This window comes from Amaranthus tricolor, chromosome 10 (assembly GCF_026212465.1).
Source record: "Amaranthus tricolor cultivar Red isolate AtriRed21 chromosome 10, ASM2621246v1, whole genome shotgun sequence".
In the NCBI taxonomy this organism is placed as follows: domain Eukaryota; kingdom Viridiplantae; phylum Streptophyta; class Magnoliopsida; order Caryophyllales; family Amaranthaceae; genus Amaranthus; species Amaranthus tricolor.
Window position 1 is genome coordinate 2,872,713 of NC_080056.1, and position 70,062 is coordinate 2,942,774.

A 70,062-nucleotide genomic window follows, 5' to 3' on the forward strand; every position below is an offset into this window, starting at 1 on the left:
AAGTTTTTTTTTTTTTTAAATATCGTTTTCGAAATGAGTTGTTTTCAATAATTTGTATTATTGTATTTTTGTTTTTTTATAAGTATTTTTATTCACCACTACCATTTGAAAAAATTGTATTATATAGTAACAAAAAATTATAAAAAATGTGTATAAACGAGAGTTTCTTCACTAAAGACTAGGTAAAAATTCTTGCTAATAATTTTTCTTAATTCGAGGTAAGTTAAAGAATCCCCACATGCAATGAGTAAATATGATTAATCATTTCTATATGTGATGAGAATTAAACCTCTATCACAGGCTAAAAAAATTGCCTTAAACCCCTCAACCACTAGGTTAAAGCATAATTCTCTCTTTATTAATTATGACGTCGCACTTCCAAGGTTCAATCTTACCCCATGTAAATAATCGGGTCAAATAACACTTTCAATTAGACAAATTGCAATATACATAGAATCAAAAACATTAAATTTGACTCGATTAAATGAAGTCGAATATGACTCAATCAACATGAAAATAACCCTCGTAAAATTTAAATTTGAATTAGATTTTCGTCCAAACACCTAAAATGTACATCTATGTCCAAGATTTTAATACGACCCGGCCTTAAATATCATGTTCAAAACTCGTTCGGACACCTGAATGTATCTCACTTAAATACCAACATCTACTACCTCCGTCCCATTAAAATTGTACACCATTTGACTCATTTATGTAAGAACTTTTGAAATTAAATGATGTTATTTAAATGGGACAAGGACTTTTTTTTTTAATAATACATGATTCATTAATAAAGAGTCATATGACATTTACATCAGAGATAAAAATTAGCAAATACATAACAACTTTAACCAAAAATAATTCAAAATTAACAAAACTACGATCGTTGTGTATGAGATCTGACAATTTTGAATATCCTCTTCCACATCGCTGTTTGATACAGCCTTCTACGAGAGGGTCTTTCGATCTGTTGTATTTTTGAGATAGAATTGAATTTAATGTAGTTGATAGTAATTGCAATTTTGCTATCTGCTGCATTATCGCATTAGTCTCTACCAACAAATCAACTAGAGACTAGAGATGATCAAACACCGGGCCGAGCCGAGCCGAGAGGCAAAAAGTTGCCCATTAATGCGGGTCGAGCCGGGCCGAAGCGCGGGCCAAAAAGTTCCCGCCAAACCCGTACTATGCGGGCTTGCGGGCCTATGTTATATATTTATATATAATTAAAAACGCAAATTACAAATAATTAAAATAAACAAATACAATTGTTGCATATTATACATAATTTAAAACACAAATTACAAATAATTGAAATAAACAAATAATTGTTACATATTACATATTATACAAATTACAATTAATTGGTTGTGCTTATGATATAATTTCATATGATATGGCCATATGGGAAAATAAGTTTAATATTAGATGCTCAATGCTCAGAAGAGTGGTGCGGCTAAGAATTATGTAGGTGCAATATTAGATGTTGAGCTTAATATTCCTAGTGGGGTATTTGTTTATTGTTGACTTGCAAAGAAGATAACAAATCATGAACACACACTTTTTCGGGCCGGGCCGGCCCGCGGGCCAAACACCAAATCCCAAACCCGTCCCAAAAAAAAATCGAGCCACTTATTTTCTACCCAAACCCGCCCATCGGGCCATAATTTGGTACCCAAACCCTCACTTTTTCGGGCCGGATCGGACCGGGCCGCCCATGATCACCTCTACTAGAGACCAAAATTCATAACCTCAAACTCTCACGAGGAGAGAGATTAAAACCCAATATATGGGTAGAATCAACATAATGAATGAGTAGAACGAGGATAAAAAATTATTTTAATCATATTAAAAAAAACTTTAACAGAGAAATTAAAGACTTACCATCAACTAAAAATTAATGATAGCCCAAACCAACTATAGAGATTAGTATTTTTTAATGGCACATAGACTAGATCCTCTAGAATTCCAAAGGGTTCAAAAATTGAAGCTTCGCGCCTTTTTATCGAAAATCCTTGAAGAACATTGCATCACTCCAATCCAGTACATTATATCGCTTTCCAAGTTGCAGCAATGAAACCCAGAAATTCAACTTCGTTAAGGGGACCTGGGCAACTTTCTATTCCTTCCACCTTCCTTTCTCGTCGTTCTCATCCATGGTAATTCAACAATCTTTCAATCAATTTCATTCATTTTAATTGCTAACTTTTGCGATTCGTTAAAAACCCTTATTTAATTTTGCAGTTCCAGAAACAATTCGAATGGTTCACAATCACCATCACAGAGAAACAATCGCAGTTCCACTCTCTCGCTTGGTGCCTTTCTCAATAGCAAGTTACATAAAACTTCTGTTCTTCCTATTGATAAGGTACTTTGATCCATGTTTTTATCGATTTCATCTTGTATTTTTGTGCCTTTTCTCATTATTTTGGCCGCCGGATAATTATTAATTTGCAGAGACTTTACAGTTTGAAGCTAATTTTCTGTGAAATCCCATGTTAGATCGATATTGATTATAACATATAGATTACCGCTCATAAAATCATATGCACCTCTTGAAGTTGCCGATGGTGTCAATCGAAAACAACTTCTTTGTTATCACTGTCAACGGTATAACAAGGGTAAGGGTCCATATATTCAACCCTTTCAAACCCCACAGAAGAAGCCACATCTAGTAAATCAAATGCTGTTGTTTTATGAAAAAGGTTTAGGTTTTTAGCGTTGGTACATAATTAGGCCATTTAATGCCAATGGGTAATGTTTCTTTTTACTAATTTGTACCCTTAAATTGAACTTCTTTCTACATAAGTTTACTGTTATTTGTGAAGATACAAGGGCCTTGGATTGTATTATGAATGTAATTTGTGATGTAGCATAATTAGATTCTATTTATGTGATTAGTCTGAACCCTAAAAGTTTGGAGCTAATATCATTTCTCCTTCAGGTTTCATCGTTTTCTTAATTAATTGTTCTTCTAATACCAGGTAAAATAAAGCTATATTAAATGCTGCTTAGCATGTAGTGTTTAACCAGGTAATTAGGAAATTATGGTATGTTGGTATTGGAAGAACTACAACCTTCCTAGTACATGCTACCATTTTCCTTCTTGTAAGTTGACGATTTGCTTGGATTCGACATCATTCATCTGATGGCAAAACCTTAAATGCATAATCAAACTTTGAATCTATTTTACTTAGACCTCTTCAGTGTACCTCAAATACTTGTAAAAGATCCTCAATTCATCAAAGTTGTAATTTTTAGACCAAATTCATGGTAAAACATTGCAAAATGATTTTATCGAGCACTTGAACTGTTGGATAGTTGTACACTGGTACCAACCTAATTTGACATGGTACAAGGGTACTCAGCTAGAGTAACATAGCTTCGAAAAGGATATCTTTCTTTTTCCTTCTTATTTTTTTGCCTTTTTTGATCTCTTGAGGAAATTGTATTTCCTCGACCCAGATGGTGCAGTACTTCGTATATTTTGGAACTGATCTTTTCTTGAATTTTATCATTGTTCACATACATTTTGAATTTTTAATACATATTTTCTGGCCTGCTGCTGTAATGAAGGATAAAAATGCATTCTCAGTGCTCAAAGAGGATAAGCTTTGTCCAACAGCAGTCAGCAATTCCCTAGATGAATTGGTTTTTAAGGATAAGCAATATGCTGGTGCAGGAGGTCGTGATGAAAGAGGACATGTGATTGAAGATTCAGTGTTAAAGCTGTTTAATGATTTAGGAGGAAGGGTCAGAAAGAGATCTCCTGATCGCTTATCTGGTTAGTGAAAGCATTTCGATGGAGTTTCATAGTTACAATATTACATTAGTTTCTGTGATCATGAATGGGAATGGTTTGATTATTGTTTGCCAATCTTGTTATGACTTACCTTGTTTTGCACATTTTAGCATTGCTCTTTTGATCTTCATATTGATAAATCACCATCTTGTTAAGACTTTTCAAGTATGCTTGATCCAAATTTGTGAAACAAGATAGTAATTCAGCTGATGATGTCATTGTCCAAATATTATGTCCTCCAAAGTGTCAACAACAACGCCAAAGCCTTATTAAAAGATTAGCATCGGCCACATGCCTACATGAACCAATATATCATTCTAGTGGTCGTCCAACTTCTGCAAGAATCTAACTAGAATACTGACTCATCATTGGCTTTGATGTTTTCATTGAATCTTTCTTTCTGTCAATAATATATCTGAATTTAAAGTCTAAACTGCTGCAGCCTCAAGGTTTGAATGCAACTCAAAGCAGCAGGGTCAGAATCATTTGCTAGTCCTCGGAGATGACCCAAAACCAAAGAGAAGAAACTGTGGTCAAGTTTCATGCAGCTCTAAGAAACCAAGACCTTTTTATAATTATTGTGAGTACTTCGATTTCTCTGACACAATCAGTACTTAGGAAGTCCAATATTTTACGTCTGATATTCACTTTCGCAAATGTGGCACTATATGTTTGTTTGTTTGCCATAGAAGGAATGACAAATGGGTTATATTTTGCACAGATGAAAGTGGAACAGGTTGGTGGGAACCTGAAAGAGAAGGTGTAGACAATGATGAAGTTGGTAGCAAAGACATTTGGGAAGGCATGGGCTCAACCACACTTGGAGGACTCGAATGGAACTGATGCTTTAAGCTTTTTTAACCTTCATCAGCTAGTAAGTAAGTGTCCTTCATTTCGGACATTATTATTTTCTGTTTTTACCAAGTTCCTCCCAAGCTCATTAGCGATCAAGGGAGTTGATTCAGTAGAGAAGTTATTGAGTTGCTTCAGAAATTTAGAGTGCATGAAGCAATGTTTGTACAAGGGAATGTCAAAATTCTATGAATTTTTTAGCATGTAGGATGAAAACAAGCTTTTACTTGTTCAACATGTAAGTATGAACAAAACAATGGTGTAAATAAAGTGGAAGTCATGGATGACTCAAAATGAGGGCAACGTCTACTTGTGTCATAGTATTAGTAGCAACTAGCAAGTCATTATAATGGATGACTAGTCATGAAAGATAAACTCAACTTAGCTTTGGTATAGTTTTGAACCTTTTAACTCAATTGTGTTGCTCAAATGTTTGCTTGAGATTTTAAATTTTGTAGTAAGGTTAAGAAAAATGTAAGTTGACAAATACTTTTGTTTTCCTCTCAATTAGCACCATGTGTTTTTTAAGGTGAAATGATGAATTTAAGATACAAAAGCTCAACAATAATTTGAAATGATCTTAAAAAGAAAGTTGAGATTTGCATAATTTAATGCGCAATCGTTACCAAATGCAACCAAACTTAAATATGCATAAAATAATAGAGAAACGACCATCGTGAAAGATCTGCTCTCGGTGAGACGACTTAAAAAAAATATATATTGTTATAATATATATCAAACTAAATGGGTTAATTAGCCCATATATAAGGTGTATTTCTCGATAAGATCACTTTGTACAATAATTCAAATTGAATGTCTTTTACTCGCTCCATTTTTGTAAATAGAAGACCCGTTTAGACTTTAGAGTCCGACCATTTAAAGCGCTGCCTGTTTATATCTATTAGTTATGTATTAATAAATAATAATGATGACTAACACATTAAAATCTACTTGTTCACACCAAAATAAATCCAATAATGCTCACTTACATGAATAAGAGTACAACCATAAATACAAACTACATTTGAGATGGTTGCGCCAAACATAGACAACATTTAATTTAACGGGCATTTAATTTCCTTGATCAAAATTAGACCTGTGAAATGAACCAAATAAGGTAGCCCGAACAGTTAGCTCTCCAAATTTAACCTATTTATAATTTTATTTTAAAAAATCTTCATTTAAATAAGCATGTTAGATTAGCTAAAATGCTTTTTATCTTAATTATTTGTTTTTGTAAATTATAATTAGACTAGTGACGATTATAAATCTAAAGTTATGAGTCATAATTTAAGCAAAAATTAATAATAAAGGCTTGTTTAAAGTTCGTATACAGCCTGTTTTTAACTCTTTTTTAATAAATAAAGGGACTTGTTCATTTAAAACTCTCATTTTTAAGGGTCGGATAGCCTCAGCCCTCGTCCCGTTACACAACTCTAATCATCATGTATGTACAATAATTAAAACAAATTATTTAATAATTAAAGCTACATCAAACACAATGCATGAAAAAATAGCACCAATCTTTGATAAATTACAGCATATAATGGTATAAAAGTTGCACCAACGTCAAAAAATAAATCATACAATTCATTATTCAAATCATATAATACTTCTACCCCATAATCCTAACCCAAGAATCCTTATGATATAATATAGCTAGTGTATTGATAACTCAATGCCATCGGCATTCAACAAACAAATATAGGTTCGGGTTTGTCTAAGTTATGGTTAACGTTAATTGCTTGAAAACCCTTCAGTATAACATACAAACCACAAAAATGCATGACAACCGAATTAATACAGCACATAAATAGAAATGAGTGTTCAGCCTACCTTATAACTGTTTATCGATCATTCATGCGGATTTGTTTGGCCCAACAAACTACTTAGCGATCGAGCTTTAACTACACCAAGATCTTTCACATTATCTCGTCTTAACGCACGATTATTAATTAGTCCATTGTTGAAGTTTCTCTTCTTTTTGTTGTTCCAAGACTTGGTCTTAATACTTGTACTAGGTTGCATGTTTCTAAGTCTTCCTTTCCCTAAGTGATGCTCACAAAGAGAGTAACCTACAAGTGTCGGTTGACAACATCTCCATCCTCTTCCATTTACACGGCTGCATCTAGAACCTTCCATTATTGTGTTTCCTCTTTTGCTGTTTCCTTTCTTTGCACTCACACTATTGTTGTTTTGGGTTGCTTGTTTTTGTTTTTCTTCATCTTCGTTGTTTATATTGTTTTTTCCGTTATCTTTTGTTTGTCCTATTTAAAATATGCCGAACAATAAGAGGGATTTATATGTAGAAGTTTGAATATATTTATTAGGTTGTAACTCGTGATAATTCGTCACATAATAATTACTTATTGGGCCCATTCATACGGATACACCCACAGCCCATAGAGCACCGGTGGGCTCAGGCCCACAAACTCATGTGTGATGAGCTTTGACTTGCATACACACTTAATGAGTTTATTTTTTCCCAATAGCATATGGTATTAGTAGTATATGTAAGTCTATAACCCACTATTTTAGTGATATAAAATCTTCCTCATATATAAAGTATTTCCATTAATATTTACACGCGATCTTATTAGATTCGTTTAATATATTGTTTTATAAGTTCTTATTATGTGTATATCAGATATTAAAGCTCAAATATATGCTTTAAAAACTGTAAGAAAACAGATTGAGAAAATAATAAGAACGGAGAGAGTACCAATTTTGAGACCATGTTGCTTCATTGACATCATTGTTGCACTTGCATCTTTGTCAGCTTCAGTGATAACTACTCCTACAGATGATTTTTCAAATGAGTTGCTGAAATTGATCCCTTTTCTCCTTTTTAGTGGAATTTCTTTTTCATCATCACACCATTTTCCTATTTTTAATGTTATTTACCACAAAATGTTGAAAAAGCTAACATTTTAATTTTCATGATGTAGCAATTTTAAAAGAAAAATGAGTATACTATTTTATTTAATGGAGAAACCAAGAAAAAAAAAACAAATATTTTGGGCGAGAGGAGTAAAATGTACTCCTTCTGTCCTTTGAAAATTGCCCCATTCGGCCCATAGGCAATGTTTGAAAAAATTAAGAAAAGCGAGTTATATTGTGTTAGGAAAAAATGAAAGAGATGTGTAGATGAAATGAAAAGGTAAGTTAAACGTATGAATGAAAATTAAAGGAGTATGGATTATCTTCAAAATTAAAAACAAGACAAATTTAGTAAAGCAGATTAAAGCAAAAATATGGCAAATTTCATGAAGTAGAAAGAGTATAATTGAAGATCAACGTATATATGAATAAGTATACAATACAACAAATTCAACACTAATTCTTTACTGTGTCCGTTCACTTTGAGACGATTTTAATTGGGTCAGCCCAAATGTTTTTTTACAAAAATTGGTTCTTGTAGAAATGTGAATTCAGATTTCATTATTTTTTTTATTAATGGGCTATTTGTATGAGTCCATCTCACAATGAGATTGTTTCATACAAGAGTTGCTGCAAATTCAAATGAATAGATAAATATTGCTTTGTTTCATTAAGATTGCAATATTACGCAAACTTATATAAGAGTTTTTGATCATAAATGTTGATAATCTCAATGAGACAGAGCGAGTAATCTCGGTAAGAGTATTAGTAGTACTCGTTATTGAAGATGAATAAAAGAATATGTTACCTTCAATATTATAGGAGAGAGATTGATCAAAAACATTATAATTTTTATCTTCTGCTGGTGCTGTACCACTCTTTGTTGTTGTTATCGAGTTTATGTTGCTAAAAATCAGAAAATCCCACATATTCACAGCCGGACATCAAAATACAAAATTAAACAAACTTAGAAAAAAAATTAAATATTATATCATGTAGGAAAAATTAAAGAGAAATTCATTTATTTTTGTTTTATTTTAAATGGGGACCATCATCATCCCATGCTAACACCCTTTTCATTGGTGTCGAACAATAAAACCTCTTTATTACTAGTCCCTTTTATTCTTATCAAGTGACCCATTTGTTTTTATGTATTAGTCATCTATTACAATTAATTTATATTTTATTCTTAAATTTTAATTTAAATGTAAATTTGCAAAGAAACTTTTCTTTTGGGATTAAGACTATGCCATTGTTATTGTCCTATAATTATTCACAAATTCTTAAATGAGACATTTTTATAGTGAGAATATCTCTATTGGATTGACCTGTATATATTAAGTTTATTAAATTGGTCACTTAGATTCAATTAAAAAAAATGTACTAATTTTATGACTTCGTTTCACAGTCTCATACAAGACCAACCAAGCAAAATAGAGATATTTAAAATTTAAAGAATATGGACTACAAATCTACAAAATCAAATGATACATTTGATTATAATGAGGGAGTATTTTATTTTAGGAAAAATTATCCAAAATAATTTAACCTTTTTTTGATTTTGCGATAATAATCTCAACCTTTAATTAACTATTAATAATCCTAATTTTTAGGGTCACTTATCCAAGAACATTGTTGCGAAAGGGCGACTGATTTTTGCAGAAGGAAAAAATAAAATAAAAATCAAAATTATTAAAAATTAAAAGTTAAAATCAACAAAATAATCTTTCTTGATTTTTTATAATTTTTTATTTTTTGATTTTTTTATAATTTTGATTTTGTATTTACTTTTTTTATGCTAATTAACTTGTATATGTAATAGGTTATTTTGGTGTATTTTTAGCAAGAATCTCTAATAGTTTGGATTATTCATATCTAATCAAAAATTAAATTATTGTAGAAAATTACTACAAAATTGGATTATTCTTAATAATTTTTCTTGTATTATATTTCATTATAATTTAATTTTATTTGGGCAGATAAACAAACTGAAGAAAAGGACCAGATGAGATTAGATAATGGGATTGGGGAGGGGAAGGTATGGTGGCTGTAGTCAAAAGCTGGTAATAAAACATCTTCCCCCCGCTCACTTTCTCCTTAATTAACATAATATTATACAGTATTTTCCCATTTAATATTTTTTTATTATTATTCACAATTTTCTTTTCTCAACTTTCAAATAGCAGCACAAGATTTGTTCAAAAATTTGTAAATTTAATTTCCATTATTTTTGCTACACCAGTAAATAATAATTTAAGTTCGACCCCACTTATTCTATAATCACTAGCTCATTCCATTAAAAATCTTATTAAAATCAATAAAATCTATAATATAATTATGATAATCAAATTGATTAAATACACTTATTATAACACAATAAATTATATTGAAGATTCATACCTGGCATCATCATTGCTAGTTCGTACTCCTTTAAATTCCTGCAAAATTAGAATCACCAAAACGAATTTTTTTTTTTTTTAAAATGTATATAATAAATAAAAAAATTCAAAGTGTAATCCTATTGAACAATTATAGTATATTTTGACTTAATTAGAGAGTTTAAAAGTCAAATCATCAAATTTAAGAGCATGATAAATTAACTGATTTAAACAATTTATTATTATAAATAATTTATTTATAATAGCGAGTTTAAGATTAGCTGATAATATCAATTGACTATCAGCCATAAACTATCAGTAGTATGCCAAATGCTAAGAAAGATTAAACCAAATGTAAAGTAGAAGCCTAGTGCAATTTGTGACTTATGAACTACAAACTAATTATTATTATCAAAGATAACAAAGTCATTAGTGAGTAATTTAATTACCATAACATCAGTAGTAGCTGATTTATCACCAATCAGACGGTGCAGATCAGAGCATGTAGGATTAAAACAATCAGACGGCTGAGAACAGTTATGATGATCATGGGTGATACTGATAGAAGACGAAGTTGTTGGTGCATCAGTTTGCACCACCATGACCGGAGACTGGCTGAGAAGGTGAAGATCTGAAAGAGGTATTGGAGAAAGAAGAGATATTGGTAATGGAACCTTTCTTTTCCTAATCCTCATTCTAATTTTTTTAATGGGTGTAAATTGAAATTATATGCTAATTTAGACACTAAATGTTATCAAATTTAGAGAAAAAATGGTTGCATTTTTTTTATTTTGTGAATTTTTGAGGAAAAAAATGGTTGTTCAAAAAGTAGAGCTATGAATGGTGTTTAAGAAATAGTGTTTGTTTGTTGTGGTGGGTTTGTGTTTCTCTCTCCTACTTTTATTTGTTGCACGACACAAACGTATACTTGTTTCACTAACGATACCAGAGCCTTACTTGTATGTTTGTATATTTCTTTTATTTAAAAAATTAGTCATTGAGTTTGTACATAATAACATGGATATAATAAGAGGGTTGACAACCGATAGAGGTGTTTTTAGTGTTCAAAATAAATTTGATAATTTGATATTTATCCGATTAAATAACCGAATTTGATTTGACCCGACTTTAAAAATAATTTATAATTAAGTAAAAATAAATATACACATAAGACCCGATTATAAATCAACCCAAAACATCTAGCTCTAAATCAACCAGATAACCCGAATGGACACCTTTAACTACAAAAGCTCGATAAGGTTTATCCTAAAACCAATTGTTATTATTAGGAGGACTAATCCATCATATGTATAAGTTATTCAACATCTCTATCAACATGGGATTACATATGAGTTATTTTCTATGGAAATTCCATATGATAATCCTGAGGTTTTGAGTTTTTCCACGTGGTAACCAAAAATTTTAAAAAATCCATCCTGACGTTTATCAAATTGTTCCACCGTGATTTTTAACACTGAAAACGTTAGCAAACGTTAATTTCAAAACTTTAAGGCTGTTATAGGTCTATATATGCGACTTATCATTTCAAATTCCATTAATTTTAACCTTTTTTTTTTAAATATAAACCTTAACTCACCATTTCAAGTATTATATTTGAATTTGGAGGAAAGAAATGGTAGTGTATGGGTGAGGGAAGAAGCACGTGCGGGAAGGTAAAAAGTAGGGACTGCACGTGCGTAGAATAGGGAATACCGGTGAAACCGGTGACCGGTGAAGTGGAGGGGAATCAAAAATGGAAGGAGAGATAAAAGAGTACTCATATACAAGAGATGACAGGGTGGACGACGTGGACCGGAGAAATAGGAATACAAGATTATGGGAGTTCGTTTGAACTTTATTTTAATTTTACTTTTATTGGGGGGAGGTAGTGGGGTTTACTTGTTATTGGTGGCAAGTAGAGGTATTCATTCGTGTAATCGGGTTGGTTTCGGACGGGTGTCATTCGATTCGGTTGTATTTCAGATCGGTTATATTTCGGATGCGTGTTGCGACGGGTCGTACTCGGGTAGGGTCGGTTAGTCACGGTTCGGTTGAAGATCGGTTATTCGAGTTATCGGGTTAGCATCAGTTCGGTGTCGGTTGAACTTCGTGTCGAGTTTCAATCGGTCTCGGGTTGTCATCGGTTAATAATTGGTTCGGTTTTACCGGATTCAAATCAGGTTCGGGTATTTTTCAAGTAGAATTCGGCTACGAATTGCGAATTACTAATTACTATTGATCGAGTCAGTATCAGATTAAGTTGTTAGTCATTTTTAATTGATGATAAGGTTCATTTATTTAAAGCAAAATAGTGAAAATGCAAATCAATTAGTGATCATTATTACATTGTTATTTTTACTTATTTGACCAGAAATTAAAATTATGAAGTTCTATCAATTTTCATATAATTTGATTAAAAGTAGTTAATAAATATTGACCATTGATTATTAACTCTAAATATATGAAGCCATGTATTTATAAAATTTATTTTATTAATATTTATGACTTTATTAGAATAACTAATAAGATGATTGAATATGAGTCAATCATACTTCTACGTAAAAAATTGGCTCAGGTTTACAGCAGTTCGTTCTAAACTTCTTTCGGGTTAAGTCGATTTTTTCGGATCGAGTTCGGTTTTGAGCATGATTCGGGTAGGATATTACTGGGGTTGGTCACTATTAAGTTCGGGTAATCTCGGTTAATAGTTACGTGTCGGTTAGAAAAATTGGTTACAACTCGAGTTCAGTTTTCTCATTTTCGGTTGTCAACCGGTTCGGATATAACTTCGGGTCGGCTAATATCGGTTCGATAAACCTAAAAAAGGAACACATTTTCGGATCGGATCACTTTTGAATAGCTCTAGTAGCAAGGGACTTAAAATCGACTTCCTTAAAAGAAAAAAATTTTAAATCGACCTGATGACTTAATATTTTGAATTTTATATTTACATTCGAATTTGATCTGATTTCAAAATTATGAGAAAATCAATGTAGACACAATTTAATTTTGAACCAACTCGAAACAGATGATACAATTTCAACTCAATTGCCCAAATGAATATTTTTTTAGGAATACCATGAATAATACAATTTTTCACCTTTTTTCCTATAATAATATTAATTTTTGATTAATCACAAATAATCTCAACTTTAAGGTGTGTTTTCAACTAGCATTCTTAACTTGTTAGTTACCTACAACCATAGATAATTTAATTTTTAAAAAAAGATAAATTAAAATAAAAAATCAAAATCCCTTGTAGCCACCCTCCCCCTTATGTCTGTAGGCTTTCCCCGCCCCTTGTGCCGGCGGCGGACAACCCCCATCCTCAGGCCTGACCTGCACCACCACACAAACTTCCTGACAAATGACCACCATACTCGTATTCTCTAAGCCACCTCGTCCACCCCCACACCACCTATAACTTCAACATATCTACTAATCACCATTAAAACACAACCTTTAACCACCCCACCCGTCGTCTTCCCTTGACAAGATCCACCACCCCTACATTGCGAAGACCTCCACCGCGCCCCAATCCACACTTAAACCCACTCGAGTCTCACACCCACCCAACTTTAGAAACCTAATAACCAACTTATCGCACCACCATCTCACCAACATGAGCAAGGAGGGAGGAGAAAGTAGGCAATGGAGGTGATGTGGTTGAAAGAGGAAGAGGTTAGGGGAGGCATGGGGTTAGGGTGTGGTGGAAATAAGGTGATGAATGACAGCTATGGTGGTTTTGTGTTGGAGAAGGGGTTGGGGTGGGGGAGGTGGCTGGGTGGGGTAGGTAGGAGGAAGAAGGTGGTAAACTTGTAAATTAATTTGTTTAATTTAATTATTTTAAAAGTTTTTTTTTTCAATACATTACCTATTTTGTAGGTTGTAGGTATTTTTATATGCTAGTGAAAAATACACCTAAAAGTTAAGGTTATTCGTGATTAATTAAAAATTGGTATTATTGTAGAGAAAAAGTTAAAAGATTGTATTATTCATGATAATTTTTTCATATTTCTTATTGAAGGGTATACTTTATTAAAATAAGATTTTAAGACATTTTCATTAATAGGCAGCTTTAAATTTTGTTGACTGCCCAAGATGCTTCGACAATGCTTTAAAGCTAACTGATTCTTTTAGACAGTTTCATTGTTAGAAAGTTCTATATTGAACGAATTTCAAACTCATGATCACCTGGTTTTCGATATCATATCGAGAAACAAATTCAATTAAAAGTTTAAACTGATAATTAATGTCCTAATTTATATTATACAATCTATCACTAAACCTCAACATTTTAATTCCTATTTAATCTACCACATCTACATGACTACATAAAAGCGAAAGAGATGTTAAATGGGTAACAGGGTAAGGAAACAATAATCATTAGTCGACAATGAGTTGAAATGAGGTGCATAATGTGTTAAGAATCAATTTATATGTTATTTTACTATGTTATATGTTACACAATTAAATATATTATAGATTTTTAATTAAAATATTCAAGTATTAATCTACTTCGCACGAGCTAGATTCTGCTTTACTTTTGAGAGAAAGGGCAGGAGTGATATTAACAATTGAGGTACGAGTTACAATTTTTTAATGGTATAGGATCCCTAAGGGGCATTATCTCAACAATCAAACTATGTTATCAAGTTTAGATAGACATTTACGATTGAAATGATAAACAAAGTAAACTTTTTTGGGAAATACTCTCACGTTACTTTGAATTAAAACAAACTCATTAAGAAGAAAGAAAATACAAATTATTAACCATCCATAATCTTGACGCATGGACGCATAGATTCAAATATCGATATGTAACTGAAATGTTATAGGCTAAAATTCTAAAAGCAATATTAGCGGCATTACAAACCGTTCAAGGGTTCTTCCCCAAACTCTTGTTTTGTGGGAAGCCTTTGTCCTTTGTTTAAGATGGAATAAAATAATTTTTTTTTTTTGAAAATATTCTCATAATAAGGTTCGGAAAATATTAGTTTTCAATAAAAGTGTCTTCTTATCCGAGCCTAAGATTAGATTTGTTCGCTAAGCCTAAGATTCGGACAAGAGAAAAAAATTATCACAACTTTGTTCGATGTTACTAATAACGAACAAAAGGTAGACAATGTCATAGCGAAGAGACATAAAAATCATGTTAGTTTGTTGTTATTAATAACTAAACAAGCTTTTTTTTTCTATTCAAACGCTATGATATTGTTTTCCTTTTGTTCATAGTTAGTAACGGACTAACAGTGAACAAAAAGTTTTGACTTTTTTAACCAGTTATTTTGTTCACTAATAGTGACAACGAATAAATGTCTGATCTCAACTTTTATATAGAGATATTTATTTTAGAAATTAAAAGTTTTCGAAATTTTATTTTAAATTTTATTTTTTAAAAATATTTTTAAAAAAATTTTCGCCTAAGTGATTAAGAAGCGAATTGATGAAGAAATGGAAATTTAATCCAAGAGACCAACCCAAAAGGCATGGGCTAATCTAAGTTTGGAAAACTTTCAGTCAAAGCCCAAGGAAGGCCACACACCCACCTTCCTGTCTCCTTACACTCCCCCAAAATTGCTGACTTTTCTTTCTTTTTCTTTCCTTTCCTCTTCTTCCCTTTTCTATTCATTTTCTCTCTCCTTCTCCCTGCAAAATTGTTCAGACTTCCCATGGCTATTCTCTCAACTTCCTCTCGATCGCCTATTTGAAGGAATCAGATTGATTCACAGATGTTTCTGTTTACAGATTTACTATTTTCAAACTGAATAACGCCTGGTTTAACGATCTTGTGCGAAAAGTCTAAATTCTTGTGTCTATACGAGCTGAGGAAAATTTTCCAGGTTTCTTTCCTCTAATTTTTAATGTTACAATTGTCATTTCTTGAGAAATTTCTTGCTTAATTTGTTAATTGCTTGTTCGTTAAAGTTGGGTATGCAGCTTTTGTATGTTTTTCATGTTACAAAGCACAAATTATAGTAAATTTTCATCTGTATTATTAATTTAGTTGAGGATTTTTGTTGGATAAGTTTTGTTCTTTTCTGGGTCAATCAATTTCAGAGAAAAAATATAGGGTTTCATTTCAATTTTAGGTTTTCTCCTAAATTTATTGGGGATTTGAAATGCCATGTTGGTGAAGTTCAGTATTTGGTAAAATTAAGGTTAATTTTTTGCCAATTGGTGTTGTTTAAGAAAAGATGGCTGATCGAACAGAAGATATGATGAATTTGGACTTAAATTTAGGACCTGTACCTCAACCATCGGCTGTTGTAGGTCATCTGGTATCAGGCCCATCATCTGGGGAATCTGTGAGTGTTGATGGGTTGGAAACTTCTTATATTAGAGATGTTTTTAGGCACAGAAGTAGGCATCGAGGGCGATGGAGACATGGCCAACCGCTTCAGTTACCATTGGGCCCGCATTCGCTACGATTGATGGTTGATTCTGGTGGTATTGGTGGCGATCCTGGTGCCCGTTCTGGTGTTGATGGAGAGGATAATGGTGGGGTATTACAAGCCGGGGAAGGTAGTGTCGCTGGCGAGCTTAGAAGTCATGACGGGGTTAAGACTTGTGAGAATAATACGGTCCCTGTGGAGAATGGTTTAATTGCTGAGAAGGAAGAAGTCGGAAAGCCAGAATCGGAGAAAGGGAGCTTTTTCGATTGTAATATATGTTTCGATTTGGCTAAAGAGCCCGTTGTTACTTGTTGTGGCCATTTGTTTTGTTGGCCGTGCATTTATCGATGGTTGCATATTCATTCGGATGCTAAGGAATGCCCGGTGTGTAAAGGTGAAGTCACGCTTAAGAATGTTACGCCAATTTATGGACGCGGGAACGCTGTTGATAAGCCTGAAGAGGATACGGGGATTAAAGTCCCCGTAAGACCCTCAGCTCAACGTGTTGAGAGCTTGAGGCAAACCATTCAAAGAACAGCCTCTTCTTTTCCAATGGAGGAGATGATTAGGCGTCTTGGAGCCCGATTTGAATTTACTCGTGAATATTTCGTAAATGTCGATGATGCTGATCTGCCTCCGAGGGCTGCTATTCTTAATAGGATCATGACTTCTCGAGCATTGCGTAGGGAGCAAAACCCGCCTGTACCTCCTGAAGAAGTAATCGACTTGACGCAGGACAGAGCTGAAACCCGCAGACTTCCACCTTTGACTTATCGAAGAGGCCAGTTACCTAGAAGTGGTGTTGGTGTCTCACCTGTTGCTGCCGTTGCTGATAGGTTCGTCGAGGCCTATCTTCATCGCTCTTCACCGGGAAGGAGCCAAGAACTTCAGCCACCTGATGACCGGGACTCTTTCTCGAGCATCGGTGCTGTTATACACGGGGAGAGCCAAACATTGGATACAGCTGTTGAGATTGATTCAATGGTATCCCTCTCTACCTCGTCTTCGAGGAGGAGAAACGAGCCTTCTAGAACCTCAGATGTCGATAGTGGGGATTCTCGCGCGCTAAGGAGGAGAAGGCTGAATTAGAAGAGAAAAAGGGTTTCAGGTTTGTTCATTAAGATCACAGTCAATTCAACCACACAGTTGAGATATATGTAGCTCCCTTGTAAGTTGCAAATGTATTGTCCTTGTTGTGTTAATCTGCTATGTATTGTACTTCTTATTTCAATAAATTAATGCACTTATGTGTACTTGAGTTGTACTTCTTTGTAGAGTATGATTCTTCCATTAGTGCTATCTATGAGTTCTCACTTGATAAGCAGTGAGCTGGGGTAGTCTAGATCTAAGTCTGCCTAGGCCATGGTCTGGTTTTTAAAATGTATACTTTATATATATATATATATATATATATATATATATATATATATATATATATATATATATATATATATATATATATATATATATATATATATTATACAGAAGAATAATAATCAAATTGGTTTATCACAGCACAAAGTGTTTGTCTTAAATTTTGATGAATTATGAAGTTGCACCTTGCACATGGCAATCAGTATTTTTGGCTTGTTGCCATTGACCTAATGGACTAACAATTAGCTTTGTAATTGATATTGAACTGTACTTGAGATACATAAATCTCTTTTTGATGTATCATAAACTTCTATTTAATTTGTTAAAATACTTGTTATGACTTATTAAAATTCCTACTTTTATCGATAAAAACATCTACTATTAACCATTATAGTTACATGCAAAAACCTACTGTAAAACTTTTATCGGTAAAGACAAGTGTTATGACTCTTCAAAATACATACTTCTAATGATAAAAGTACTTACTGTTGTTATGATATATAAGGTAAGAGGTTTTAGTGTAAGTAGTATGTATTTGTGATATGTTAAGTAGGAATTTTATTGTCTAGAGTAGATGTTTTTGATATCTGAAGCAGGTGTTTTTGATATTTGAGTTAAAAATTTTTAATGAGTGAAATAGGAGTTTTTAATATCGGAAGTTGGCGTTTATGATTTGAAAAGTAATTGTTTATGTAATGTGAAGTAAAAAGTTTTTAGTGTGTAAAGTAGATATTTTTAACATAGATGTGTAATAAATATTAATCATTATTAAACAATAATAATATATTCAACATCAATCAAAAATAGTATACTTGTGTTTTTCATTTTTATCGTGCTTGAATTGATTTTGAGATGTAAAATTATCAAATTCAAGCTCAACTTTTCCTTTTCTTGTTGGATTTCAAATTTAAAGATATTGAAAGAAGTTGTGTTACAATGACTCGATTAACCGTTTTTTTAAACGTGCAGCAACAATTATTTTTTTCTTATATGAAATGGCTGAGCTTGTGGAAAACGTCTCTTAAAGAGATTGTCTATCACAAGAGTTGTTGATTTTCATATGAGATTGTCTTACGATGATATCATATTTATTGGGTTGTCTCAATGTATATTTACTGCTTTTACAGTGATTATTAATATCTTTAAAATGATCACTTATAATTTTAAAGTGATGACTTTTTATAATTTTTAAAAAATCACTTTTAATCTTAAAGTAATTATTTATAATATTAAAATAATTACTTAAAAAAAATAAGCTGGACTAATACAAGACTTAGGTTCTTAGATTATATGCAGCCGACTCAACATCAATCCACTAACCACAAGTTTATATTGAGTTGATGTGGGTTATTTCGTGTTTCTCAAACTATGAGGAAGCAAAAAATTTAGATCCATTGACATATATAGTTATTGGGCTAAAAAGTTTTGAGGAATACCTTGTAAAGTGCTGAAGTCCATAGTTTCAATCTCAAAGCCCACTTGTAGTCTATTCCTATTTAGCTCGGTCTCATTTTTCAATTGTTTACTTTAAGATCATAAGTAATCGTTTTAAAGTTTGAGTAACCACTCTAAGACTATAAAAAGTGATTATATTAGAATTATAAGTGATTAATTTAACGTTATAAGTGATCATTTTAAGACAAAAAATATATATTAGACCAACCCAATAGATATAATCTCACCGTAAGACCGTCTTATTTAAGAATCAGTGATTCCTATTTGTAACAAAACTTGCACAAAAAAGGAAGGAAAAAGGTTTAGAGAGAGGGGAATTGAGGAAAAATATAAATAAATTGTTTTAAGAATATATTATATAATATCTTTTAAAGTAGAAATGATTAAGAGAAAAACATGCATTTTTTTTCTTTTTTTTTTCTTTTCCTTCAACAAACAAGATGCACTATTACTTTTTACCCCTTCCCTTCCTCCTCTTTCACTTTCCTTCCTTTATTTTATGTTTTAATTTGATAACCAAATATGCTGTAATAAAAGATCATAAAATTAGCTCTGGGATTAAAATGTTGTTTATCTCGTCTTAATAATAATTTTGATTTTTTTAATTTATATAGATATAGATTAAAAAAAAATAAAAGATAGACAAGGGTGAGGGGCATGGTACATATAGATTTCATAATTAGGATTATCATGTCTCAATGCATATTAGGGGTGTTTTGTCCCTTTCATTACCAACATGAACACAACATCCAATAAAGCAAAATGCAAAATGTATGATTATAATGAAGCTAAGCAACCATGATGTAATTGTAATAGAAGTATATAAGATACTAGCAATAAATGATTATGATGAAATGAATGATTGTAATTTAGAATTAAAGTAAGCATGACAAACGACCCAATAATGATGTTCTTCCTAAATAAAAGATGTTAATTAATGTAATTTAATGTGTTATTTTTATCATTTATATATTAAATTATGTAAATTTAAAAATTATAAAAATTATTATTATAAAAATGTGTAATTAATTGACGATTCAAATAAAATTTCATTTAATTATATTTATTCTTACACATTAACTGTATATATAAAATAAATTTGAATAATGAATAACGCCAATAACCATAATATATGTAGCAACGTATATTATAACGAAAAATATAATTTAGTTTATCCATTAAAGACTTTGAGTATGCATCCTATTATTCAAAAAATAAATTTTAAAGTGCAACTGTTGCAAATTTAAAGTGACAGATTATCTGTAATTGCATGAATAGACTGGTCTTTCTCAATCTTTGATAACCATATAATTTGTAATTATTACTTTGATTGGTCTTTTAGTTCAACGCTCTAACATCCTGCAATCATATCCATAATATATTTAAAGAATCAAATTTTGATTAATCTACACAATTAATTAATCTATTATAAATTAAAGAGTGTTCCTTATTTCGATAGCCCCGCAATAGATTTTTAGTTTTTCTAATAAATTTTTAATTTTTTTTCAGATTATAATATAATATACCGTAATAAAATAACTTATTAAATTATGTGAATTTTTAATTTATGTGCATTTTGTTTGCTATCTAGTGTCAATTATAAACAACTTTTTGTTACTGTAATAACTAATAAGGATAACATTGTGTACGTCCGACTCTCAAACCACATACCCTAAATGAAACTATGACCGGGTAATATGATGAAAGCCTTTATAATATTATAGAAGAATAATAATAATGAAATAAGATTTGAGTTATTATGATAATACTTGGTTAAAAGTTAATTTATATAATAAGATTATTTTTGTATCTATGATTATGCATATGGCATTTCTTATCTATATGTAGCTATCATTCTCCATTTGGGGCACTTATTTCATGAGCATTGCAATCAATATGTCCAAACCCATGGAACTAATCATGCTACCTTGCCCCTTTCCTCTAGGGCTAAATTTATATTAACACTATATACTTTTAAAAGAGATAATTTTTATTATGTGTTATTGGTTCTTTCAATTTAAAGTGATATATATTTTTAATATGACAATTTTTGTTACTGAGAATAATGCAGTAAACATTATTCCATTCGTTTCTTTTTATTTGTCCATTTTACTTTTTCACGTATTTCAATACAAATTTTGAGTCTCGATATCTCATAATACGCGTAATAAAAATTGTAAAAATTATATATTAAAATTCTTTGCATCAAGACGAATTTAACAAGATTTCACGTGAATATATTTTGACTTGAATATATACTTCAAAAATCAAATTTTAATTTTTCTCTCATAAAGTGGAAAAACTTAAAGTGGATAAATAAAAAGAAATGAAGGGAGTAAATAGTAATCTAGCAAGACTGAAAGAGCATTTTTGTTTGCATATGTTCCATAAAAAATATATTTAAATTTAGTTATTTATTTTAGAAATTTTAGAAAAATTAATTCAATACAAATAAATTTAAATATTTATTTAAGAATATTATGTTTTAGCATTGTTATTTTACTAATTATCTTTATAATAATAAACAAATATAAGGACGATTAAGGAGTACATAGAATAATCAATCAACTTTTTAAAATACTGGTAATTATAAACCTTTTTGTAATTGGTTATAATAATTATAAGTTTGAAAAGAGTGGGTTAAAAGTTGAATTATAATCCAAACACTATAATACAGGAATGTAAGTGAAGCATAAGTGGAGCTCCGACCTAAATTTTTTGTAAATAAATTTTTGTTATTCTAAATTAATTCATTTTAAAAAATATGAGATAGCCAAGTGAATCTTTCACTTTTATTTTTATGATAGAAGTTCTATTCTAACCACCTACAATACGATTAGTTTATTTTACTTTTTATAATGCGTGGAAATACTCTAATCTATTTTTAAATAAAAAAATAATTTAAAAAAGTCTAAAAAGTAATCTTGCTCCTATTAAAGAATTGAGTGACCTAACTTTCACATTTATAATTCATCCTATCTTATAATTAAACATACACTAATACTAATTGAAAGTAGATTTAAATCCTTGATTGATCCCATGTATTTTATTACTTATATTATTATCTATTTAAATTCTTAAGAGATAGAATTCGAAATGAATTTATAAATTGAAAGAGGTTAGTAGTCACAAATTCTGATGAAAAGATAAAAATATAAATTTATAAGAAAGACAAAAAAGTTGAAAATTTAGAGATTTAGAAAGAAGCGATAAATACTGTATATGACCTGAAGGGGAGCTATTGAGAAGGAATAAAAATATGGATTTTGAATTACTGATGAAGTAATATCGATATTAAAAAAAATAATTAAAATGTCGAATTAGGAGATTATTGTAGGTTAATAAAATATTTATGCTTTTAAATATGTATGTAATATTTTTACAACCTCTTAGTCAAATTTATAGATCTACCACAATGGTGAATTGTTAGTTGGAAATATTATTTTTGAGTTTGCGTTTCAATTACTAATATCGTTGATTTACGTTAAAAATGTTTGATAAGACATTGATTCGCCACTAGAAAAATAAAAAAAATGTAAGGGTCAAAATTAAAAATCATGATCCTGAGACTATTTTTATTGATTGACGCAGTCTTTACACAAATTCGTCTCTCTTTAGAGACATTATAGTCATAGATCAGATAATATTGAAAGATGTGTGTAAACAATAGCGACGTAAAAATTAAATTTATAATTAAATAATAATTAAAATTAATGAGATCAAGAATATTGCAAAATTACTAGTATCAAGTGTCAACTATATCAAGATAAAGTTACTACAAAACATAAGTATATAAGAGCACTCTTACTCATGAGTAAAATAAAATATTCTTATTAATTTCTCTTTATTTTTTCTTTCTATTACATCAAATTTTTTTGAAAATACTTACTAATCTAATTTATTCTATTATTGAGAAAACAAAAAAAAATTACTCTACCATTTCCTTTTACTCTCTTAGTTTTTTTATAATTTATTTTAAACGATGGGGCCTTTGTGAAAAAGTCCCAAAAATTTTCACTCACTTAGAGTTTTTTTAAGAAACATTTGGATGTTTTTTTGTGGGTTTTTATTAATGGGAGTAAAAATCTCACAAAAAAAATTTCCACTCAAAGAAAAATTTCACACCAATGGGAGTGGTCTAAACATAAATTACTTTCTATTTAGCATAAGTTTCACATTTGACTTTTGACATTACTTATCAATTTCTCTTAAGTTGAATTTTATTTTTAATCTATAAGTTATAACATTGTCATGCTATATTTTGTTGATTCGCCTCAATACAATGATTATTATCATCAAATTTCTCTATTTTTTATTATGCACAATTAGAGATATGAATGATAAATAGTACATTAACAAAAATATTATTCAGTTAATTGGAAAACTTAGACAGAATCGAAAGTAGTATCAAGAAACTTTTAACTATATACATTAAAAATATTAAAATAAATTTTATGTACTTATAAGAAACTAATAAAGGCCAATCATAAATATTAAAGATGTAAAAATTAAGATAACTTAAGCTTTAAAATAAAAATTTAATAAACCATACCATTATTAAAGATTTATCATAGGAATAGTCTAAAATAATTAATTAAGTATATTAGTATTTGGTAGGTGTGAAAAACTTAGAGAGGGAGTAGTTTAAGATCTAGCCAATCGGCCAATCCGGCACAATGTAAATAAGTAACAATCCCTCTTGTATGATGCTGTCTCATAGTGAAATAACCTTAAAACAAAAACTGATAAGTTAAAATTGTTTATTATTAGATTATTTTACCCAAATATAAAAATTATTTATTATTGAGCTATTTAACCCAAATACAAAAATTGTTTCACGGTGTCTCATACAAAATTTTGTAAATAAGGTAAATCGTGTAGTCAAATAACTAAATAAGAATAAAACCAAATCAAATCCTTTATCTATCTTTAGTCCTAGTATCCTCTAATCACCAACAAAAACTAAACCGTTGTTTAGGAAAAATTATCAGAAATAATAAAACTTTTTATTTATTTTTCTATAATAATACTAATTTTTGATTAACCATGAATAATACCAACTTTAGAGGGTGTTTTCCTAAAATATATACCTAACATGTTAAAAATGAAATTATAGGAGATTATATGACAAAAAAATTGGTAAAATAATTAATAAACTAAAGTTGCTTTTATTATAGGAAAAAAAAAACCTCTAAGTTGGTATTATTCATAGTTAATCAATAATTGATATTATTATAGGAAATTAAAAAAATACTATATTATTGAGAGTAATTTTTACTTTTTATAAATATTGATTTCATTACATGTGATTGTCAACCAGGATTTGTCGGTCAATCTTTATAATTCGTAGGTTTAAACTATAAAAAATTACTTTTTAGTGTAACAAAAAATTAGCTTGATTTTATTTTTAGTTTGTTTTAAAAAATTAGTCTTAGTTAATGTTAAATTTTTATTTCAATGTTGTTTTTTTCTGCAAATTACAGTTGTTTAAGTGTTAAAGTCTATAACATTCAAGAAAAATCACAAAATTTCAATCATTTAACTTAAAATCTCAACTACTAATATGATTGAAATTTTGTGATTTGACCTAAACGCTTTGAAAATCAATTGATTTTTTTATTATAATTAATTTTTTTTTAACATGAAGGCTTTTAAAATTAATATCAACGGAGGTGGACCTTTACAAATTTGTTTCTACAAGTCTTATTTAAGATTGTCTCATGATAATATGGGTTCATTCAAGTAGTCTAAATCATTTATATATTTATTAAATCTGTTTTAAAACTAAATTTAAACTATTTTTTTACTAAATTAAAATTAGGTCAACACATATTAAAAGACCCAAGCAATCCTAATAAACAATTTGTCAATTTATATAGCGTTTTTAGTATCTACTCCCTATATATAAGGCGGATCCCTTTTAGGGGATTTGGTGGTGTAGACAAAACATTCAAAGATCTTGTTCTTAATCTTCTCTTCAATTTTTCTCTCTTTTTTCTCACTCTGAAAACCTTCAATAAATTTTAAGAGATGGAGCTGGCCTTAAGCTTGGGAAACAGTGGTGTAGTGAGTAACAGTGTAGGCTTCTGTATGGGATCATTATCATCATTATCAGCTGTAACAAGATCAACGGTTGAGAAATTAGAAGGAGATAATGATGAGAATAGTATGAAAAATGATGATCATGATCATGATGATAGAAAGGAAAACGTGATTTCTTGTTTGTCATCAGATCCATCACCTCTACAACTTGATCTTCTACCGTTTTCCCCTGTTCCTCGTTCCACCCAACCACCTCCTCCTCTTCGCTTTCCTTGGCTTGCTGATAATTGTACTTTTCTACCCTTCTCTTTTTAAAATATTTTTTCTTAAAAAAATATGATTCGGAAAGCAAATACCACTTTTTATTCGAGGTAAAAATTCAATTTGTGATTTGATTTATACTTAAAACCAAATCAAATTAAATTTAATTTGGGTTTTAATTTTTCAATACAAATTAAAACTAAATTTGTCACAATTCAAATGAAGAAAACCAAATTAATTCGATTTAAACTTGAAATTAATAAAAAGTTTATGTTTATTTTTAAGAGCGCTTAAGTTTTTTTATTATCACTTTAGAGTAAATGTAAAATTCTATTTTAATTCGATTTAGTGTTTCATTATTGATCTTTAGCTGGATCAAATCTTATCCAAACAAAAATATTTTAATTTATTAGAAGTTCTAATCCTAATCAAATCCATTAATGAAAATTCAAAATTATAGCTTTACCATATGCTGTAGAAAATATAATATTTTCTGCTTTATTGTAATTTTTAATTTTATTTTTACCATTTCTTTGACAAAGTAAGACCATTTATTTGCTGTCCATGAGCTGAAAATAAACTCAAGCATTAATTATTTTTAATAATCTCATTTATAGCTTTTTATTTGCTAATAGGAGTAGTGACTCGATCAAATGATTTATTTTCAACCAATAAAATCTTAGATGGGGTTGTAGGAGAATAATCAAGATAATATTAAAAAATAAAAAATATATAAACGAGAAATTTATCTAAAAATCTCATTCTCAGATAATTAGCTAAAAATTCGGCCTTTTAGGTAATTATATTATTCTTTATTGAACGTTAGTATTATTTTTTCTTTAAAATTTAACTTCTACAAGTCACAATCCTTTTAACAAAAAAAAGTATACAAATGTTTGAAATTTATTAAGAAAAAATAAAAAATATAATTTTTATAATCTAATTATAGCATTTTTAGAATTAAATTTTTTCTATATCAATTTAATTTGTACCAATATTCAATTGAAAAAGAAAAATAATAGAGGCACTCAAAATTACTAGAGTTATTCAATTAACCCACAAATTTTGAATTCTATGTGGTTTTCCTCGTAACATAAGAGTTTTATCTTATTGAAATTTAGCTGGTAGTTAAAAAGAATTGACTTTTATTTAGTACTTCTACTAAAGTTTTGTTTTGTAAGAAAAAATTTATGAAACATTGCATCAAACATGCCAATTTTGGTTAAAAATCATTCATTATAGATTAATTTTAAACTAAATTTTATCGATAAGTTTTTATAGACTTAAATATCACATTACTTGGTGATTTGGTTGTAACCTAAATCATGTTGGATGATTTATATATTAGTTTAAAATTTAATAAAAATATAATATTTAAAGTTTGACCTGATAAAATAATTATGACAAAATTCAATTTGTTAAATTTATTTTTTTCACAAATCAATTAACTCTAAAGTTTAAATATATAGACTCTCCTAACAGTATTTACTAATGTGGGTTCAGTGAGTTCAGAACCGGGTTCATCAGGCGGTTCAAGATTAAAACCTTCAGAACAAAAGCGACGAGCAACAGTGGTTCCCACAAAGGCGGAAGAAGGGGAGGAGCAGTCGTCACCAAACAGTGGAACGTCGTCGTTTATGGAGTTTTCACTGTATACAAGTAAAAATAACAATGGAGGAAAAGGAGTAATGATTAGAAGAGAAAACGGAAATAATAATTCTAATAATAATAATAATATTTTGAAAAATGGTTCAGAAGAAATAATAGGAATAGGAATAGGAACAGGTGGAGGAGGAGTAGGAGGAAATGATGAAAGAGGAAGTGATGATGAGGAGAATGGATCAAGTAAGAAAAAGCTTAGACTTTCTAAACAACAATCGGCATTTCTTGAACAAAGTTTTAAAGAGCATCATACTTTGAACCCTGTAAGTCTTCTCTTTTTATTTTTCTTATTTTCTCTTTATTTTATTCACTCTAATTTGTTCAATAGTACTTTTTTTGACAAATTAAAAACTTTTCATTTATCAATAATACCAATATACAATCAAAATTTGAACCTCAACCTAACTTATTTACATTAATATGGAAATACGTTCACTTATACAAATTTGATAAATATTTGAATACAGTAGGATCAATAAAAAAATGAAAAATAAGTTAAATGTATGAATGATTATTAAAAAAATATTTATTAAAGTAAAAAATAATATAATATAAATTTATGGGACAAAGTAAAAAGAAAATGGGATTAATTATTTATAAGGAGTAATTGCAAATGATAACTTATTTAATATTAAGGGAATATTATTTATGGTAAACACTTTTCCTAAATATTATTTATGGTAAACACTTTTTCTTATTTAATATTAGTTATACAATGCCTATTATTTGAATTATATTATTTTTTAAAGATAAATATGTAGAGAAGATGAAAAAACTTTAAACATATATATAAAAATGTAAATAATTGCTAAATTCTATGAAAATGTAGTAAATTATTTAGGACATATTAAAAAAAGACTAAAAAAAAAATTCTTATAAAGAGGTAGGGAGTAAATGTATTGTGATTTGTGAATGACCATTTGTTGAATTTTGTGGGACCATGATTTATGGTACACGCTTTTCTTAGTAAGTTGTAAGAATACCTAGTTTTCTCTTTAGCATTCATTTTACATTTGAATTCTTTGTACTTTAAACTTTGGCTTTACTTGTCGACATTTTTGACATTTTTCTTTCTTCTAACAAAATACTACTATTAATTGTTAACCATTTAGGACACTCTCATTTGTCATCTGGTGCTCATGTATCAGAGATTGTCAATTACTCCCTTCTTTTTTTTCCTTTATTTTTTACACTATTTTAAAAGTAATTTTTGAGGTTCCATATTACTTAATTTTATCTTCTTTACTTGTTCTATTTGATTTTGATACATTTTGCATTTTTAATTTTAAATATTTCTAATTGTGCGTGAGTAAAAATTATAAAAAGTTAATATTAATAAAATTTTTAATAAGACGAATTAAACAAGATCTCACATAACTATGTTTTAGCTTATAGATTAAGAACAAATCGCATAATAAGAGTGATCGATGAATAGTGTTGAAAAACCAAATTGGACAAGTAAAGTGAATAGGAGGGAGTATAATAAAGTATTTCTGTATATATTATGTATCTAACGAGATTTCTCATTGATATATTATATTTTTATATATCTGCCAAAAACCATAGTTGATTATACTTTTCTCAATTTAAAGTGTAATATTCTAAATGAGAAAAAATATTAAAAAATGGAGGGAAATACGTATTTAGTTTGGCGGAAAATATTTTTTTATGAAAAATACCTTTGGGGATGAAGGTGTGTATTAGATGGACCTCGGATAAAATTTGATTTTATTCTGTTTTTTTCACAGAATGTTTACACAAAATGAAAAATTTTTCTTCTAAATATTTTATTTTTATTTTCTTGCCAAATTAAATGAGAAAATAGAAATATGGGTTTTTGGATAAGGCTATACTTGACTTCTATTCATTTATTTCTTTCATGAATCTGGAATGTTCAATTATAAATTACTTATTGCTTCTGTAATTTACTATATATAGATAATTTTCAATTTACTTGGGAGTATACTATGATTTTTATGTTTTTAGTGTTAGTAATTTTTTAAAATATGAAACATTAAATAAATTATAAATATTAAATATAAAGAAGTAGAGCTTAATAAAGTTTGCAGGAATAGTTTGGTGCCTATGATTATTAATTACTTGTGCGTTAGAACTATCTATTTTTCTTGGCCTATTATTTTCATTTATTAGATATTTAAGAAATTGCACATGCTGAAGATAAAGTTGCACTTATGTAGATGTACTAGGATTTTAGTTTTAATACCAAGACTATTCCCTCCATCTCATTTGATATTTTCAATATTTCTGCAAGAAATATTTTATTTTTTTTTTTATTAAAGAGAAATTTGTATATGATATTTCATTAATATTTACAGGTTAAATTACGTTTATGTAAAATCATTTTAGATTTCTCTTGATATGTAGAATTTATTTTATTATATACTTTTTATTATTCTTTGTGAAATGCATTAGTAGCTATTCTGCCTTGAACACATTTTTTGAAAATTGTGCAAAAAAACTTAGAAACAATTAATTATGATAGAGTTACATTATGGATTTGTTTGGTTATTGCTACCAAATAGGGGTTATTAAATTGATTTATGGTGTAAATTATTTTCATAAATTGTATAATATCATTCCTATTACGATGGATTTTATGCATAATTTTTTATTACTACCTTTTATCTATTAACACATCTCTAAATAATAATAAATTTGAATAAATTTTGTGAATAAAAATAATGAGATGATTGAAGGAGCCATCACTTTCAAGTTAAACATTTTGTGATTCTCATTTTCACTTTATAATTGCCCTATTAATGCAAAAAGTATATGTTTTTTTTAATATAAATTACTAATAATTTATAGTTAAAATTTGACATGAAAATTTAAAATTATTTGATTAGAATATATATATATATATATATATATATATATATATATATATATATATATATATATAAACAGAAAAAATACTTTTATCTCGAAAGATTCACAAACTAGATTTCTTAACTTTACATGAAATGATATTTTTTTTTCGCGCTGAATTATACTTCCTTAAATAAGAACAAATCGTAATTGTTTGCATATATGAATGCAGAAGCAAAAGCTAGCATTGGCAAAACAACTGAATCTTCGGCCTCGTCAAATTGAAGTTTGGTTTCAGAATAGACGAGCCAGGTATTTTTTTTTATTTCTTTTTATACTTCCTAGATTTCACCTTTAATGTAATTCTTGCGTTATTTTATTATTTATATTTTAAATTATGTATAATTAAAAATATAAAAAAATAAATATCGTGAAAGCATAGAATTAGATGATTCAAACAACATCCGATTTAACTATATTTGTTTTACATATTAATCGTGATATATAGTAGTAGAAAGAGGAGTAAATTTAGGAAATATCAAGGGAGGTTTTGAGCATGTTCGATAGTCCTAAAAAATGGGGCACCTCTATATTAAATTGTGTAGTACTCTCTCCGTCCATATGAGAATGCATCAAAATTAGTTTGGGTGAAATTTAGTAGAATGTGATATTGGGTTGAAGAATAAGACAAAAAACAAGTAGATGAAAAAAATAAGTAGTTAAAATGGAGAGAGATAATAAATTTGTGGATGAGATATAATAAAAGAAAGCGGAGCCAATTATCAAAAAGGGTTACGGCTGAAACAAGCTAAAATGAAAATAGGTGCAAATTGAAAAGGACAAAAAGAGTATATGTTATTAAGTGTTTAAAATTACAAAATTATTAGAAAAATATTATAAATTTTGAAATTAGATAAAGCTTTTAAAAAATTTATTAATTACTCCCCCTCAATAAGTGGAACTAATATGGGAATCGGATTATGACACAGGACAAAGTTGAAGCAAACAGAAGTAGATTGTGAGTATTTAAAAAAATGCTGTGAGACATTGACAGAAGAGAACAGAAGGTTACAAAAAGAGCTTCAAGAATTAAGAGCCTTGAAAACATCTCAGCCTTTCTTCATGCAACTTCCTGCCACTACTCTTACTATGTGTCCTTCTTGTGAACGTGTCACCCCCACTTCCACGTCCTCCGTCACTGTCGCCGCCGCCTCCTCCTCTGGCCCCGCCACTCCCTCCACGTCCGAACCTGTCGCTAAACCCGCTACCACTTCCGGAACTGCTTCAAAAGGCACTAATGATATCAAGTTATCTCTCGGGAAGCCTACTTCATGAGATATGCTTAACTTTGCTACTTTTGTATTTCTAACGTTGTTCTCTTAATGAAAATGGCCCCACATCCTTATAAATTGAGGTAACACATAAATTATTATTTTCTTCAAAATTAAACTAAGAAATGTTTGATAACTAACTGTTGTTGTTGGTTTGTTTGACTGAAAGTGTTTGCTGTTTTTCTTGGCTTTTAAGTTAGTTGAAAAAGCTAGCTGCTTGTAAATATGTTTGGTAAATTTGAGTATTAGTTGTTGGCTATTTATTAGATAAAAAGTGAGCCAACAAGCCAAAAGTCAACCAAAAAAGCTAGCTGGAGCAACTTTTTCATTTTGGTTTAAAAGCTAGTTATCAAACACTTTTTGTGTTTGTTTGACCAATCAATAAGCAAAAAGCCAACCAAAAAACCAACCGAAAAGCTAACTATTAAACGCCCCTAAACAGTAACAAATTCGATAGAATATAAGAATATAGTTTGCGTGTTAATTCCTTTTCCTAATTTAAACTCTTTTTGGTTGGAATTATTCAACTAATTTTGGGTGGTCGTGGTAATATGATAGATATAATATTAGTTTTTTTAGTTTTTTTGTCTTTTTGAATTTGCAATGTATAATTAAAATTTTTTATGTATTTGAGCTATATTGTAAAACTTAAAGGAACTGAGAGAGTAGTGATTTTGTTGAGTGATTGGAGATGATGGTTTGTTTATTGTATGTTGGGAAGATATTTACGTACAAATAGAACTCGAAATTAATCCGATCTAAAATATCGTATTCAAAATCCACTCAAATACATAAATATACACATAATTGCATACTTCAATTTTATCAAGTAATTAACAACTACGTCGTCATTATCATCATCCTATTCAATGTATCCTGCTCATAGAAAAAACGGACAAGGCCTGGGGGGAAGGACGGCGGCAACTCATACCCATAAAGAAGAGCGCCGCCAAAGGAGTCCCCCGGCTCAAAAAAGATATAAAGAGACGTAACTACACAGGAAAAATAAATTAAATGCCTATAAATAAAATAAATAAATACAACCAACTACAAAATAAAAGAAAACAAAAACTAATAATAAAGAAACGAGAGAAGCAAGAGGGTAAGAACACCAAAAGGTAATCTAAGAGGACATCAGTAGTCTAAAACATGGATGTGGCGCCTCCAATTAACAACTACGTATTACATACTAATTGTTAAGGAACCAACTCAACCAAAAGTATAAGCTGATGGTTGAGGCCCCAAAATATGTTACATACTCTAACACGCCCCCTCACACAAGAGCCCTTTGGACTAGAAGAGTGGATGCACATAGGCGCTGAATATTTCCACTTTAAATGAGTGGTGGTTGAGATTCGAACCCGTGACCTCTTATCACTTTACCTCTGATAACATGTTAAGGAACCAACTCAACCAAAAGCTTAAGCTGATAATTAAGTCCTCAAGATATATTTAATACTCTAACAATAATATATTTTAATTAAAGAGTATATAGAATGTTAGATAATATCTTACAAATAAACTTGAAATGCTCAAAATGTTTGTATTTAGTCATAGTGACTCATTCTAAAAGTTTGGAATTATAATGTAAAATTTCATCAACTTTATTTTTAAGGATAGAAAGAGAAACTCCATATAATTGGTGAAGAACTTTAATTTTTAAATTATAGTTATGTACTTTTTTTCTAAGTGTATGAGTAAAAAAATTAGTGAAATATAATGAATAAGAAAAAGTAATTATAAATGAGACAAATTAAAGTTTGTTTAAATTTCATCTACTACTATTTTTTTTTTTTCAAATTTGGATCATAAAATTTGGATTTTAAACTCCTACCAATATTAGGATCTTATTTATGTTTTAAAATTGCTTATTTATTTTGGATCGTAGAATTATTTTTGGAATTGGAATTTTAATTACAATGACATACAAAAAAGTCACAATTAATAAAAGTGGAACCAATGGAGAGACAATAATGAGTTGCATATGAATATTAATGCAAGGAGGAGTGGATTGAGACATTAAATAGAAAAATAAATAAATAGTTGCTCTAAAAAAAGAGTTTTCCATATATTCAATGAAAATGATCTGCTACCAACTATATCACCAAAACAGTATGTACGTGACGAGTTTCACATATAGCCTAGTCTTACATGTAACACTAAACCAAACATTTTCATAAGCATCGAAACTTGTTGCTTACGTATTCAACATTATTTTCAAAAGACGACCTCAAAAAATATATGTATGATATATGTTAATATTATCAGAAATACCCATCCTAGCCTCCACACCACTAATATAAATACTTGCTCTTAGCCTTGTAATTAGTTAGTAATAATATAATTCCTTTTTCTTAGTCTTTCAATGTATGAATATTATTTTCCCTCTTGCAATATATTGTAATCTTTGATTTTCAATCTTAATAATAATTCTTCTTCTCCTCATCTTTTACTATCTTTGTCATATCGAAGACGGGTTATATTGCGATCCTCAACATGGTATCAGACGCCTCGACATTATCTTCCATCTCATTGGTAAACAATTTTCTACTGATTTTTTTTGTTTCTCTCTTTATCTGATTTTTTTTTTCTTTTTCTTTCTCTGTTTCGAATTTTGAATCTCTCTTTTCCTATTCCATCTTCTTCTTCCTCTTTCTTTGCGTGTTTCTCTTTCTTTCTTCATCATGTCTGTTACTCCAAATCTCCACAATAACAACACCCTTGATCCTATTCAAGATCCCGTTTCACCATATTATCTTCATCCGAGTGATTCTCAACTTTTATTGGTTCCGATTCCCTTCAATGGTACTGGATTCAATGATTGGAAACGATCCGTCACTATTACCCTTTCTTCCAAGAATAAACTCGCGTTCATCAATGGCCAGATCCCGCAACCTAATCCTACTGATCCTAATTTCAAATCCTGGGAAAGAATTAATAGTACAATAATCTCTTGGTTTATGAAAGTTCTTGACCCTCAGATTGCTAGAAGCGTTTTGTATTTTCCAACTGCACAAGCTATTTGGCAAAATCTTGAAGAAAGATTTGGAATTACTTCTGGAACACAGATCTATTCTCTCACTCAACAAATTTTTGCTATTGACCAAGGTTCGGATTGTATTTCTACTTACTTCACCAAGATTAAGATGTTATGGGATGAATTTGATGCTTCATATCCTCTACCTATCTGTTCTTGTACCAATTGTAATTGTGAAATCAACAGCAAACTCATACAAATGAGAGAAGAACAAAGATTGATTTTGTTTCTAATGAAACTTAACCCTACATATAAAACCATTCGAGGAAATATACTCATGCAACAACCCCTACCCAGCATTTCCTATGCCTATCGTTTAATCATGCAAGAAGAGAAACACTCTGATTTAGCCTCCCACACAAATCCGTCCATTGATGAAGATATTGGTCTTGCTGCTGTTCATAAACAGAAATTTTATAATAGTCATAACCAAAATACATCGCCATCTCATCATATATCCCCTAAACCTCCTCTTTATGGCAATACCAACATAAACACCAGAAAATTAAATCTCTTCTGCAATTACTGTAAGAAACAAGGGCATACAAAAGAAACTTGTTACAAATTGCATGGCTTCCCAACTAATTCTACAAGAGATAATTGGAATCACAAGAAGATTGCTGCAACGGTCCAAGATGCCAACTCTCACCCCAATAGCATTCCCTCTCCAACTCTTACAGTTGAGCAATATAATCAACTCCTTTCTCTTCTTGCTCAACCTGATACTCACAATATTTCAACAATTGAAGCTACCAATGACGACAACAACTGCCTTTTAGCTGGTAAATCATGTTTTCTTTCTGTGACTAAATCTACTTGGATAATTGATAGTGGTGCTACAAACCACATGTGTTGTGATCTTTCTTTATTTACATCTTACACTATTGTTCCTACCAGCACTAACAATAACATCACCATCCCAAATGGCAATCTTGTTAAAATAGCTCACAAAGGGACTATTGTTTTAAGACCTGATCTCATTCTTTACAATGTTCTCCATGTTCCCACCTTTCATTTCAATTTAATTTCTGTCACCAAACTTTGTAATGATATGCATTGCTCCCTTACTTTTGTCAAAAATTGTTGTTCTGTTCAGGGCCCTTCTCTGAGCAGGCCAATCTTGCTTGGTAAACTTGTTCAAGGTCTTTATCATCTTGTTGACAAACTTCCTGAATCACATCAACAACCTCTCACAGACTCTTCTACTACTATATGTTGTGCTGCTTCTGATATTGAACACACAAAGCTATGGCATCTCAGACTTGGTCATGCTCCTTTTCCTGTTATCAAACACATTTTTCCTTCATTAAATGTTTCTACTTGCATAAATAATTGTCTATGTAAAATTTGTCCCTCAGCAAGACAAAATAGATTCCCCTTCCCTAATAGTTCCATTAACACTACTAAGGCTTTTCAGTTACTTCACATAGATGTTTGGGGACCTTATAAGCACCCTACATACAACAAATGTACTTCATTCCTTACTATTGTTGATGATTTCACCAGGACCACTTGGATTTTCCTATTGAAAAACAGATCTCAAGTTCCTACAATTTTTGAGTATTTTCATTCTTATGTTGTTAACCAATTTCACAGCACAATTCAAGCTGTTAGAACTGACAATGCACCTGAGCTCTGTGAAGGAAAAATCAAAGCCTTTTATCACAATAAAGGCATCACTAACTACAAATCTTGCCCTAATACTCCTCAACAAAATGGTGTTGTGGAAAGAAAACACAAACATCTATTAGAAACTGCAAGGGCCCTATACTTTCAATCAAATATTCCTATTAAATTTTGGGGAGAATGTGTTTTAACAGCTGTATATCTTATTAACAGAATGCCTCTTCAAAGCTTACATAATATTTCTCCTTATCAGAAATTGTTTGGTATTCCTCCTAATTTAGATCACTTAAAATGCTTTGGTTGTCTCTGCTATGCTTCAAATACTTCTCCACACAAAACAAAATTTGATACAAGAGCAAATCCTTGTATATTTCTTGGTTATCCTAACAACCAAAAGGCCTACAAACTATATGACCTCACTACACACACAATTATCAAATCAAGGGATGTATATTTCTATGAGAAACATTACCCTTATCACCAGCACTCTGGCAACACACATCACAAACCACATTATCCCTTTTTCCTACCAATATCTACACCTACTGATCTTACAGTAGATGATATTTTTGAAACCCCTATTCTTTCAGACCACAATGCTTCTACTGATAACAACATTTCACAGGTACATTCTGATATATCACCTTCTAATATTGTTGATCTTTCTACTAGTATTATTAAAAATGATAATATCACACCTTCTGTTCCTATAAGACATTCTAACAGACTGACTAAAACCCCCACTTATCTTTCAGATTACATTTGTAATAATGTTTCTTGTGTTGCTAACAACTGGTGTTCTATAATGTCATGTAATGATTTTACCAACTCTCCACAATGTCTTATGGCTCATCTTCCCTTTGTTGCTGAGCCTAGTACATACAAGGTAGCATCTCAAGACCCCAAATGGGTTCATGCTATGCAACAAGAATTAAAGGCCTTATCTGCAAATAAAACTTGGATATTAGTTAACCTTCCACCACATAAGAAACCTATTGGGAGTAAATGGGTATACAAAATAAAACTCAATGCTGATGGCTCTATTGAAAGATATAAAGCCAGGTTAGTAGCCAAAGGTTACAATCAAAAGTATGGTATTGATTATAATGAAACATTCTCCCCTATTATTAAAATGGCTACAATCAGAAGCATTCTAACTATTGCTGTTCACCATAAATGGCAAGTATTTCAACTTGATGTAAATAATGCCTTTCTTCATGGTGATCTACATGAGGAAATATATATGAAAGTTCCAGATGGCTTCCCGAATCCACAAAATAAGGTATGTTTACTTAAAAAGTCTATATATGGTCTCAAACAAGCATCAAGACAATGGTTTCACAAATTACAAATTTCTTTACAAACTCAACACTTTGTTCAATCAAAAAATGATTATAGCCTCTTCATAAAGAAGGATGGCAATCACATTACAATTGTTGCTGTCTATGTTGATGATATTATTTTAACTGGAAATGATGTTCACTGTATTTCCCAAATCAAGCACTATCTTCATGATCAATTCAGCATTAAAGACTTAGGCATATTACACTACTTTCTGGGATTGGAAGCTACATATATTGATGCAGGAATTTTTCTTTCCCAAGCAAAGTTCACTCAAGATCTCCTTAAAGAATCAAAACAACAAACATTCAAACATCTTGTTACTCCTTTGCCACATAATCTGCACTTAACTCTTGATCAGGGACAAATATATGATGATCCCAGTTATTACAGGACAATGGTTGGTAAGTTGAATTTTTTAACAAACACAAGACCTGATCTAGCCTTTACAGTACAATATCTCAGTCAGTTCATGCAGAATGCTCGCCTTCCTCATGCCTCTGCTTTACAACATACCTTGAATTATGTTCATACTACAGCAAGCCAAGGAATCATCATCAAAGGTTCTACACAATTGAAACTTCAAGCTTATTCTGACTCAGACTGGGCTTCATGTCCAAATAGCAGAAGGTCCATCACAGGATACATACTCTTATTAGGTTCTTCACCAATAAGCTGGAAATCCAAGAAGCAAAGCACAGTTTCAAGGTCATCAAGTGAAGCTGAGTACAGAGCCATGGCATCTGCAGCAAGTGAAGTTACTTGGTTGGTCAGGCTATTGGAAGAACTTCAATTAAAATCTTTGAAGCCTGTTCTTCTCCACTGTGACAACATCAGCGCTATACACATTGCCAAGAACCCTGTGTTCCATGAACGAACTAAACACATTGACATAGATTGTCACTTCACAAGAGACAAGGTCGTAGAGGAACTCCTTCAGCTGACCTATCTTCCAACTCAGAATCAATTAGCTGATGTTCTAACTAAGATCTTGCCTTCTCATCAGCATCATCAGTTGCTGAGCAAACTAGGTATGCCATCCCTCCCTAGTTTGAGGGGGGGTGTTAATATTATCAGAAATACCCATCCTAGCCTCCACACCACTAATATAAATACTTGCTCTTAGCCTTGTAATTAGTTAGTAATAATATAATTCCTTTTTCTTAGTCTTTCAATGTATGAATATTATTTTCCCTCTTGCAATATATTGTAATCTTTGATTTTCAATCTTAATAATAATTCTTCTTCTCCTCATCTTTTACTATCTTTGTCATATCGAAGACGGGTTATATTGCGATCCTCAACAATATATATCGAGAAAATTATCAAAATTTTATTATATAGGCATGGACAATAGAAATAGAAGGAGTATATAACAGCATATTTAACAATCAGCTTAAACTTTTTTGTTAAATTGATTTTTTGACATAATGCATTTAACATTTTATTTATAAACTTACAGGAGGTTCACTACTAAAACCTATTAATAGAAAGAATGGCTCTTTAACTAGTGATTTGAAAAAAAATCAAATTATAAAGACCTACTAACAAACTAGACTTTAAAGTGGTGTATAAGCTTAGGCAACTCAAACAATGAGGAAAATAAGTAACTCGCTAATAAACTCTGAAAAGGTTAATTGCTATCAAGTAGTATTAGAATTTGCTTTTCAAGATTATAAAGTAAGACAAATTTCATGTGAGGAATAATAATAGAATTTCAAGAGTGTTGAGAAAATATTTTTTAAAAAAATGTTTTTATATTATGTGTATTAGTGTTATTGCATTCACAAATCACACGCACGCCTTATCATTATATTACCTCATCATGAGCACGTAATTTTACGAAAAAGTATTATTACCCCAAAATATTGTGTTCTTAAGGACTAATTAATAATATAAGAGTGATTATGATAATAATGGTTATAATTTATAGTAAATTATTAGGGATCCAACATGACTAGTCTAATGCATGCTTGTGTATTTTATATATGTTTTGACTAATCAAATGTTTTCTAAAGAGGCGACAAGATCGTTCTCTACATCCCACCCTGCCCTTTTCAAAAATTATATTTTAAGACTTACAGATTAGTATTATTTCTTTCCACCCTTAATATCAGTTTGATTCTAGCATCTATATGAAAGATTAATTTTCATATATATATATATATATATATATATATATATATATATATATATATATATATATATATATATATATATATATATATATATATATATATATATATATATATATATATATAGCTTTGTATTCTAATACTTGATTGGGTAGGGCTAGCGATTTACAATTCTTTGGTTTTGAATTAATGAATTCGAGTAAAATAACTAATCAAATTATGTGCAGTTCTTATTAACGAATTTCAAACGATGTTTACTAACAAGAGTCAATCAGAATTAACCTCTTTATTATCAGTGACAAGGAGTATATAACAAGGTTACAGCTAGTATCTTGAGAGACGTATCTCAAGCCCAACCCATTAAAGATTAATGCCTATTTACCGTATTCTTAATGCCTATTTACATCATCTTTAATGCCTACTTACCGTATCTTTAATGCCTACTTTCAATATCTTAATGTCTACTTACATCATTCTTAATGTCTATTTACAATATTTTAAAAATGTATAATAGGCCATTCTAGTTAGAGATAGTCTTTCTCAAGAATTTGTGAAAAGGTTAAGGTTGTATACTTCTAACTCCCCAAACCTCTTTTATTGTGAAAGTCACTTAATGATATTGGAGCAATAAAATGTTAAAGTGTGTTGTTTTTAATCTAACTTTAAACTTTATTTTTAAATTGTAATTTGTAAATTGTGTAAAAGTGAACATGACACTTATTTTTATACATAGTGGTAGTAGTATTTAGAAAATTAAGAATAATTTTATAAAGTCAGGTTTTCATTTTATTAGATTGGTATTATTTTATTATTGATATTGAAACTGGGCCTAGTCTTTAAATTCCAATCAAAATTTTTATAAAAAGGCCCAACAATCGACCTATTAAGTGATCACAAACTCTCCAAGTGATTGGTGATTTGGATCTTAGACTATGAACAAAAATATAACTAAACAACTTGTCTTCTATGAGATCACATCACTATGAAACGGGTCTATATAATTAGCCTATTTTGATGATTGATCATTTTAAAGTTATAAGTAATCACTTTAGCACACTAAATTATAAGGGTCAACCCAATAGAGATGTCTCACCATGAGACCATCTTATTTAAGAATTTGTTTAACTGAAAATGGGAATCCAAATACCAGGATAATTCAGTACGAAAAAGGGGATGCATAGAACAAGTCATTGTATAAATCCCAATACACAAATTCTTTTATGAGACGATATCACTCTAATAACCCAATTAATATAAAACTCTTTTGAAAAGTGCCAAAAATAAATTTGTGTATTTTTAGTCAAAAGAGTAAATATCAAACTGATGCGAATCATTTATGACTCGCTTCAAAATTGTAGCGTTATGAACATTTGCCAAAAACAAATCCATATAAATTTAGTTCAAAAGTGGACAATTTTATACTAACGCAAATCATTCATGAGCTCTATGAGCCATAGCAAGTGGACCCAAAAATTACTAGACTCGTACAAATGATAATGAACTTCAATTTAAGTTCATCCAAACAAGAAGATGCATACAACATATTAGTTTAATGTCATAATCCACATAAAAAAATTAGTTTTTGGTTGCAAAGTACTAGTAAATTCAAGTAATATTCAATTACTCGTGGGTTTCAATGAATTTATCCCATTTTAGTTTACCTTAATAAATTTAGTTTTTTTTTTATAAATTTACTTATTTTTTTATTTCTAAATATTCCAGTTTCACTACTTTTAACTTTTTTGATAAATGAATACCTTAAACTGTCCGATAAGGTGACAAAAATCCAAAAGATTGCACATTGGTAGGCCCCACCTCAGTGTAGCTTCTTTAATGGTTTCAAGTTTTTAAGTTCCAACCATGAAATAGTCGGCTCGATATTAACATCAAGAAAACTAAAATATTATTGATGATAAATAACAATAATAAATAAATGAAACTAGGATATTTTATTATTATTGATTGATAATATAACTAAAATAAATTAATATTCATAAATTCATGATATACAAAGTATAAGGACCAAGGAGGTTATAATAAATTACATCAAAATGTAAACATCACCAAAAATAGCCAACTCCACTTTAAAATCACCGACACTAAAATTATCCTTAATTTTGAAAGAAAGATTATATTTGACATTTGATATTTCTATTTTGCACTATCAATAAATATGCCATAATACACTCCAATTTTAGAGAGGATATATCTCTAATCTTTCATAGCATTTTCCTTAATTTAACATATTAATACAAGAGAACCTATTTACTCCTATATTTGTACACAAATAATAATTATTTAAAGTAAGTGGAAAATATTTTTTTGATTCTCGGGTAGACTAAAGGATCCCTACAGCCAAGAAGAGATTAATCCTTCGTGTAGATAGCGAGAATCAACCCCGTATCATTAGGATAAAAGAGAAAGACCTCAACAACTAGGCGTTACCCAGATTTCTCGAAAAACGAGAAAATAGTATTCGCTTGTATTTGGTATCATCACTATTCACTAAACTCGTCAAATTTAGCTTCCTGTGAAAATAATTGGCTAAAATTTGTGTCGGGTCGACGATTGTACAATGAACATAGCCTTTGAGTTGGCGTTTGTTTTGGCTCATGTTTTAGTTTTTTGTTGCTTCTCTTGGTATTGCTTTCTTAGCATTTCGGCATATAGAAGCTCATTCCAAAAATCGGGAACTCCAGGAAGGCACCAATGACTACAGTCTTGAAATCTCAGCGGTGATTTTTTCTCTTCCCCGGATAGGTGTTGCTTTCGGTAAATTGAGGGGTGCGCATCCTTCCTATAATCTGTCATTCTTGTGATATTAAGATAGGAAATCGGAATTTTCATGCCCTTCATTACCGTCTCAAACACTTTCATTTTCCATGGATATTCTGTTAGGTAGGTCTCGTTCCTAATCGGTTCTGTCTCACTGTCGCATTGGCCTCCGGAATTCCATTGCCCACCGCTGTAAAATAGAATGTTGAAAGAGTTTTACCTAGATTATATATCTTCGTAATTCAATATATAATGAGCTAAAACTAAATTCTTTTAATTCAATTCAGTGCCCAGTAAGTAGTGTGAATTGAACCCCTTATCAAAAGAATAGAATAGAAAGCCTTCAACCTTTCGGAAACAACTAAATTATACTTTTATCTTCTAGATCTACTATTAAGTTGATCTATAAGAGTTAATAATTCTTTTAGAAAAACAAATAATCTACTCCCTTCGTCCCCTTTTTCGCTCCATATACTATTCTGGTCCGTCCCATATGGTTTGCCTTATTACCAACTGGACATGACCCCACCTACAATATTCCACGAAAACCTCCTTTCTCCATTTCATATCTTTTGTTACAACTTGACAAAAAAATGTGAGTTTTTTGATCTAATGTAACAAACAATATGAAACGAGATGGATCAAGTACAATTGATATATGTCTCCAAGATTAAAACCTATAATTACTCCACTAAAGGACGTAACCTACTTCTAAAAGTGTTCGGATTAGCTTCGGTGGGATACTATTGATCAAGACTTTGCTGAGATTCTACTTCATGGCATGATCCATATTATGAAGTCGGTGATCTAGATTGGCAATGTAGGCAATATACCCTCTTTCTTCAAATCGATCGTTTTCTTCAAATGCAGTATGAATTATCTACTACTTGGAATACATAAACAACCCATTTTGGTAAATGGTACAAATCATTATTATTCCCACCATCTAGTACCGATTACCAAACGGACCGAAACAATCCCTATAAAAATTTATAAAAAAAAAAAAAAAAAAAAAAAGATTTCTATCATGATTTAATGAAAAAATCATCGATGCCAGCAATAGCACAAGTAAACATTGTGAATGAAGTTTGGTTCATACCAACCTGAAATGTGTATTTGAATAGCCGCGGAAGAAGACATGCGTCCTCTGAGGATTGATGTTGGCATCTATCCATCTCCCCCAAGTCGTTATGGCTTTTCGAAACGCTTCAATAACATCCAATTGTTTGTAAACATTGCTTCCTTCTTGATAATAATCCTCCCTGCCGTACAAAAACACATAATTTGGTTTCAACTTAGATGTGGTCGTGTATGACGATAAGGTGATGATAATACGAAGAGCAATTTACGTACCCTTTAGATGTCTTTTCATGAGTCCACCAATGACCAGTATTATAGATTAAAAAATCAGCATTCTTAAAACGTTCAGATTCTTCAACCACAAGATCAAGTCGAAGAGTCTCCTTGGTTGTTCCGTTCTTGTCTTTGACATCCCATGGTTGTACTAGAAAAGGAGCTACAAAGAACTCAACCGTAAAATTATAATCCTATTCAAGCAACACAAGGAAACCATTTAATTCATTAAACATAAAATTCGGACCCAAAAGGCTTATTCATTGAAAATACAAGTACAAATCTTACTTTGAATACGAACGAGTATGAAGCTTCGGTACGAAAGTAGTGCCTACCATAGGCCTCGTATACATTCTTCGGATTTTTAACTGAGTTCTTAAGAATGCAAACCAAAGACTCCCACATATTTCGATTCAACGAATCTCCAACAAAAACTAGTCGTTTACCCTTCAATAATTTCAACATTTGCTTTCCATTTAACCTACATAGGATCGACAATCAATAATAGCTAACAACAAAACTCCTTCAACAAGGGTAAAATTGTGGTCTCGATCACAATTGCGACAATGGTCGCAAAATAGATTTCACGGTCAATACGGAGATGCAAGCATATTTTGGTCAACTCATTCAATTATAAACTAAAGTGCAAAAACAAGGCCGCATCACCGTATCAGCCGTGTCGTAATGGAATTTAAGTTTACCGGGACCAAAATGTAAGCTACATTGACCGCAAAATCATCGAACAACAAAATCCGTTTCACGACCAATACTGCGATCAAGACTGAAATCGTATTTTTGCATTATGCCTTCAACTCATAACCAATGTACCCAAATAGTTAAATTCTCTTTGCATGTTTACTTAGTTAAAGCCCAACAAATATCATGCAATATAATAAGCTTCAATGTAACTAAATTGAAGTGGACTATTTTTACTCAAGAAGACTAATCATAGTCAAAAAGATACCAATTACTAAAATCTAAAAGCCTTAATTTATATATAACAAATATCAAAATAAGATCTAGTCTTAAGGAAACAAGCATGCAAATAGAGAATACTTCTATATCAGAAACTAAATGCATATTATAAATCTTTGGAAGATAAAATCAATTAAATTCAGGAAATTTTCAGCAGATTATAAACCCAAATTTAGAATAGCCTTAAATTATAAGATCTAAAGCAAAATTAAGTATATTCACACAATTATAGAAACTATGATAATAAAAAGCACTAAAATTTACTAATTTAGGCTATACAGCAAAATTTACAAATATAATCATACCAAATCAAATCAAGCAATAATAGAATAATGATAAAATTATTGCACAAAATTAGGAAGAGCTTATACAACCCAACAAATTAATCAAAAATTACCTAGGCAAAGTGCAACCTTTAGGCTTCCATTTAAGCTTCACATAATCATTATCAGGTCTACCATTAAGAAAACAATTAAATTGTTCATCAATTAATTTGCATGATCCAGGTTTATAGAGTGGGTATGAATCATCTTTAACCCATTCTCCATCATACAAATCACAACCAACCAATAATTCAACCAAATTTTTGCCACCCTTCAAAACGGTGTCGTTTGAACTGGTACTATCTGGTTTTTTGGACAAAGATGGAGCAGAATCTGATACTCCAGTATTATTTTTCATCCTTTTTTCCTCTTTCCCACTTTCTATTTTAGTTGAATTTGAGGAAATTTTGGGGGGAATTTGGGGAAGAACTACACTAGTATGATTATTTTCATTTAGGGTTTTTGGGTTTTTTAAGTTTTCAACTTTAGTTGATAAAATTGGAGGGGTTTTGGGTGTAATTGGATCAGTTTTAGTGTCATTGATCTTAAAGCTTTCAACTTGAATCAATGGAAGTTGAGAGATTTCTGGGGTTTTATGAGAATCATCAATTTGTATGCTTGATTTGTGTGGAAGAACAGAATTTGCATTATTTGGCTCAACTTTATCAGGAGGAAGTTGGGATTTTGTCAAATTCTTTGAATTGTTCATCATGGGTATATGAGAAACAGTAGTATTTGAAGATCTAGAAGAGTTTAATTCAGAAAATTGGGTAGAATTAGAGGAAAAATCAGAATAAATTGGAGATCTGAAAGAATTAGTGGGGAGAAAAGGAGGGGAAGTGTTATTGACAGTAAAAATATTGATGAACCAAGAAGAAGGAGAAGAGTAAGAAGAAGAAGAAGGGGAGAAAGCTAGAAAAACAGTAAAAGCAATGAAAATACAGACAACTCCATAGAAAAAATGAGAGCTTTTTCTAGTTTTGAAGAGAAAAAAATGGGGTTTGAAGTCATTAGCAATGTTATTAGCATTTGGGACTAACTGGTATTTTGTGACTTCTGCCGCCATTGTTGTAGTTTTTCAAGTTTTTTGGTGAGTTTAGAGTGTTGGAAATTGGAAAGTTAAATGGAGTAGAGAGGGAAGAGGGAAGAGGGACGAGGGAAGAGGGAGAAAGGGAAAATGGTGATGTGAGGGAATAATTTAGAAATGGGGTTGTAAAGTTAAGTGGAGTACTTGTAAATTGTATTAGTGGGAAACAAAGACGAGTGTATAGAGAACCGACTAGTACTACAACTCTACAAGTACTTAATTGTCTTGAATTTGACCATAGTTATTCACTAATTTTTAAATGAGATTATTATCAGTCTAAATTATTTTTAAAAAAAATTACTTTCTACAAAATTATAAATTAGATTTTATTGTTTTTTTATATTTTTTAATTAAAAGAAGTTATTTGTATGAGTCCGTCACGATGTGACAATCTCATATAAGACTTATTGATTATTTTTTTAGAGATTTGATCTATGTTAGTTTAGTATATCAATAAGAAGTAAATGTTTCTCGATGCTTGTACTTAGTTGTAGTTGTTTGGTAAAAATATTTTTTACTTAAATACTTTTAAGGTTGATACATTTTAAAATAAAAATAGTGTAAATCATGTCTTTATTTGTAAGACTTATCTCGATGATTAATTATTTAATCACATTGGTTCAATAATTATAAGGTATTAAAATAATATATATACATACAGATAAGTATAATCATTAAGAAATAAATAGTTAACTAAGATGGGGTATTAGCAACTTAGAAAGAGAATATATGGAGCAAGAGAGATGAATTATGTCTAAAAATAAAAATAAAGCAAATCTATTACTTCTTTTGTTTCTTTTTGTTTGTTCCCTTTATCTTTTGCACGTATTTTTTAGCAAATTTTAAGCCTGAACATATTTAATTATGCATCTTGAAAAATTATAAAAATTATATATTAAAAAACTTTATATCAAGATAAATCTAACAAGATCTCACATAAATATATTTTATCTTCAATATATACTTCAAAAAGCTAATTTAAATTTCTCTCTTAAAGTAGACAAATTTAAAATGAACAAACAAAAAAGAACGAATATAAACTAAAATATAAAATGATAAAAGTTCATTGAAACCGAGAGTATGAATAAAAGACTTAAATGGTTTTAAATTTATTTACTAAAACATAAAAGATGGGCATGACTGCATAAGTCGAAATTAATAGTCCAAATAAATTTAGATCCAATCTTTTTTTTTTTTTCTTAGATTTATACCGGAATCCGGATTCATACTTTTGGATCTTGACTTAGACCCACAACCAAACCAATCTAGATCCATTGGTATGTAGTGTAAACATTAACATTATTTGCAATCATATCATAATATTAACATTATATAACTCCAACTTCCCTAAACTAAACATACAAATTCTTCGAAGAAACATTAATTGTAACAAACTTTGTTGCAGAAAATACATCTGTTTTTTTGTACGACATATTTATAGATTTTCTCAACCACAAGTCTACAATCATAGTGCTTTTGAGCTACTCCTATAAGAGACCGTCACTCGATGAGATGACCTCACAACAAGAAATTAAATTCGTATGATAATAATTGTTTTAGTTGGGCACTTGGGCTATTTAGCTCATGCATGATGAGCATTTCACTGAGAGACCGTCTCATACAAGAATCTGTATATATCTTATAGAATGTATGACAAATAAGTTGTGCCAAACTAAAACCAAAAATCATACTATGAAAGAAAATGATTCAACAAAGCAGAATGGCAATAATGTTTACATGAATATGTTCCAAACATACCATTACCAGCTAGAGAGTAACCATGATTACTAACAGCTCCACTCCATTGATTTCAAGTTATCAACCAATAAAATTTCTTTAGTTTCAAAATCGAGTGTATTTTGGATGATTTGTAAAACTACATGAATTTAACAAGTAGATAGTATGCTCATTTCTTTTCAGCGACATTACTCTCAAGTTCCCTCCTTAACTGTAGAGAAAAGTCGTCATTAACATCATCATCATCCCAATCGTCTTCCCATTGTTGTGTCACCTCCTTCCCTTCTTCCTTGCTATCCCACTCTGTAAATTCGAACATACAAAGAAACTAGATAAGAGGAAAGATAAGTTCACATAGCTATTTATCTTCACATGTCAAAGAAAATTATTAGTTCGTACATATTAGCAATTGTTTTTCAAATTTTGAATTAAAAAAATTAACAATCAAATGAATAAAATTATAAGAAATAGTCAAGGTTAAAAACTAAATACAATAGTCACATGAAGAAAGAAAGATTAATAAGTTGCAGAAAACAGATAGCTCTAAAGAATTCTCCATCAGTCGAAATTGAGATGAGTGAATTAGAGTATGAAAGTACTTTTAAGCTGGAGCACAAGACAAAATAAGTGCATATAAAAACTATATAGATAAAATAAAGTGAGAATGAATACATGTATGATATTAACGGAAAGAAGGTGAGGCCACAACCAAAAAACGTTACAAAGTTAGAGGGACGTAGGGAGTAGTCAAAAGATGATTAATCCACTTGCCCAGACACTATTTTTAGTTTTCTTGTTTTTAGTACATATTAACATAATCTTCTCTTTAAAATCTTGCAGCTCATCAAATTTTCGTTATTAGCTTACTTTTCATGTGTTGTTAAAGGGCCGGAGCACAGATATACTCAGCAAGCTAGTATGCAAAATCCGTTTGGGATAGACAGAATGCTTGCTCTATATCCTTTTAAATAGAGAAAATAACTAAAGGGGGACAAGAGAAAAAAATAGCCATGACGGCACAAATGGATAGAGATCCTCCATAACAGCCAACTTAAAATTTGTTTCCTCAACAGAACAATACAACAATGGGAAGAACTCAAGCATCTTTTTATCCAAATTCCCAAAACAGAATAATAAACTAAATCAATAGTGATCCAAGATACAACTATGAACCCGTAAAATTAAAGAATTGAAAGAATACTGCATAAATTAAAGGATGTGAGAAAAATAAAAACTAGCTTAACTACAGTAAAGTTAATAATTAGATATTTCAGACAAATTGAAAAAAAAAAGTTGGGTTGGAGAGAATCTTGGATTAGCCTCGTGGTTAAGGGTCCTCCCTTTCACCCTTGTGACAGTAGTAATATTAATACTATATTTTTTGCATACTTATACTAAAAATTTGATTAGATATGAAAAAACAAATACCAACAAGCCGATCAAACTATCCATAGCATACAAATCAATGATAACATTAGCCTAAACACGAAAGAGACCAGCTTCATACACACATGATTCAAACACCAATGCAAAATCCAGTTCTACAGACATCACCTATACTCAGGAGGTTAGGACACAATTCAGCTCTTTTGCTCACCTACGAGATCCTAACTATAAGCACTTCTGGTACTCCATTTAGACACAAATAACAAAAATACAACCATTAATAAATAAACTCGGCAGTGACAAAATGCATAGTTGCATACACATATTTGGTGGTATCCTAATTGATAACAACTGCTATTAATTTGTAAAGAAGAAACAAAACACATGCTTAATAACAAAGTTTCAAACAAACCAGGTTTCTTTTTTCATGTTATAGAGATGATTGATGTTAACATGAATTTTGAAGGTGTAGCGATAAAATGTAAAATTTCACTCTCACAAACAAAACCTAATAATATCGAAAAGCTAAATATTAAATCAAGTGGCTACAATTTAAAAATCGACAATAAATATAAGAATGAGCATAAACCGAGCGTCTATTTCTCTTTCTAGAAGATATGTGCTTAAACTATAATCAGCGGAACAACAATAATTGTAAACTAATTAGGGTTTTTGAAATGATTACCAAGATCGATTTCGAACTCCTCAAATTCATCATCGTCTTCAAACAGATCCATTTTAGCTTCTTCGGAAACAGGTTTAGTAGTGTCATTAGTTGCCATTGCCTGTCAATATCAAATTCAATACATATAGTCAAACCCTAATTTCCCAAATTGCTCGATATTTACTTTATCAAAACCAATTTCAATTTCCTAAGCAGAAAAAAAAAGGTGGAACTGAAAATGAAGAAGCAATCAAGCAGAAAACTTACTGAGCAGGAGAAACTGTTCTTTGTTGCAAAGAGATAGTTGGCTCGGATTTATTTTCTTTCTAGTGTAGGAAAAAAAAAAGACGATAGACGAGAAAAAAGCAACAAAGATCGACTATATAAATCATTCACATCTATTGGCCCGAGGCCCGACGAAGAGGAGGAGTTTCTATTTTATGTACTTCTACCTTTTCTTTCACTGAAACTCTCACCTTCTCTGTTTCATATTTAATTTTTTTTATGCAATTTTATATGTTATTTTAATTATTTACGTAATAAATAATGCACATCTTAAAATTATAAAAGTTAATATAATGAAAGTATGTAATTAGATAATTCAAACAAGATCTCACTTGTCAATATTTTAGCTTATATATAAGCAGTATTATAGAAGTATAAAATAAGCTTGAATGTTGAATATTATTAATAACCGCAGCGAGAGTTTCAAAACGGCGAAAGTATAAGAAATCGTTTTATGGTAATTTTTTAAAATAATTAAAGTTGATGTTTAAATATTTAACAGTTAGTTTTAACTTTTTATATTTAAAATAACATGTGAAATATCATATTGATAATAGGGAGCATTTAAAATACGAAAATTCGATAACATATATTTTAGTTATCTTAGTTGAACTATTTAATAGAACTTAGGATTGTCTCGCACACGATTATTAGGATTGTGATTCTATTTTGAATTGATCATCACTATAGGATCAAAGCATCATCATACTAAGTATATTTAGCAGTTATCATTAGATTATAGAGACAAATGTAAAACGCAAGATCATGCTTTATCGAAGGAGGTTGCGGTTAGTGAGTCTATCGGCTCGGTAGAGACCTGCAAATGAAAACGGATACAAGGCCAACAACAAGGAGAAAAAATACAAGAAACAAAATAAATAAAAACAAGAAACCGGAAACACGACATAAACGCGGCAAGATAAAGCAAGTCCAACAAACTGAATAAAAGTTATCGTCTGAATCCAATCTGTGCCCAGTAAAATCGAACCAATTAGATCGATAACAACACCAGTTTAATTAATAATTATAACTCGACTCAAGCTTCAATGATATCGAACTGATGCAAACCCGATAATTCAATTGATGTTAAATAGACCCGTAATTAATCAGTCTAATCCGAGCGTAACTTGCCGCACCATGTATTCAAAAAGTAACTGGTCCCAAATCCAACAAATCGAATTACACCACTTGGATGAATACCTCAAGCTGCAAGCCACATGTTATGTCATGCATTTCAAAAAAGGCTCAAATATGACACACTAGTAGCCAACCGCAAAAGTTGAGTGGGCATACCACACTGGACCATGTCTGTCCATGACCCACAAATGGAGGCTTGGACTTAGCCTTGAATCTTGATCCCTTGAACTCAAATCTCTTACTTTCCTTGTAGATAAGACTTTATTGGTTTGGTTATTTTCTTCAGAAAACAGGAATAAATAATAAATATCTCCATTGATATTTGCTCAATTAACTAAAGGGAAATTACACGTGAAACGGCGGTAGTAATATTTTTATAAGATTTTTCCACATTTAGTTTATATCTTATTTAACTGCCGTATTATTTTCCGTTAAATTTTTGTCAATTTTCGTTTAATTCACCATTTAGACATTTCTACCCTTATTCGACGTTGGTTGTTGTCTTTATAACTTGCCTTAAATCATTTTTATGCTCTGAAACATTTAATTTACCATTTTGACATTTAATTCACGATTTAATTTATCAACGCTTCTAAATATTTAGGACAAATTACAAAGACAAGAATCAACACTTAATGAGAGTGGAAACATCAAAATGTTAAGTTAAATGAAAATTGACAAAAATTTATTAGAAAATGCTACGGCAGTTAAATAATACATAAATTAAATGCTACTCCTTCCATTTTCGAATGTTCTTCCCGTTTAGAATATTTTATTTTGGAGAGAGAAATTTGATTAAGATTTTTAAGACATATGTAGATGATAAAATATATTCATGTGAGATCTCATTAGATTCGTCTTAATGTATATTTTTTTATTATATATTTTTTATATTTTTTTTATGATGCGTATTTAGAGATATAGAGACTCAAATTTTATCTTGAAAACTATGCAAAAAATAATAAAGAAGAATAGAAAAAACAAAAAAGTACCACATAAAAAAAATCTTACAAAAATGCTACCACTATCATTAACGAATTTGCCTTTAACTAAAAGGTCCGTATTTTGCATCTTCAAGTGAAATCTTGCTCCAAACCCAGCATTTTACATGCCTTTTCTCACCAAGTTTGACTATGCTAATACTCCAACCCTATTCATCAGCCTAAATAACTTCTGGTAAACCCCACGCCTTCAAAAATACAATCATAAATCATAATAGAAGACAAAATATGTTTGTTTTAGCCCCAAATTGTCAAGTTTTTTGCCAAAATTTATGCCAAAGAGAGCATTACCCACGAAAATGGAGTAATGGGTGGTGTTTTTTTCTGCTAAAATCTTCTGGGTTTGACTTGAAAGAGAGAAAAATCTGCAGAAGTTACAGAAGGGTGAAGAGAAGAGAGGTTATGGTGCATGCTTCATGGCTAGATTTGTCTAAACCTAGTAATCTGGAAATGGAACCGATTACAGATTGTGATCATCTAGAACAAATTTTACAGCAGGCTAAAGAGAGTTCTCAACCCATTATTATTGATTGGTTTGTCATTTTCCACAAATTTTAATCAATTTATTTGACTTTCTTGTGAAATTGATAGAATAGTTTTGATTTTGATGAGGTTGGATTATATCAAGTTAGTTTACAATCTGGGTTGTGGAGTAATTTGGTTATTTTGGATTTATAAAGTTTTGCAATTGGGGTTATTGATATGTTTGCTGCCAAGGGCAATCGGAAATCAATTGTTTGTTGATGGCTAACTAGGTAGAGGTTGCTTACATCCAACCCCAAAACCCGCTTAGGTGGGACCCACTTAATGGTATCGGGGCTATAGACAGTTGTTGTTGTTGGATTAATTATGATTTGTGCATACTTTTACTATTTAGCTATTCCTTGTTAAGGGTCTTTTGTTTGTTGAAAATTTTAAGGTGGGTTTTTGATGTTTCTTGGTTTTGGATGGTAGGATGGCTAATTGGTGCAGAAAATGTATTTATCTGAAGCCCAAATTGGAAAAATTGGCTGCTGAATATGAGAACAAGTATGAATTCTCTCTTTAATAGATAAATTTAACATGTTTTAGTTTGGGAGAACTTGGGGAGAGTAGGATGAAAAGATGCTTTTGTGTAGTATCCTTCTGTAATTCCTTGTGTTTTTTTTTATCTGTGTTTGTGGGCATTTACCTGCAGTAAGTGGGCATCAAAGATTGATATTTGGAGATATTGCTATGTCTGCCTTTATTAGCTCTTTTGCTTACCCCATATGTAAATTATTTATGCACTTATAATTTTCAAATGATTTATAGGATGTGTCGTAGTTACCCGTGCTTGTCCTAGTTGCAAGAAGTGTGTGCACCTCGTGTTTTCACGATTATATGTTGAGATTGACAATAAGTCCAGCTAAACTTAACTCAAGTAGACGCGCATTACCTGATTTGTTTCTTGCCTAATCAAAATTTCAGTATCCAAATGTCTACTTTTCATAATTGTAAATCAGTCAAGTCTCCTTCACACTAACCTTCGTCTCTATGATTTAGCCAATAATGTGATTGTGTGAAGTAGAATATTGGATAATTTCCAGGATCCGTAGTTGAATTTTTTTGAGTAGGAAACTTGAATTCCGCAACACAACTTCAACTTACTAGTTACTACTTCCTTTAGCTCAAACAAGTTAGGTCTAGATATACCACCTACAAGTACCGTGATTTCCCATTGGTGTACCACCTACAACTACAAGTTTCTCAAGTACATTCAGTGATAAGATCCTTCTGTGGCATCCACAAAAATAGTCCAAACGATAGAATCTTCGGGTAGTTTAGTTGGTGTTTTCCCTGGCTTGACATCATACATAATCTGAGATTCCCTTTTGGTATCTCGTCATCCATTTGCTTTTCCAACTTGAATTTCACTCAATTTTTTCTTGAACCTTAAAGGCAAGCTTCTAGTGTGTGTCTGCGAGGCTGCATGCTATGGGTCTTACATCACCCTTATGCTCATCAACCATCTTCATCTTTCATTCAACATTAGGGTCTTGCATCACTCTTTCTCTGACTTATCTTTCAATGTGCACCTTTTTTGTGATGGAATTGCACGCAATAAATTGAGCTCTGACGAGTGTTGTGGTTTATACGGCTTTGGGCTGCTTTTTGAGCAATTGTGTAGGCAATGTCTTCTTGGCAAGCATACACCTACATAGTGTCATTTCTTAATTCTTAGATTATGCTTACTTTTATTCCTCACCCTATATCTAATGGCCATAACCTGGCTACAACAATCTTCCAAAATTTATGTTTCAGAAAAAGCTTCCTCTTAACACACCTACCATTATAGTTTTCTCTCATAAATATTGGAAACCATAGTTGAACAGAAATTGTGCCTTGTGTCTTCTTTTCTTTTTAACGATTAGTTGTTGACTTAGGGGGCGTTTGGGATATTTATTTTAGTGGAAAGGGAAAGGAATCCAATAAGAGAGTGCAAAGGAAACTATTGTGTTACTTTAAAAAGCTGTTTGGTTTAGATAAATAATGGAAACAAATCCTTCTAGTTATTGTTGTAGAAAGGGTATTCATGAGTTTTTTCAATTAAGGGAGATGATGAGTTTTTGCTTTCACTAGTTCACAAGGAGCAACAAAGTAGTAGAACGGGTATTCATTGATTGTTTCCATTATCTACAAGAGAAGTATGGAAGACAGCTGAAAAAAGTGGTTTGGATATTGTATCGTTTTGGGGCTGTAAACTAATGGGTGTCCATTCAATTGCTTGGCTTTTTGTAATAGAGTACAACCTATGCATTTATGAATCATGATCGACATTCCAAACTATTTCATTATATCCTATTGATAGCGTATACGTATACATCATGTTATCCAAATGTCATTAAATGGCTCCCACCTAGGGTGAGGTTTGGTGGGGTAGAATGTAAGCAACCTTACCCTGTTAGTGATAACACTAACAAAGAGGTGGTTTCCGATTATCCCTTGGTAACAAACATCATTTGCGACTTGACATAAATAAAAAGTGCAAAATCCAAAACCAAAGAACCATAAATCTTTGGCCCGAACAGAGTAAGGGACATTAAATTCAATTGATAGCTAGTTCAATATTTTAAAATCATGATTGCAAATGTTTTCTCTACTCTTTCACTTCTAACAGATATTGAATATTCCCTCAATATGTAATTATAAGATATAATGTCCCTGTGAAATTTCTTGGTCTGTCATGCTCTTTTTTGTGCTATTAGTGCTCTGGTGGGATGTGGTTGTAACTCAGCTTATAACTCGATGTTACTTTGCGTTTATGTAAAACCTGAATGATATAATTGAAAGAGTATACAATTGACACCAAGGAACAGCGGTATTAGTACCCTTTAGCCATCACCAAAAACTTATGTGCAACCAACCATCATTTCCTTTTACAAGGGGTCGTGTCAGCTTAATGGCTATTTTAGTTATATTACTTCGTCAATTGACCTAAGAGCAGTTGTAATTGGGAAGGCTGTGCAGGAGCGAATCCGGGCTACTAGTATAAGGTTGGCCGAAACACTCATCTCTGCATGTGTTCCAAACCAACTTGGCTGCCGCCTTTGTGTGTATGTTACACAATTCAGTACTATTAATAGGTTTTTAATCAAATGACCCGGGTGATGGCCTAGGAATTAGGTAGGCCCGGGCCTAGATTCTCCCCTAGGTTTGGGGGCCTGAATCTTGGATTCCCGGTGTGCAAGCTTTATCGCATTTTAGTTCCTGACCTGGAAAATCGAGTGATTGACCCATCAGAACAATGCATCAGTCAAAATTTTCTGTACAGTACCCCGTTGCAAACTTGGAATTGTAATGTATAGATATGTTTGCACAAGGATTAATGGAGAAATTTTGATGGTGTCTTGACTCTTGAGCCATCTCTTTCTTTTTTCAATTGACGCGCTTTCTTTCTTCTGTATTGAAGGATCAAATTTTACTGCGTGGACGTAAACAATGTGCCTCAAACCCTTGTCAAACGTGGAAATATCTCGGTGAGACTACTATTGTATTCATTATTCGATTTAGTTGTAATCTTGTTGTTGCATAAATAATAATCATTGGTTTTGTATTTTGCATGTTTCATCAGAAAATGCCCACGATTCAGGTACGTTCAATCAACTTCATCCTTAAACCTGTGTTCTTTAGACTTCAGATATTGTTTTAATTGTGAAGTAAAACTCGGAGGAATCAAAACGTAAACCTATTACTTTGTTTACAAATTCTCAAATGAGACTATCTCTATTGGAATAACCCAATATACACATATCATCTTAAAGTGATTTCATTCAACTCTAAATTGATCATTCACAGTTTTAAATTGATCACTTTTATAGTCGTAGAATAATCATTTATAACCTTAAAGTGATCAGTAGTGATCATTTAGAAAAATAGACTAATTATATAGGCTCGTCTCTCGGATCGGTTTGAAATCTGATTTGTGTCCATATTTGTTTTACATAATTGTAAATCATTTTTGAAATCGGATCAAATCGGGTTTAGTTATAACATCGGGTAAATTTCGGATCATCGGGTTTATTTTGAACAACTTTACTTATATTGTTTGCAGCTTTGGCTAGATGGAGAAATGAAAGCAGAAGTAATTGGTGGACATAAGCCCTGGTTAGTAATGGAAGAAGTTAGAGAAATGATTCAGCAGTTCCTATGATTCTACATACCAACTATAATAACTACCACACTGTTTTTATGTATGTTTCAATTTGACCTCAGAAAATCTTCAAATTTTTTGTCTATTTTGCTGAATTTGTATATAATATCAGTTGGAAGACTACATTTCGAAACTGGCATATCGAAAATCTAGCAACGATATCTTTTCTCCATAGCTAAGTATGTGTACACATATTTCTGTAATAATGGCCTTTAAAATGGTCTTTATACTCTTCTTAGAATCTCAGTAGTTCTTCAAGTGATAATTGTAGGCTTCTTGAAGGGGATTTTTATGGGCGGTTATAGGCTCATCAAGGTGTTCGATCGTCTAAAGCCTTCTGGAAACAGGGGTTTTTGTATATTAATAAATTTTGTAGTTTATTAATCAAGCGTAACTCAGTTTGTAATGTGTTTTTCTACGATATTACTGGTTAGGGGTTTAAAATTATCTAATGTTAAATTTGGCTATATTTTATTTATAAATAATAAATACTCGATTTAATTTTAAGTCGTTGATTTCATTTTAAAAAGTGCTTTGACATGCCTAAGTTGCCAAATATAAAATGATTAGAGGAAGTATAATATAGTAAATCGGATCATTTCCAACATCAAATAAATCATCCCCTTTATCATTAGACAAAAACATGTATTACTAGGTGTACATATATACTTATTAAATTTCAAAAAAGAAAACATAGATTAATGATTTAATACAGTAATAATACATCATGAAATGTATAGTTCGCATTCTATAATGCTCCTTAAAAAAACTTTGGAAACTTGAAAATGGAGCGTAATATAACTAAAAAATTAATTTGATAATTTTGAGATTTTGACTTTTTATATGGTGGATATACTATTTTTTAAATTCACATGGTAATATTAGGCTTTTAATTTTTTCATGTGGTAGATCAATTGTTAAGGACTTTGTTAAATTAATTACCCATTTTGAATATATTTTCGAAAAATATGCCCCATAAAAGTAATCACGACGTTTTTTTTAGGAAAAAATATTATGATAAGTAGTAATAATGAAAATTCAATAAAACCTTAACATTTTGTCTATCAAGTAAAAAAATTAAAAGCTTAAAATCGCAATGCGAATAAAATAAAACTTGTCTATGACGTGGAAAAGCAAATAGCTTGAGGTCACCGAATAAAATTCCCAAAATAAATATTAATCTTTTTGGTTCAATCAGTAAAATACAAGAATAGAATAATTTTTGTATTTAAAAAGTTGTATCAATAAATGTCGCTTTGGCCGAGTGGTTAAGGCGTGTGCCTGCTAAGTACATGGGGTTTCCCCGCGAGAGTTCGAATCTCTCAGGCGACGTTTCTTTTTTGTTAATTTATTTTGTAAATGCTTTGGAAATATTACTTTTTCAACAGATATTGTTTGATGAGGCAAAAATTCTTAAAGTTTTTTTTTATAGCTATTAATTAATATAAAGCGAGCTACTCTCATTTATAGTTCATACGACATAATCTATTTACAAGAAATAAAATTAATGCATTTAAATTAAATAATATAAAATTAACTAATAATGAATAAAAATTTGATAATCCATATTAAATGAGTTTTAAAAGTCAATCATCTTCCTTTTATTACATGAATCATCATCATCTTAAATTTATTACTTATTAGGTTTAGTTTTGATATTATACTAACTTTTTTCTTTCTTTATTTTCTTTGTAGAAAAGTAATTAAAGTTTTCATTTAGAATTTTCTATAAAAAGTTGCTTTAAACAGTAAATTCTTAGCAAATGAGCAACATATTACGTTTGTATTGAAAATTCCCAAAAATTGTAGAAATTTAATCACATGACGCCCTTGTTAATGGAAATTCATATGCTAATTTTACATGTGATAACTAAACACAAAACGTAACCAAAAATATTAATTAAACGGATAGTAAAGACAATAAATGCAAAAACAGGTCCTACCGGGAGTCGAACCCAGGTCGCTGGATTCAAAGTCCAGAGTGCTAACCACTACACCATAGAACCTTAGTTGAACCTAGCAAGATAAGTATTTATTTTACTGTTTCAATGGCAAACGACTTATTGTACATGCGCATTACTTTGATTTGAATTTTTCTATATTTTCTTCTCATTATTAGGATTAAAAAATATGAACTTATAATCTTTTTACATCGATGATTAATTATTAATCAAATTGTAATAATAAAACCTATGCAAAGATTCAAATAATAACAGTTGCATACCAATACGTCAAACATAATTAAATAATTATAAGTCATGTTTTATTTAAGAAAAACACCCTTTTAGAATAGAATCACATTTACAAACATTATATTATTAGTATTAAAATTATACAAGTTACGTGACAATGTTTATAATTTTAATGGCGTTATGATAGATCTTGAATAATTTTTATAGGAAACCAACTAATCATAAAACTATATGATTTCATAATTTTAGGAGAACCATGTAAAAATTAAAATGATTTCCGCAAATTAAAATTATTTGTTGGCCTAAGCTATTTTCATCCATCAACACTTAGAAACAAGGTATTTACATGGTATTAAAAATTATGATGAAATATATTTGAGAATTAGAGATTCATTACCCTTGAATAACATAACATATTCTAGGAAAAACAAGACTTAAAACTCATTCCAATATATGATTGAATACTTAAGCCCTAATTGTAACGAAATTAAATTTTAGTATAAATTTAATAGTATTAGCTTTGTGAAGTAGAAACACTATGCGAGCAACCAATAGTCTAACACCCAACGACTAAAAAACCGACATAACAATAAAAGAAAAAACCCTTCTTTAGTTCAAAACTCGTTGAACAAAAGCACATCCACAATACATGCACGATAATCAGATAGACGATAGTCCAGCCACTTCAACAAATAACATTCATGGCTAACATGGGCATTTCGGCATTGGTGTGTTACACTCGAAAAAATAATGGGATGTTCTTTGTCGAGTATTCAAAGACCGAATCCAAAGATTGCTCGGATTTTGTGAAAGATCAGATCTCGCCAGCCTCTCTCCGTGTTCTCCACCACAGTTTCATTTCCGTATCTGTATAAAAGAGATAAGCACAGTTGGTCCGTCTAGCATCGCCATATCCTTGTACAAGCATCACGTAAAATGATATATGTACATGTATTATACTGAATCAAAACTTAAACTACACCAACCTGTCCTCTTCCGGAACATCGGTTTGAACCAACTTGACGATTGTGACACCTGGTTCTGGTTCCTCGAATGTCAGTTTAACCTGAACAACAAATTGGGGTAAGAGAACGGAAAAAACGAATCATAACTCAACATTACAACAATGCTCGTTGGCTCATTGTTTCATAAAGCTCACCAATTCGGAAACTCCTATCCGCTTGCGATCTAAATTTGGACATCATGCTCAGGAAAACGGATATAACGCAAATGATCATCGATATTCATATTGCTTTCAAGTCAATGCTTCCCACTCTACATTTTCGAAATTGGATCATTCACAATAATCATTGATAGATCATAATCTATAGTTAAAATGAATTATACATCATCATCGTACCCAGTGTATCCCGCCTATAGAAACTATCAAACTATGATCAGAATTTTGATCAGGGTCTAGAGAGGGAAGGAAGGTGTCAACCCATACCCATAAAAAAGGATGCTAGGCTCGAGAAAGATCATAATATACTATAGGAAACTATGTAAAATGAATTATAAATTTTCTAGAAAATTTTAGTTGTTGCTCACAACTCTCAAGTATGACTAATGTGTTAATAAGATCTTTGTGAAGAACTAATATAACTCACAATTCACATTATTTGAACCAAAGTATTGTTTTCAAAGAGTTCGGATTGTATATTTCCTTCCCTTGTAAATTTGTTCACTAAATGATATGTTCACAAGTTCAAGGATTGTAATTCATAACTCATTCATGAAAATCATGTCTTATGATGCAATTTTAGTAGCTATTGTGGAGTATATATGACTAAACATGGTTCAATAAATCAGTTCTTATGCTATGCGTAAACCATAATACAAAAATGTGATAACAGTCACGATAGAGGTAACCGCACGGTGATGCGCTAGACAGGATTGATTCAATTATCGCAAAGTCAAATATCTATTGAAAATATGAGATACTTTGAAACGGCCCAAAACATCTAACTTAGCTTCACATTTCTCCGAATCCTAAGCAACAACAAGCACCAAAGCAACAACCATGACAAAAACCTAAAGCTCTATCACAATCTACATTACACTGACACAACCTTACAAAATTTCATCCGCCATGGGTTGCGGGTAGGTGTTGGTTATGACAATTTTAGGTGGGTAAAAATATGGGGGGAGGACATACCGCATCCACCCGCCTGTTTTTCCATCCCTAACCCAACATTGTTAAGTGGCACTCACTAGGCCATCTAAGGAAAGTCGCATGTACACCACCTCACCAGGACAGAATCTAACCCCCGAGCTTGGGCCTATGTCATTTGATTATAAACCCTAATAGAAATGACAACCAAATTGGTTCAATACACGTACAAAGATGACTATTTGGTTATCCTCATGGTGTTGGGATGATTTATCCCACGTGGACAAATTAAAAATGACGTGCATACTTTATACTTTATAAATAATTGGATTCCTTTCCAACGCCATAAGGTTTTAGAATGATATATATCTCTTTGGCTTATGAAGAAGGTGCAACTCATATTTCCCCGTTAATATGACCTTATCAATAAATCCACAATAGCAATCATACAACAAATCATACAACAATCAATTTAACAAATAAATCCAGCTCAATTTAACATACGACCTTATCAATGAAATAGCAAAGAAGATAATACCAAACCAAAGTCTAAGATACATCAACCACATGAACCCAATAATATCAGTAACAGAGAAATCATACAACAGCCAATAAATTCTAAAAAGCACCCAAATTTACAATTTCCACCAAAACAAAAAAACATTAAAAACAGAATTATTACCGTAGAGAACATTCCATCTGGCCAATTACCAAATCTCCATTTCTGAACAATCAATTTCCCTTCTTGCAACTCCAAATTAGTACCAGTAACAGACCCATCAAAAATACTGAACTCACCACCCACATTCTTACTTATCTTAGCATTACTTTGAGTAAAACCTTTCCACCTATTCTCATCCATTAAAATCTCATACAAATCAACCGCCCTACAACTAAATTTCTCACTTAATTTAATTGTCTTAAACCCTTTTCTCTCTTTCACCTCCTTCACACCCTTTGTAGTTGTTGCCGCCGTCGCTTCCGCCTCCTTGTGGGTCCCACTACCACCCTTTACAACCACCTTCTTGGCCTCAATCTCACCCTTACACGGCCCACCTTTAGCCATACTTTCCACATACTCCCTCACTTTCCCTAATATCAATTCTTTACCCTTCACCATAAATGCTTCCTTAATCCTTTTCCCAATCGGACCCTCATCAGAAAACATGATTTTAACATCTGGGTCTTCACCAGCATTCTCATCAGATATATACGGAATCTCAATTTTCCCTTCAGATTTCAAAATTGATTCACCGTTTTCATCCTTAACTTCACCTTCCCATGAAATTGAAAGAGATAATTCATACCCAGGTATGATTTTGCCTTTACGAATGTTGACATAAGCTTCACCTTCAATTTTGTCAAGTTTTTTGGTCTTGATGAAGAGATTTTCTTCACCGGAAAGAATGGGAAGTGAAGAAAGGGAGGTGCTGAGTTGAGATTTAGACCATTCGAAACAATCAGTTTCAGACCAGTGCCAATTATGGACGTTTGTTCCATCTGGACGGTCTTCTACAATCCATCTCTTGTCTCCTTCGCCATACTTTGCCATTGAATATGAAGAACAGAGAGATAATTTAGGTGAAAGTGAAAGTAAGGAAATGGAACTGAAAATGGAGGAATTAGGACAGAGGAGAAGAGGTGTAAATGGAGGAAGGTGGGGAATGTAGAAATGTCTAGAGGGTTCCAATGTCGAGAAAATTCCAGAATGTGGGAACTGATAAATGTAAAAGAATACTCCTATTTTCAAATGGTAGTTTGATTTTAGAGCAACAAAATAACAATGACTAATACCCTTTTTTTAACTATTGTCAAAAATTTACTTTAAAAAAATTATTGTCAAAAATCTCTGGAAAATTGAAAAATATTTCTACGTGTTCAAAATAAATTTAAAGATTTAAAATTTATTTAATCTTATAAGTTAATTCAATTTAATTCGACTTTAAACATAATTTACAATTATGTAAAAAATAATATGAACATAAAATTCGATTTCAAAGCAACCGAAATCAATTTAATGACCTAAATGAACACTTCTAATAATATGATAAGGAAATGTGACACTCTCTATAGTGACATATTAAATAAGTTATTAAATTTTACCTTTTATATTTTTTTTGCAAATTTGTAGTTAAGAAGTCTTTCTATTTATTTATTAAAATTTTTGTAGATGAATGGAGCCTATTTATGGTTTGTTGGCCGAAAAAAACCATGAGATGTTTTTCCTTAAGACTAGTGTATGATCATTTTTTGGCTATGAGTGGTGTGGATGATTTTGACTAAAGCATAAGTTATGACTTATGAGCAATTCCGATGTAATATAAAAAGTATATTTTAACATTTGATTATAAATTCAGATCAATATCAAATGGTCGAATTTGTGTTGAAGACTTATAATTAAACACAAATTGTTGTGAAAGACGTCTTTTCGAAAGACACATTAGATATATAGGCTAAATAGTCAAATAACTATAAATTAAAGATAAAATAAGAATATATAGACTTTTTATTTTTAGATCTTCCTTTTAAGAAACAATTTTTTACAAAAGTAACTACTAACTAAAAAATATTTTCCCACAAAACATATGACTTTTAGTAACTAATTTAAAAAAAACTCTACTCCCTCCGGTCTTTTATGTTTGTCCACCTTATTATAACGGATAGTTTTAAAAGTTTGTCCACTTTAGAATACTCTTAATTTTTGGAAATCTTTTTTCCTAATATACCCTCATAACCCCTTCTATTCTTCTCATTACACCCGGTATATTCACTCTCTCTCCCTTATTTCTCTCGTATGAACCAATTGCTTCATTATTACCCCCTCAATTGTCGTGTCTCTATAATCTCTCAAACTCGCCATTTTCATGGCTTCTTTAAACCATTGCCCCCTGTTCATCCCTTAACTTTAGTTCATTTTTATTGAACTAAAATAAAGATCGGCCTTTTTCTCTACACTTTGAGGTAAGTTTCATAATTTTTGGCCCTAATCTCCAAAATCAGCCCCTTGTTCTTCAACCGCCATTACGTTTCTTTAAAGCTTTATTTTTATTTGATCTTTCTTCCTTGTTTTTTCAGGTTTTAATCAAAAAAAAATAACTTAACTAGATCGTGCTTTGAATTTTAAGTATGGAGAACAAGAGATCTACTGGTTCTTCAACAATTTTTAGTTCTCTTTATGATGGGCTTTGTGATTATGGGGATTTATGTTCACAGTATCGTGAGACTAGTTCTTCTCCTCCTTTGAAGATTGTTAATTTGGTGTATGATTCTCCTACTAAAATGACTCCTTTAAGTCCTCCTGTTGAAGAACACCAAAATTTGGATAAGGATCCTGATACTCCTGAAAAAGTACTTGCTGCTAGGGCAAAAAAAAAAAAAAAACCTAAAAAACGTTGTTGATGATTGTAAGACATTTATGTTTATGTTTTTTAATTTCATAGCTGAGAACAATCGGAAATTTAGGCTTTAGGATGTCATTTGATCTTTGGGAGAATTCTGGAAATTGTGTGCTGTTGTACATCTTTAGGTTTTCTGATTTTTGGCTTGCTATTGTTTGTTGTTCATACTTGTTTGTGTTTTCTGTTTGATGATGTTAGGCACTGACTGTAACACCCTAGCCCCTCAGGCAGCTGTTGAGTACTCATGGAGATTGTAGATTGGCCTCACAGACCAACACAAGTCTTTCCAGCGCACTTTGGCCTCACTCGTGCGCGCCCAGGAAAAACTTCCCAGAGATCACCCATCCTAAGATTGCTCCACACAAAGCACACTTAACTATGGAGTTCTTAGCAAATGGGCTCCCATGAAAAGAAGACGCACCTTGTTGATATGAGTAATCTATCAATCCTTTTTCATGCTAAATCCGAGTTATCACACTGACTTATGGGAATCAGTTCTGTTTTCTGTTTGGTGTTGAACATTTTGTTAATTTTTTTTTGGTTGATTCTATTTGCTGTTGATCTTTGTCTATATTTTGTGTTTGCTGTTGAATATTATGTATATTTTTTTTGGTGTTGAAGCCTCAATGATGATTTTTGTTCCTGAGTTCTTGTAAATTTCATAATCAGAAAAAATGACTTTAAATTCTTAGTTGAGTATCTTTTGTTAAACGTCTAAAGTCATTGTGTTATATGCATGTTTAGTGGCATTCATTCTTTTTTTTTATGATTGTTTATAATTTGAGAGGTTTAACAACCTCTATGATGAAATAGGTGGCTTTTTTTGTTACTGATAACACTAATTAAATGAAGTCATTAACAAACATGTACATTAACCATTGATTTCAGACTTGTTTTTGCAAAATTGTTGCTCCTAAGATTCTTAAAGAAATATTTTTAATGATGATTGAACATAAAACAAACTGAGGGGCTTTGTTAAAAAAAAACTTTTATCCTTGTGTCTCCTCGATTGCTTGATCATAGGCTTCTTGCATTGCATTAGATGTTTGTGCCACATCTTCATTCTCTGCCAGTGTTTGTGATGTTTGAACCTCCCTTTATCTTCTTCAACCTTTTTACCAAAATGTGGTTGGACGTAGTCATTACATCCTTTAACCTTCAATATTTCATTTAAGTGGTGCTTGAATGAAATCCAGACATTTGTTAATTTCTTTGGATGAAGTTCTGCATATGCATCTTCAACTACACTAATCAACTCTGTCATATTCTTTGGCATTTTCTTGTGCATCAATGATTGAATGCTTCTAAAAAATCCTAAGTCCAAGATGTTACAATCTGGACTATTAGGAGGTTGTAGTGTGAGAATAAAGGTTAAACCACCTTGTTTGTTGTGTTGTTGCCATATTGGATCATCATTTGTGTTCTTGCTTTGATTCTAAGCTTGATTGAGGATCATATTGGCTTGATCCAAAATACCCTGCCCCGTCGATTTTGTCTCACTTCCTGAAGCCACGAATAAGGCTATGACGCAGACTACTTTGAAGCTTCTGATTTTTTGAAGCTTTTGATTTTTTGAAGCTTCTGATCCTTTGAAACTACTGATCTTTGAAGCTTTTGAATTTTGTTTGAGGTACTGTGATTTGGTGAAGCCACTGAATTTTGTTTGGGTTACTATTATCAAGTTGCCACTGTTTTTTTGCTGGGTTACTATGATGAAGCTACTGTTTTGGTTCTTGTATACTGATGAAGCTGTTGTTTTTATGCTCATCATCAACAAAATTTCTATAGTCATTTGTTGATTTTGGTAATCAATCATTACTTTCAATTAAATTTGTAATCTATGTTTATTGTAATTGCCCAATAGGCTATTGGGTTTATTTTTTAGATTTTGTATAATTCCCTCTTTATTTTGGATTTACCCTCAAAAACTTTCCAAAAATGGAAAGCCCCCTTTGCCACCAAAAAAACAGGAATCAGTTTATGTAATAACCTCCTTTTTGTACGTTTCTCTCTTTAATTTAATGACAATGATTGTTGCTGTTTTTTTCTTTATTTAATCTTTAAATAAAATATCTTTTCTCTTTCTTAATACCAATATAATTATTATTTCGTACTACTATTTAATTAAAATAATACCCACTTACCACAAAATTTTCACTTTTCTTAATATGTTTGAAAAAATGAATTAGATTAAACATAAAAGAACAGAGAGAGTATTTTTCATTTGATCTCAAATTAAGTGAGTCTCACAGTAGACATTAAACAGTAAAATAAGAATTAAAAAAATTAATGAAAAATAAAAATTCACCCGACGTGACAATCTTTAATTTCAAAAAAGCAAATAGTAATCATTTTGCGCGCCCATCATAAAACTCAAAAACCCTAAAAAAATACCCCACCAACAAAAATGCCTTTTCCCTCTTTCTTATCCGTTCCAATTCAGACACTTCCACAGTCCCATTCCCAAATCTTTCCAAATTTGTAAGGTTGCTCTCGAAATCCATTTTCATGGAAGATCAGAAGGTTATAGATCTGGTGAAAGAACTCGTTACTCGCTTACTTTCGCAATCGCAAAACCCTAACTCTAACCCTAACAATTCAGCTTCTGCAAATTCTAATTCGTCTTCAATCGATCCAAACCACTTTAATCAGTCTCTTCGTTATGCAATTCGTATCCTGTCGAGTCGTATGACACCTTCAATTGCTTCTGACGAAGCTTCAATGGCGGAGTCTATCAAGCGTCAACTCGTCTTTCAAGGTAAATCTTCTGAAGCCCTGACTTTTGCAGATCTTTATTCAAAATTTTCTTTAAAAACTGGACCGGGAAGTATAAATAATAAATGGGCAGTTCTTTATATGCTAAGAGTTATCTCAGAAGATCGTAAATTTTCTAAAAAACAACCGAATCTGGTTATATCTAAGGGTTTGCCGGCTATCTTTGATTCCCAATTGAATGATAATTCTAGGGTTTGTTGTGATAAGGAAAATAAGGGTTGGAGTGGTGGGGTTTTGATGGTATCAAAAGATCCTGATAATCTGCGTGATATTGCGTTTAGGGAGTTTGCTAATCTATTGAAGGAAGAAAATGAGGTTTCTGAAGAGGTTTTAGTGCGGGATGTGTTGTATGCTTGTCAAGGAATTGATGGAACTTATGTTAAGTTCGATGAGAATGTAGATGGTTATGCCTTGTCTGATTCTGTTAAGGTGCCTAGAGCTACTAGGATCATGGTTCAGAAGTTATGTGAGTTGGGCTGGTTGTTTAGGAGAGTTAAAATGTACATTTCGAAGAGCATGGATCATTTTCCTGCTGAAGATGTTGGAACTGTGGGACAAGCATTCTGTGCGGCATTGCAGGATGAGCTTACTGAGTATTATAAGCTATTAGCGGTGCTCGAAGCTCAAGCAATGAATCCAATACCCCTAGTTTCTGAAAAAGCAAGTTCAAAGAATTATCTCTCGTTGCGGAGACTTTCAGTTTGGTTTGCAGAACCTATTGTGAAGATGAGGCTGATGGCTGTTTTGGTTGATATTTGTAAAGTTTTGAGAGGTGGAGCGATGGCTGGAGCTATTCATATGCACGCTCAACATGGAGACCCTTTAGTGCATGATTTTATGAAACGTTTGTTGCGTCGTGTTTGTTCACCCTTGTTTGAAATGGTTAGAAGTTGGGTCTTGGAAGGAGAGCTTGAAGATATATTTGCTGAATTTTTTATTGTTGGGCAGCCTGTCAAGGCTGAATCCCTTTGGAGAGAGGGTTATCGGCTCCAAGCGGGGATGCTTCCTTCTTTCATCTCCCCATCTCTTGCGCAACACATTTTAAGGACAGGGAAGTCGATTAATTTTCTTAGGGTATGTTGCGAGGACCGAGGTTGGGCTGATGCTGCAACTGAGGCTGCAGAAGCTGCTGGAACAACTACAGTGAGAGGTGGTCTTGGGTATGGAGAAACTGATGCTCTTGAATTGCTTGTTTCTGAGGCAGCTAAGAGAATTGATAAGCACTTACTGGACGTTATTTACAATCGATACAGATTTAAAGATCATTGTTTGGCAATCAAACGGTATTTGTTGCTTGGACAGGGTGACTTTGTACAGTACCTGATGGACATAGTTGGGCCAGAACTCTCTGAGCCTGCTAACACTATTAGCACCTTTAAGCTGGCAGGTCTTTTGGAAACTGCTATCAGATCTTCAAATGCACAGTACGATGATCGTGACATATTGGACAGATTGAAGGTCAAGATGATGCCACATAATCCCGGAGATAGGGGCTGGGATGTGTTCTCGCTGGAATATGATGCCAGAGTTCCTTTAGATACTGTTTTCACAGAATCTGTTATGTCAAGGTATCTAAGAATATTCAATTTCTTGTGGAAGCTTAGACGAGTTGAGCATGCGTTGATAAGAACTTGGAAGACTATGAAGCCAAATTGTATCACTTCTCGTTCCTTTATCAAACTGCAACAAACAGTTAAGGTGAAATTACTTTCAACATTGCGGAAGTGCCAAGTTCTGTGGGATGAGATGAATCATTTTGTTTCAAATTTACAATACTACATCATGTTTGAAGTCTTGGAGGTATCATGGTCTAATTTCTCTAATGAAATGGAGGCTGCAAAAGATCTAGATGACCTGCTTGTTGCTCATGAAAAGTACCTCTATTCTATTGTTGAGAAGTCTCTTCTTGGAGAGAGATCACAGAGTTTATACGAGACTCTATTTGTTCTATTTGACCTGATATTGCGATTCCGTAGTCTTGCAGACAGATTATATGAAGGCATGTATGAAGTGCAAGCAAGGTATCTTTCTGTTTCTCATGATTTGTATGTACAATCTACAATGATGTCGTATGCACTAAATTATTCCTGGATTTAATGTTTTACAGGTCTGCTGATGATAAGAGGAAACTGTCAAGACAATTAAGTAACATATCCTCAGATCCTGGCTCATGGGTTTCGGAAGGCAGGAAGGCCTTAACTCAACACGCTGCTAAATTTCTTAGCAGTATGAGTCATGAGCTCGACGATGTTGGAAAGAAATATTCATCCCTACTGAAAGGATTCATCTCTGAGCTGCCGGTGCAGCAACACATTGACCTGAAATTTCTCCTATTCCGGCTTGATTTCACTGAATTCTATAGCCAGTCACATTCCAACGTCTGATATTCATATCGAATATAATGTTCGAGTTCTTCAGGGAGTGTTTTTGAATTTGAAGATTATCGTATCAGTCGAGTGCTCCTATTCGTTGATTAACGTTTGCTTTCCTGGTGCACAAGATGGATCAGCTGTGAAGCCTCTATGTGATGCAAATTATTCAGGGCTAAGCCGTTTAGGCACGCTTCACCATACTGTCTGAGGTTTGTTCTTTGACTTCATACTTCAGGGTATGTCATCAATTCATCTTTCAGTCTGTATATTTGCTGGAAATTTGGGTTGCACAAATAGGGGGAATTGACAGTATATTGTTGATAGTACTTGATATTTTGTGTAATATAGTGAAGTATGTGATACCAGTACCACGAGATTTTTCGACATTTATGTTGACATCAAATTTTCGACACTTTAAGT

The 70,062-nt window shown here is 31.3% G+C and overlaps 9 protein-coding genes and 2 non-coding genes across 14 annotated transcripts in view; 6 read left to right on the forward strand and 5 right to left on the reverse strand.

The window, feature by feature from the left end:
* The first annotated feature begins 1,508 nt into the window (after positions 1–1,508).
* Positions 1,509–5,141, forward strand: LOC130825747 (uncharacterized). Its single transcript, XM_057691139.1, has 5 exons — positions 1,509–2,159; positions 2,245–2,368; positions 3,577–3,784; positions 4,245–4,382; positions 4,524–5,141. Exons 1-5 carry the CDS (start codon positions 2,074–2,076, stop codon positions 4,643–4,645), a joined length of 678 nt encoding a protein of 225 aa, XP_057547122.1. The 5' UTR covers positions 1,509–2,073; the 3' UTR covers positions 4,646–5,141.
* Positions 5,142–5,435: 294 nt separating this feature from the next.
* LOC130825746 (uncharacterized) lies at positions 5,436–10,891 on the reverse strand. 2 transcript variants are annotated; one of them, XM_057691137.1, is made up of 5 exons: positions 10,362–10,891; positions 9,935–9,972; positions 8,343–8,440; positions 7,377–7,451; positions 5,436–6,921 (listed from the first exon to the last, which is right to left on the reverse strand). In XM_057691137.1, exons 1-5 carry the CDS (start codon positions 10,605–10,607, stop codon positions 6,509–6,511), a joined length of 870 nt encoding a protein of 289 aa, XP_057547120.1. In that variant the 5' UTR covers positions 10,608–10,891; the 3' UTR covers positions 5,436–6,508. The 2 variants fall into 2 exon arrangements, with proteins under 2 accessions (XP_057547120.1, XP_057547119.1); XM_057691136.1 differs by having other exon boundaries at positions 7,377–7,538.
* Positions 10,892–15,489: 4,598 nt separating this feature from the next.
* Positions 15,490–17,560, forward strand: LOC130825964 (uncharacterized). Its single transcript, XM_057691421.1, has 2 exons — positions 15,490–15,755; positions 16,110–17,560. Exon 2 carries the CDS (start codon positions 16,110–16,112, stop codon positions 17,394–17,396), a length of 1,287 nt encoding a protein of 428 aa, XP_057547404.1. The 5' UTR covers positions 15,490–15,755; the 3' UTR covers positions 17,397–17,560.
* A 7,491-nt stretch (positions 17,561–25,051) lies between these two features.
* LOC130826162 (homeobox-leucine zipper protein HOX11-like) lies at positions 25,052–31,953 on the forward strand. Its single transcript, XM_057691724.1, has 4 exons — positions 25,052–25,467; positions 26,943–27,364; positions 30,163–30,242; positions 30,920–31,953. The coding sequence occupies exons 1-4, from the start codon at positions 25,167–25,169 to the stop codon at positions 31,263–31,265; spliced, it is 1,149 nt and encodes a 382-aa protein (XP_057547707.1). The 5' UTR covers positions 25,052–25,166; the 3' UTR covers positions 31,266–31,953.
* A 9,400-nt stretch (positions 31,954–41,353) lies between these two features.
* LOC130825862 (protein trichome birefringence-like 1) lies at positions 41,354–46,062 on the reverse strand. The gene is made up of 5 exons (XM_057691307.1): positions 44,901–46,062; positions 43,817–44,009; positions 43,529–43,722; positions 43,279–43,437; positions 41,354–42,365 (listed from the first exon to the last, which is right to left on the reverse strand). Exons 1-5 carry the CDS (start codon positions 45,890–45,892, stop codon positions 42,011–42,013), a joined length of 1,893 nt encoding a protein of 630 aa, XP_057547290.1. The 5' UTR covers positions 45,893–46,062; the 3' UTR covers positions 41,354–42,010.
* Positions 46,063–47,598: 1,536 nt separating this feature from the next.
* LOC130826152 (protein DELETION OF SUV3 SUPPRESSOR 1(I)-like) lies at positions 47,599–50,181 on the reverse strand. The gene is made up of 3 exons (XM_057691710.1): positions 49,968–50,181; positions 49,722–49,821; positions 47,599–47,953 (listed from the first exon to the last, which is right to left on the reverse strand). The coding sequence occupies exons 2-3, from the start codon at positions 49,816–49,818 to the stop codon at positions 47,820–47,822; spliced, it is 231 nt and encodes a 76-aa protein (XP_057547693.1). The 5' UTR covers positions 49,819–49,821; positions 49,968–50,181; the 3' UTR covers positions 47,599–47,819.
* Positions 50,182–52,193: 2,012 nt separating this feature from the next.
* LOC130825878 (thioredoxin-like 3-1, chloroplastic) lies at positions 52,194–57,028 on the forward strand. 2 transcript variants are annotated; one of them, XM_057691327.1, is made up of 5 exons: positions 52,200–52,656; positions 53,078–53,152; positions 56,055–56,121; positions 56,217–56,234; positions 56,697–57,028. In XM_057691327.1, exons 1-5 carry the CDS (start codon positions 52,352–52,354, stop codon positions 56,793–56,795), a joined length of 564 nt encoding a protein of 187 aa, XP_057547310.1. In that variant the 5' UTR covers positions 52,200–52,351; the 3' UTR covers positions 56,796–57,028. The 2 variants fall into 2 exon arrangements, with proteins under 2 accessions (XP_057547311.1, XP_057547310.1); XM_057691328.1 differs by lacking the exon at positions 53,078–53,152 and having other exon boundaries at positions 52,194–52,656.
* Positions 57,029–58,045: 1,017 nt separating this feature from the next.
* On the forward strand, positions 58,046–58,127 carry TRNAS-GCU (transfer RNA serine (anticodon GCU)). The gene has a single exon. It is a non-coding gene; the product is annotated as a tRNA-Ser (tRNA).
* Positions 58,128–58,729: 602 nt separating this feature from the next.
* TRNAQ-UUG (transfer RNA glutamine (anticodon UUG)) lies at positions 58,730–58,801 on the reverse strand. Its single transcript has one exon. It is a non-coding gene; the product is annotated as a tRNA-Gln (tRNA).
* Positions 58,802–59,310: 509 nt separating this feature from the next.
* LOC130826169 (uncharacterized) lies at positions 59,311–62,842 on the reverse strand. 2 transcript variants are annotated; one of them, XR_009047032.1, is made up of 4 exons: positions 61,780–62,842; positions 60,147–60,262; positions 59,974–60,053; positions 59,794–59,854 (listed from the first exon to the last, which is right to left on the reverse strand). XR_009047032.1 is itself a non-coding variant. In XM_057691731.1 (3 exons), exons 1-3 carry the CDS (start codon positions 62,647–62,649, stop codon positions 59,761–59,763), a joined length of 1,044 nt encoding a protein of 347 aa, XP_057547714.1. In that variant the 5' UTR covers positions 62,650–62,842; the 3' UTR covers positions 59,311–59,760. The 2 variants fall into 2 exon arrangements, 1 of the variants encoding a protein (XP_057547714.1); XM_057691731.1 differs by lacking the exon at positions 60,147–60,262 and having other exon boundaries at positions 59,311–59,854.
* A 4,008-nt stretch (positions 62,843–66,850) lies between these two features.
* Positions 66,851–70,062, forward strand: part of LOC130825087 (gamma-tubulin complex component 3) — a 3,432-nt gene continuing 220 nt past the window's right edge. Inside the window, exons 1-2 of the mRNA XM_057690129.1 lie at positions 66,851–69,291; positions 69,378–70,062. The exon at positions 69,378–70,062 is cut by the window's right edge and continues 220 nt beyond it. Coding sequence (XP_057546112.1) covers positions 67,004–69,291; positions 69,378–69,654 — 2,565 coding nt within the window. The 5' untranslated portion in view covers positions 66,851–67,003 and the 3' untranslated portion in view covers positions 69,655–70,062. The remainder of the gene's footprint in view (positions 69,292–69,377) is intronic.

What these genes read in the sequence shown, in the direction of transcription:
- LOC130826152 (XM_057691710.1), bottom strand. Translation starts at nt 49,818, where the DNA reads ATGGCAACTAATGACACTACTAAACCTGTTTCCGAAGAAGCTAAAATG. An exon ending in GGAGTTCGAAATCGATCTTG is followed by an intron (nt 47,954 to 49,721) that starts GTAATCATTTCA and finishes TCGAATTTACAG; the next exon opens with AGTGGGATAGCAAGGAAGAA.
- LOC130825747 (XM_057691139.1), top strand. Translation starts at nt 2,074, where the DNA reads ATGAAACCCAGAAATTCAACTTCGTTAAGGGGACCTGGGCAACTTTCT. An exon ending in CTGTTCTTCCTATTGATAAG is followed by an intron (nt 2,369 to 3,576) that starts GTACTTTGATCC and finishes GCTGTAATGAAG; the next exon opens with GATAAAAATGCATTCTCAGT. An exon ending in ATCTCCTGATCGCTTATCTG is followed by an intron (nt 3,785 to 4,244) that starts GTTAGTGAAAGC and finishes AAACTGCTGCAG; the next exon opens with CCTCAAGGTTTGAATGCAAC.
- LOC130825862 (XM_057691307.1), bottom strand. Translation starts at nt 45,892, where the DNA reads ATGGCGGCAGAAGTCACAAAATACCAGTTAGTCCCAAATGCTAATAAC. An exon ending in CATGAAAAGACATCTAAAGG is followed by an intron (nt 43,438 to 43,528) that starts GTACGTAAATTG and finishes TTTGTACGGCAG; the next exon opens with GGAGGATTATTATCAAGAAG. An exon ending in TATTCAAATACACATTTCAG is followed by an intron (nt 42,366 to 43,278) that starts GTTGGTATGAAC and finishes TCTATTTTACAG; the next exon opens with CGGTGGGCAATGGAATTCCG.
- LOC130826169 (XM_057691731.1), bottom strand. Translation starts at nt 62,649, where the DNA reads ATGGCAAAGTATGGCGAAGGAGACAAGAGATGGATTGTAGAAGACCGT. An exon ending in CAGATGGAATGTTCTCTACG is followed by an intron (nt 60,054 to 61,779) that starts GTAATAATTCTG and finishes TTTGTTGTTCAG; the next exon opens with GTTAAACTGACATTCGAGGA. An exon ending in GATGTTCCGGAAGAGGACAG is followed by an intron (nt 59,855 to 59,973) that starts GTTGGTGTAGTT and finishes TCTTTTATACAG; the next exon opens with ATACGGAAATGAAACTGTGG.
- LOC130825746 (XM_057691136.1), bottom strand. Translation starts at nt 10,607, where the DNA reads ATGAGGATTAGGAAAAGAAAGGTTCCATTACCAATATCTCTTCTTTCT. An exon ending in CAGCTACTACTGATGTTATG is followed by an intron (nt 9,973 to 10,361) that starts GTAATTAAATTA and finishes CTAATTTTGCAG; the next exon opens with GAATTTAAAGGAGTACGAAC. An exon ending in ACTAGCAATGATGATGCCAG is followed by an intron (nt 8,441 to 9,934) that starts GTATGAATCTTC and finishes TCTGATTTTTAG; the next exon opens with CAACATAAACTCGATAACAA.
- LOC130825878 (XM_057691327.1), top strand. Translation starts at nt 52,352, where the DNA reads ATGTTTGTTTTAGCCCCAAATTGTCAAGTTTTTTGCCAAAATTTATGC. An exon ending in CAACCCATTATTATTGATTG is followed by an intron (nt 52,657 to 53,077) that starts GTTTGTCATTTT and finishes TTTGGATGGTAG; the next exon opens with GATGGCTAATTGGTGCAGAA. An exon ending in GCTGCTGAATATGAGAACAA is followed by an intron (nt 53,153 to 56,054) that starts GTATGAATTCTC and finishes TCTGTATTGAAG; the next exon opens with GATCAAATTTTACTGCGTGG.
- LOC130826162 (XM_057691724.1), top strand. Translation starts at nt 25,167, where the DNA reads ATGGAGCTGGCCTTAAGCTTGGGAAACAGTGGTGTAGTGAGTAACAGT. An exon ending in AGCATCATACTTTGAACCCT is followed by an intron (nt 27,365 to 30,162) that starts GTAAGTCTTCTC and finishes ATATGAATGCAG; the next exon opens with AAGCAAAAGCTAGCATTGGC. An exon ending in TTTCAGAATAGACGAGCCAG is followed by an intron (nt 30,243 to 30,919) that starts GTATTTTTTTTT and finishes ATTATGACACAG; the next exon opens with GACAAAGTTGAAGCAAACAG.
- LOC130825964 (XM_057691421.1), top strand. Translation starts at nt 16,110, where the DNA reads ATGGCTGATCGAACAGAAGATATGATGAATTTGGACTTAAATTTAGGA.